Source organism: Onychomys torridus, chromosome 1, assembly GCF_903995425.1.
Source record: "Onychomys torridus chromosome 1, mOncTor1.1, whole genome shotgun sequence".
NCBI classification, from domain to species: Eukaryota; Metazoa; Chordata; class Mammalia; order Rodentia; family Cricetidae; genus Onychomys; species Onychomys torridus.
Genome location: NC_050443.1, coordinates 65,697,261 through 65,769,349, shown reverse-complemented (window position 1 = coordinate 65,769,349; position 72,089 = coordinate 65,697,261). Strand labels below are relative to the sequence as shown.

The 72,089-nt window shown below is 35.9% G+C and overlaps 3 pseudogenes; all 3 read left to right on the top strand.

Annotated features, from left to right (window-relative positions):
- LOC118572796 overlaps window positions 1-8,407 on the top strand; it is an 11,710-nt pseudogene extending 3,303 nt beyond the window's left edge.
- A 4,883-nt stretch (window positions 8,408-13,290) lies between these two features.
- Window positions 13,291-29,503, top strand: LOC118570872 (annotated as a pseudogene).
- A 16,357-nt stretch (window positions 29,504-45,860) lies between these two features.
- Window positions 45,861-56,759, top strand: LOC118572732 (annotated as a pseudogene).
- The last annotated feature ends 15,330 nt before the right edge of the window (window positions 56,760-72,089 follow it).

Here is a 72,089-nt window from a genome sequence, read left to right as displayed (position 1 = left end):
CAATATGTGACAATCTTCTCATTGTTTGTTTTCATGGGCCTTGTATAGCATTAGAAATTGATATTGTGACAAATTATAATATAAAAATGAAATGTTTGAAATGAATTCATTTTCAACTTGAATTGAAGAATTTTTTCAATATACCAGATCAATATTCTGCATTGACATTTTTTGCAAATGCAATCACTAGAAAGTGTTACTGGTTGACCAGTTTTGGCCCATGTTACTTCTGAGTTAAACCAGTCTTTTAGGCAGGTAATATAAGGCAAATTTTACATATGCCAACTCCTTTTATTGCATACTTAATCAGAATTTCTGTGACTAACCAAAGACTTTTTCCTTTGTGGCTTCAGTTATTCACTAGAACTTGTAATGGATTGATGGATGACAGAAAGGGTAGCATATTGTGTGCATTTTATTTCTTTTTTAAAATATATTTACTTTTTCATGTGGATATTTGTGTTCCCCTGTCCTACCCCCTCCCGCCCCCACCTTCCCTCCAGGCCCTCCCTTTCATTCCCATCCCCTCCAGGGCAAGGACTCCCATGAGGATTCAGCTCAACCTGGTAGATTCCAGGAGTTCAATTGTCAAGAAAGAGGAGGGATTGTAAGAGTGTGGATTGTTGAGACCAAGATTTTATTTTATTTCTTTATATATTAAGAATGATTATAGGTTGGATTTGAGGGTTGCTAAAATTCTTGCACACTAATTAAACAAACTTCAATGTAGCACTTTTTATAGGTGGCACACTTGATATGAGGATAAGTTATTTTACTGGAATTGTAAAATCCTAACTTTTTCTATTATTTTCTCTTGTTTATTTAAGACACAATGTAAATACTTTTGGCCTTGACTGTCTCCATCCTGGACACATAGTGATGCCAGGGATATTAATCAAACTGCATTCACATAAGTTTAAATCTCCAAAATGGTGAACTCATGTAAAACTGTAATATTTTGAGGCTAATTGCATTAGGTACAATTATTAGTTGGTTAAGAGTCTGGTATACAGTACTTTGATGACATTTGTTCCCCTCCTTCAACACTCTTTTTTTTTTTATTAAGCTACCGAGTATATTTTGTACTTCTGATTAATTTTTAAACGTGTCCTTCCACTGGCCAATGAATAATACACTAAATGTAATATTCTTAAAGAAATCTAGGACTTCCTTCTCTAGCATTTATTAATGGCCAATATTTATCCATATTAGCCATATTTCTGTGATGAATGAGATGTGTCTAGATTATTTAAGTTACATATGCATAAAGTATTTACATAGAAGAGCAAATTTTTGACTTCTAATAAAGCAAGAGATTCCTACAAAAACACAGAGGAGTAAAACAATATAAGAAATGAGGATTAGCCCAGGAGTGATAAACAATACAAATCCTGACATTAAAGGATTTTTTTTAAGTTATAATCAAATGGTGGCAAAAAATTGGTCTTGGAATAAACAGTATTCAAGTTTGACAATACCTTATAACATACTTTGGAAGACAAGACAATATGGAGAAGTGAAGGGGAAATAATGTTCTTTTATACTCAGCTTGTCCATAGAATAAAATGAAAATCCAGCACTGATGAGTAATGGGTCATCAATCAGACTAGGAAATGTGGAAATATTGATGATGTTACATAGAAAAATGATTTTTAATCAATACGTAAATCACTAATTGTGATTATATCACAAAGATGTGATATAGAATCCTTTAAATAAAAAAGCATGAATAGTAAGTATTCATGGAAATAGAAGAATTGAAAACATAAGAAGAACAATTCTAAGTTATAAAACTTTATTTAGAAAACATTGATTTTAGCAATTTTAGATATTACTTTCATGGAACAGTGACTTCATTGCTTGAATTAGAGAATTCAAATTTAAAACTGGAAATATCATACATCGATAAAATTCATCACAAATATCGGGGCAATGAAAAATATTTCAGGCTTGACTTATTTTCTGAATCCAACAGAAAAGTTTAAGAAATAAAAGAATGAAAACATTGGAGTAAAATTATTCCAGCATTAGAACCACAAATTATAGGGAAATATACTGTTCATTGAATTGAATAGTAGCTGTAGTGCTAAAAAATAGGCTACTTCACTCAGATATGCAATAATGTCATAAGGCAATAGAATACAGATGAGAGAAAATAATAGCTGAAACATTTGTAAGGAAAAAAGAAATATGAGACACAATATTTATAAATTGTTAGAGATTATGTTCAAAATAAATAAGAAAAATATATCTAAGGATCTGTATGGGGATTAAAATTTAAGATATTAAGGAAGGAAAATATTTTAATAATCAACACAAAGAAAGAGGAATCTAGAGACATGACTAGCATGTTCTGATGAATAATAAAATGAAAGGGATCATCATCAACATGAGGGCCCATGTGAAGAGGGTTTATTATTCATAATAAATGATCATTATTATAAGCAATAACATATCACTGATGTTATACAGCATCAAAGATAATGGGAATGGACAAAGGTGCATGAAGTACAGAGAAAAATTAAAAGTATTTATGCTATCTGCATTGCTTATGAACATAAAGATTCTCAGAAATAGTGATACAGATGGAAATATTTGGTAATACATTCCTTATATTCATAACTAAGTCATGGCCTAGTCAATGGCTGCTTCTCTGTAAAAAATGCATCACAATCTGGGTAAAAGATAATATCCACCTATTTTCAATTTATTTTTTCTGTTACAATTCTACAATAAAAGAATAAACAGATTCAATGTCTTCTAGAAACTTCTTCTCAATATGCTCACAAAGGGATAAAACTGTGAAAGTTCAAAATGAAAACATCCCACATGAGTGAGATCCACCTTAAAATCTTTAAGACTCTGTACTTAATTCCAGAGAATTTATATTATCACACAGCACAGAAAGAGGGCTCATGTCTCCATAGAAATGTAGGGAATAAAAACAAGCATTAAATACATGAAAACTATTAGTTTAATTTAATATTACCATGTTTGGGGCCAATCTCTAATGATTAATTTGCTCTCTTCAGGTTGACATATAAAAATATCCACTTGATTATGTCTCTTTATTTTGCTCTTGAAAATATCAACAAAGACCCTCATATTCTACCCAACATTTCTCTGCTAGTTAAAGTTGAATGTAACCTCCTGGATGATAGGAGAATGAATAGTTTATCCACAAAATTAGGTGAAATTCTTCCTAACTACTACTGTATAAATCAGAGAAGATATATAATCACACTTACAGGTCCGATATGGTTATCATCTGCTATGCTTGGATCACTCCTGTACATCACAAATAGACCAGAGGTAAGCATGGGTGAGTTAGTTTTAATTAAATATTGGCTCCCTTTGTTCTGATATTCAGATTATAAAAGAAAAAAGAAAAAAATGTGTATGTGTGTATTTTGATGAATAGAATTCAAAGCATATATACTCAAATTATTGTGAAATATACCAGTACTTTAATATAAATAGACCCCCAAAAGGAGAAAATTGAAGTGTAGCAGATTTAGTTCATCTGTACTTTTTAAGATATTCTCAATAAATTATATGTGATTTAATGAAATGGAAATCCATATGTCTTATTATTTCCATCTTATGATGAGCACATTTTTTTTATTCTGATCATTATGTACTCCACCTTCTTCAACTTATTGTCTATTCTGTGGCATTTAGCTTTACTATGGACCATTTCATCCTCTCCTGAGCAGCCATGAACAGTTTCTACATCTCTACCAGATGGCTCCTGAGGACATGTCTCTGGCCTTGGCAATGGTGTCTTTGATAGTATATTTTAAATGGAACCTGGTTGGTGTAATAATTTCAGATGATGATCTAGGACTTCAATTTCTCTCAGATTTGAGAAGAGAGATGCAAACAAACATGGTATGCTTAGCCTTTGTTCATATTATCACAGAAGATAAAATGTTATTCCAGAAAAATATAAATGTCTATTATAATGAGATCACAGCATCATCAACCAAAGCTGTTATCATTTATGGAGATAAAGACTCTCATCTGCAACTTAATTTTAGACTCTACAGACTATCAAACATTCAGAAAATCTGGGTCACTACTTCACAATGGGATATGATCCATCATGATGAGAGATTCCTTCTTGATTCCTTCTACGGGACCCTTACTTTTTTACTTCACTTTTCTGAATTACCTGGTTTTAGAACATTTCTTGAGATAGCAGATCCTTCCAAGTATAGTAATGAAAATTTCCTTGGTAGATTATGGTGGATTTATTTTAATTGTTCTCTGACTTCATTTAATTCTAAGAATCTTAAGAATTGTTCAACAGAAAAACAGTATAGTTGGTTATTTGGGCACCAATTAGAAATATCTGTGTGTGGTACAGGTTATGTTCTATATAATACTGTGCATGCTGTGGCCCATGCACTCCATGAAATGCTGCTACAAGAAGTAGATTCATTCCCAAGATGTTCTGAGAAAAAACTGGCACTTGATTCTTGTAAGGTAATATATATTTTAATGAATGAAATGTAGTCTCATGGATATAATTTCATAATGGATAACATTCTATCCAAGGATTCCAGGAACCTTCCTGTCATGCATACATACATACATACAATTTAGATACCTTTGACAGAACATCATGGGAATTCTCCATGCAAAACTGACACTCAGACAGATATTCATGATCTAAGCCAATAATATTTCCCATAATATTTCCTCCCCATAAGTATGTTTGTAATATTTTAAATAAAATGTATGTCTTTCTCATGAAAATTTGAAAGCCAACAGGAAGCTGAATGTCCTTTTAAATGATCAAAAATTTAGTGAGCAATTAAGTGGATAGATCCTAAATACAAGCAAGTAATTCTTACACATTTTTTAATATACTGAGGAACTCAATTCCTTAGCTGATTATCGGGTAATGTTTAGAGAAAATAACGTGGGTAATACCTCTTTGTGCAACAAGAATATCATTCAGGTGGCAAGTGTTACATAATTAATCTCAGTGAGAACCTGATATTTCAAAAAAATTATGTTGTTTTTACACCTATATAAATTTTTACATCTATTTATGAGTACTTGGTATTAAGTAGTATTTCTAGAGAGATTAATGAAAATTAGAGGCAATCTACACTTTAAATTATTTGTTCTATTGTGTAAGCATACTTGACCCTAAAATAATAAATGTTTCAGATGGTCCATTTCCTGAAGAACACACAATTTATTAATCCTGTTGGTGACCAAGTGAACATGAATCAGAAAGAAAATCATGATGTAGAGTATGACATTCACTATTCTTTCAATTTTGTGCATAATTATGCACTTAAGGTGAAAATAGGTAAGTTCACCAAACATCTGTTACATGGACAGCAATTGTATATGACTAAATAGATGATAAAATGGAACATAGACCTTAATCAGGTTTGGTGCACCTCCTTATACAACTCTACATGAAATATAAGTAACCAAAATCTCAAAGTTGACTTCAGCATCCTTATGAAATAGAGTATTTTCAAATATAGTCACTAACTTACTTCCCACATTTCTAGATTTTCCTTTCAGGACATATTTTATTCCAGTAGTATGAATATTCATATATTATGATGTGTCCTTTTTTCCTCCCAGCCTTTTCTCCACAGTCTAAAGAGTCAGTTGTTATTTCAGAAAGCTTTGCACATGGCCCGTGAGCACTAACAGATACAATTCTCAAGGAGACAGACTTTGATGAATCAGCCCAACTTTATTCTAGAATGTAAAGAATATATAAGATTGGGATCCTGGCGACAAACCCTAATTTGCATCAAGTGGCATGTTCCTATCACAAGGCTTAGTATGTGGCAGTAGGGTCCTATAGCAAAACTTTTAGCAAAAACCTTCTAGCAGAAATCTGTGCCAAAGTTCAAACCAAATATGAATCAGGCATCTACAGGTCCAGAGACATTCACCAAATAAGGGCAGGCAGGGGCAAGAAGTTCTTGTGGAGTAAAGAAACTCCATGTTGTAGAGCTATTGAGATAAGCTGCCAGGCCATGGGGAGGCTGTAGCCTTTACCAGCCAGGAATGTCTTCCTACATCATAGATACATATTTATATGTATATATGTATATATGTATATATGTATATATATATATATATATATATATATATATGATAGTATATGAATATAGATAAAATATAAACACACACATATAAATACAATGTCTCATATAAATCACAATACATCTATAATATACAACCACAATATAAATGATCATTTTTTCATTTAATGAATATTTTTAAAAAGATGTTTTTCAATAGTAACATGTTTTAAGTCTCCATCACAACTACCAAGTAGGTAAGACATTTTCTTTATATTCCATTGGTATTTTCTTCAGATTCCATCCTCAATATGCAGTGTCCCTTGCAGTCTAGGATTCAGAAAATCTCCTCAGCAGGGAAAGGCTGTCTGCTGTTTTGATTGTATCTCTTGCCCAGAGAATGAAATTTCCAATATGTCAGGTAAATATATAACATGCCAAAAGATCCATTAGATTAGTTAATTTCTGTCATATTTACATGTCTACTTCTTATCTCCCCTAAGACATGGGAGTGGCACATCCTTATGTATAAAGCCACTATAAGATTTGTGATAATTTGTAGATGCTCATGGGTGATGCATCCTGATTAAGAGGCATTTGTCCTATGGTAGATCATGCTGTCAGTTGGTTGGTTATATTTTCTTTTTTTTTAAATTATTTTATTTTATATAAGAGATTTACTAGTCATTTTACATATCAGCCACAGATTCCCCTGTACTCCCTCCACCCACACCCCAGCCTTCCACCCTAATTCACCCCCCATTCCCACCTCCTCCAAGACAAGGTCTCCCCTGGGAAGTCAGCAGAGCCATGTATATTCAGTTGAGGCAGGTCCAATCCCCTCCTCTCTGCACTAATCTGGGCAAAGTGTCTCAGCATAGGCCCTAGGTTCCAAAAAGCCAGCTCATGCATGAAGGACCGGTCCCAGTCCTACTACATGGGGGCCTCCTAAACAGTTCTAGCTAATCAAGTGTCTCACTTATCCAGAGTGCCTAGTCCAGTTCCATGGGGGCTCCTCAGATATTGGTTCACACTTCATGTGTTTCTGCTAGTTTGGCTATTTGTCCCTGTGCTTTTTCCAATCATGATCTCCATATCTCTGGTTCATATAATCCCTCCTTTCTCTCATCGATTAGACTCCTGGAGCTTCACCTGGGTCTTGACTGTGAATCTCTGTATCTGCATCCATTAATCACTGGATGAGAGATCTATCATGACAGTTAGTGTGTTTGGCCATCCCCTTACCAGAGCAGGTCAGCCCAGGCACTCTCTCGACCATTGCCAGTAGTCTATAGTGCAGTCATCTTTGTGGATTTCTGGGGACCTCTCTAGCACTCTGCTTCTTCCTATTCCCATGGAGTCTACATTTATCATAGTATCTCTTTCCTTGTTCACCTACTTTGTTCATGATCCAGCTGTGGCCTCCAGCTCCCCTAAGCTCTCTTTCTCCTGATCATTGTCCTCCATTAACCTTCCTCACCCCCAGTTTGCTCATGTACATCTCATCCATTTCTCTATCATTGGGCAGTCCTTGTGTCTTTCTTAGGGTATCATCCCTCGAATTGTGTTTTCATATTGTCTTCACTAAGGTGTTTTATTGTGTAAACATGAATATTATGTCACATGCTAACTAATTCTGACAATAAAATAATAATGTCTTGGCTGTAACTGATACATATAAACAATAGAATTTGAAAATTGTTCATAAGGATAATAGAATTTGATATTGCTATTAATTCTTAAATACAAAAATTTGAATTTTCTATCTACCTCAAAATTAAGGCTAATTTCAAAAGAAAATTTTAAAGTATTAAAATAACATGTCCTTTGAACTACCAGGAAATATTAAACCTGATGATGTATTTCTTCCTGTACCAGACATGGATCAGTGTGTGAAGTGCCCTGATGATCAGTATGCCAACCCTGAAGGAATTCACTGTCTCAAAAAAGTTGTAAAATTTCTGAGTTATGAAGACCTCTTGGGAATGTCTCTAGCCTGCTTGGCTCTGTGTTTTTCTATTCTCACAGCTTTTGTACTGGGTATCTTTTTGAAGTACACGGACACTCCCACAGTCAAGGCCAACAACAGAACTCTCAGATATGTTCTACTCATCTCCCTCATCCTTTGCTTTCTCTGTTCCTTTCTCTTCATTGGCCAACCCAATGAGGCCATGTGCTTCATGCAGCAGACCATATTTGCAGTAGTCTTCACTGTGGCTGCTTCTACTGTCTTAACCAAGACAGTTACAGTAGTACTGGCCTTCAAGCTTACTAATCCAAGTAAAAAGATGAGATGGCTGCTGGTGTCAGGGGCACCTAACTTTCCTGCACACAGATCTTGAGCCAATTGACTCAAGATCATGTCACATGACTTCTCAACCAAGAAAGACTTTACCTTCAACCTATGAAAAAAAAAGTTAACACTTCCATGCTTACGTAAATTCTGTCAAATAATTTCAAACAAGACTAAAAACTAATTCAGGCATTGATGAAGATTTGTCTACAGAGTGGATATTCTTCTTAATATCATTGATTTGATTACAACTAAGATACAGTAGGCATAGGTTGACTGAGATTATCAAACAGTATTTTGCATATAAATTATTTTTAAGGAAAGTCATGGATTTTTGTATAAATTATTAAAATGGAACAATGTTTCCTTCTGTCATCTTACCAAACTTTGTATATGTAATGTGGCCTTAAGTTGCTATGATTGGATGTGATTTCTGTCCAAAACTTTAATAGTTTAAAGGCTTGGTTCTTAAGATAGCCATGTTGAAATGGGCATAACATGAAAAGATAAAGTCTAATGAAAGAGGACCTCAGGTCTCACCTCTCACTTTGAAATTCCTTCCCACAATACTCTCTCTCCCCCTGTTTGTTATATTATTGTCATCTGGATGACCTTGTTATTGAGGTTGTGTAATGGTATCACATGACTCAAGCAAAGTATATGATAACTGAAATTTCATTCTTTAACAGTTTAGCCATTAAAATATTTTCTTGCCGGGCGGTGGTGGTACATGCCTGTAATCCCAGCACTCAGGTGGCAGAGGCAGGTGGATCTCCATGAGTTTGAGGCCATCCTCGTCTACAAAGTGAGTTCCAGGACAGCCTCCAAAGATACAGAGAAACCCTGTCTCAAAAAAAATATATTTTCTTTATCACTTCTGTAATTGAGAAAAATCTAGATTGTTTCCAGGTTCCAGCTATTATGAATAAAGGTGCTATGAATTTAGTTGAGCAAGTGCCTTGTGCTACAATTGAGCATGTGTTGGTTTTATGTCTAAGAGTGGTGTAGCTGGGTGTTAAGGTAGATCAATGCTCAGATTTCTGAAAAACCACCACATTGATTTCCAAAATTGCTATATATGTTTGCACTCACACCAGGAATGGAGGAGTGTTTCCCCTGCTCCAAATCCTCTCTATCAAGAGTTGTCACTTGTGTTTTTAATCTTAGCCATTCTGACAGCTGTAAGATGGAATCTTAGAGTCATTTTGATTTACATTTCACTGGTAGATAAGGATGTTGACATTTCTTTAAATGTTTCTGTGCAATTTGAGATTCTTCTCTGAGAAGTCTCTGTTATGTTTAAATCTGTACCCCATTTTTAATTGGATTACTTAGCTTTTGGATGTCTAGCTATCTTGAGTTATTTATATATTTTGGAAATTAGCACTCTGTGGTGGTATTGTATTCCTCAAAATATTGTGCACCATAACAAATTTATCTGGGGTCAGAGAACAGACAGCCACTAGATACAGAGCCAAAACAGGTGGCTAGAAAATAGGTCAGAGCAAGCCATAGCAGAAGCTGGGCAATGGTGGTGCACTTTTAATCCCAGGGAGTGACAGCAGAAAGAGAAATATATATAAGGCATGAAGACCAGAAACTAGTTGTATTTGGCTGGTTAAGCATTTGGCTGGTTATGCTTTTAGGCTTAAGAACAGCACTTCAGCTGAGACCCATTTGGATGAGGACTCAGAAGCTTCCAGTCTGATGAAACAAGACCAACTGAGGAACTGGCAAGGTGAGGAAGCTGTGGCCTGTTCTGTCTCTCTGACCTTCCAGCATTCACCCCAATAAGTGGCCTCAGGTTGGATTTTATTAATAAGTCTCTTTAAGATCCTGCTACACCTGTTGGATATCCAGTCAGTGAAGATCCTTCTGTAGACCACTATTTTGTCTTACAGAAGCTGATCAGTATCATAAGGTCCAATTTATTAATTATTTATCTTTGTGTCTATGATATCAATGCTGTATTCAGAACATATTTCCTGTGCCAATGCATTCAAAGCTTTGATTCAGATGTCCATAGATATATGGTGTTACATTTACATAATGGAGTATTATTCAGCTGTTAAAAGCAATGACTTCATGAAATCTGAAGGCAAATGGATGGAACTAGAAAAAAATCATCCTGATTGAGGTAACCCAAACCCAGAAAAACAAACATAACACACATTATATGTATCCTTGCTCATAAGTGGATACTAGCTATAAATGATAAGCACACTATAATCTACAACCCTACAGAGGTTAGATAACAAGGAAGTCCCAAAAGATAACTGGGATACATGAAATTCCCTGGGACAGGGAAATAGAAGAGATCTCCTGGGCAAACTAGTGGTGTCTGGGAATGGGAACATGAGTGATCCAATTGATGGTGTTGAGTCTCTTAACTACAGTAATGAGGCTTGTATACAAGAGACAAATCCCAGAGGTGAAAGAAGGCCCTATGATACAAAATGTTTTAAATGTGGTACACCAAGTCATATAAGTAAAAACCATACATGGGGTATTCCTAGAGGTAATACTCCTTCTAGAAATTGCCTAAACAGGAGACTCCAACTTACTGGATTATGTAGAAGATGTGGCAAAGGCCAGCATTGGACGAGTGAATGCAGATAAAAAATAGACATACAAGACAACCCTTTACTGGTGGGAAATGCCTCAGTGAGCTTCTTGCAGGCCTCCAAATCAGCCACTATGAAAGAAATTCCTCTCCAGGACAACTGAATAAACCAATGCCTAATGTAAAAACCAATACTGCAATGGATGATAAAACAGCTCTGACAGATGAATCACAATTTCCAAAGGATATTGTATAATAAAACAAATATTTTGGCAGACTTCCGTAAATGAAAAAAGACCAAAGCTTAGAATTCGAATTAATGTCCTGCTTCTGGAGGGACTGGTAGACACAGGTGCGGATGTGACTATGATTACAAAAAAATCATGGCATCCAAATGGGCCTCTTCAAGAGGCAGATGTCCAACTTTTAGGGATTGGAAGCCTATCTCAGATAAAACAGTGTTCGAGATGGGTTGAATTCATAGGGCCAGAAGGACAGAGAAGAAGGCTGAAGCCATATGCAGCAAATGTAGCAGTAAATCTTTGGGGCCGAGATCTGTTACAACCGTGGAATACCCAGATTAAAATGCCTGCACTCTTAGAGACAGACCAATGCATGTTTCTAGGAATAATATTGCTGTGGGATGTTCTGTATGTCAAATGTGTTGCTCTGATTGGTTAAAATAAATAAAGTGCTGATTGGCCAGTAGCCAGGCAGGAAGGATAGGGTAGGATGGACAAGGAAGAGAAGGCTGGGGACAGGAAGGCTGGGAGGAGACACGGCCAGCCACTGCCACGAGAAGCAACATGTAAACACCAGTAAGCCACAAGCCATGTGGCAAAGTATAGTTTTACAGAAATGGGTTAATTTAAGATAGAAATGGTAGATAACAAGAAGCCTGTCACGGCCATACAGTTTGTATGCAATGTAAGTTTCTATGTGCTTTCTTGGTTGTGTCTGAGCGACTTTGGGACTGGCAGGTAAGAGAGATTTGTATTGACTGTGGACCAGGCAGAAAAACTCTAACTACAAATGGTGCCCAACTTGGGGCAAGAGTTTCCACCTAAAACCTGAAAAAAAAAAAAGATTCTAAAACGGAGCTAAAAACAGCTTCCTATTTGTCTCTCTCAAGTTAGCAGCAGCCTGCCAGTTGGTGCTACTATGGCGGGTTCCTGGCATGTGAGTCTGACCAACAGTGTGGCAAAAATGAGGAGTCTACAAGCAGCACTTTACTCTGCTGCATGGTGGATTTAATCTTTGCTAGTTAAAAAAAAAGGTTTCTGGGCTATGCACTGCTTTGATAGAACTGCTTCTGATAGTTGATGGTACACATGGCTCCAGACCCAGAGCTGGCAGTACACTGTACTGCCATGTTGGGAAGCAGAGGTGGGCAGAGCCAGCAGCCACAGTGGCCATTTCAATCTTATAATGATGGATATTACACAGAAAAACTGGTTTATGTTGTCTTTGGGATTTGATTCAATTAGGGGTAACAGACTATTTAAAGAATAAATAATGTGAAAAGTCAATATTGTGGATATAGAAGTGTCTGCTTATGAGATATCAATACATGGGAACTGAGCCCTAGGCCGTGAATTTCTATTCATGAGAAAACTGTTTAGTTTCTGTATTGATATTGAAATACTGATAGCTGTTTATGATTTCCAGATGTATATTTGTTCTCTAATCACTTAATCTGTAGCAGATTTTGTTTTACCTTTGGTCACTCAGTGTGTGTGTGTGTGTGTGTGTGTGTGTGTGTGTGTGTGTGTGTGTGTTTGATTGCAGGCCTCTGTATGTCAGGAAATGAAACAAGAGATAATATATTCCATATCAATTATATTTGCATGTCTGTAGTAAGCTCTGTCTAGAATATATTGTGTCTGATAATTCCATATCATACTTGGTTTGGAATGTCTAATGCAATGTGCTAAAGTATTTCACATGCTCATGAGAAGAAAGATTATGTGGATTAGGGTTCTTACATAGATATCTCAGGAGGAATCTAGCCTGGGGCCTTCATGTCCCCTGATATGGATGGAATCACAGGCATGCTCAAATGATGATAATTTCTTAAACAAAATTACTGAAATTTTCTTGCACCTGAGCATATTAACTAGATGCAGACCCTGAAGCCTGAGAATGTATAAGATTTCTCCAGAGAATAATAAGATGAGAAGAAATATATTAGGAAAGAAAAGTACACTTGTAACTACTAGAGCATTAAAAGATACCCATGTGTGTGTACAGGCACATTTGAAATATGGTTTTGTGAAAATCTGTTTATTACACTTTGCCTGGGTTCCAGTCTTGGTGGCATTGTAAAGATGTCCTATTTGAAGTTTTTCTTCTTGGTTGTGACGCTTTCCTTCCTGTTCTGCAGTTTGATGGGTCCCAGGTGCTTTCTGAGACATAAAGATCCAGATACCTGGGGTGAAGATAAAGACACCGATTGCTTTTTTTCTATTTACACAAAGCAAAGTCATGTCAAGAATGAATATTTAACCAGGAATCTAGATAAGAATTTAGTGCCCCTCATTTTTTTTTGTTTTTGTTTTTGAATGATCATCAATGTACATATATAGAATGCCCAATATAGTCAAAGCATCATTCTCCATGTTTTCTATCTGTTTTTTTCCCCACGTTACTATCTAGGACATGATCAAAATTTATTTTGTTTCATGCTGATTATTGCCCTGTTTCAGGTGATTCAATGGTGATTCAACAGACATTCAAAAGTTGCATCTGTAGTTCCTGTTTGTTTACTCAGATTTTCTATTTCCAGCATTCCTTCTGCTAGTGTCTTCTTCATTTTTTCTATTTCCTTCTTCAGGTCTTGGACTGTTTCCCTTGCTTTTTCATGGTTTTCTTTCAGGGACTTATTGTTTTCTTCTGCTTTAATTGTCCTTTCCTGTAGTTTTTTATAATGTTCTTCCCATTTTTTGTTTGTCTGTTCCTCCACTTTATTTTTTATTTCTTCTATATAAGACTTAGCCTCTTAATAATGTTACTTATAAGGTTGTTTTCTTCTGCTTCTTCCATTCTGTGATGTTCAGGTCTAGCTTTTGGAGAAGGACTAGGTTCTGGTGATGCTGTATTGCTCTTTATTTTGTTGTATCTACTTCTGCCTTGGCTTCTGCCCATCTCCTTGTGGGTTCATTCTTGGTAGTATCAGTGTACTTGGTCCAGACATAGCTGACAGATTTAGGGAGACTCTCTCTGCTCCAGATGGAAGCTCTGGGCCAGATGGGAGCTCTGGTCCAGATGAGAGTGCTGGCCGGAGAGGAGCTGGGGGGGGTGGATTCTGACTCTCTCTGCTCCAGATGGAAGCTCTGGGCCAGATGGGAGCTCTGGTCCAGATGAGAGTGCTGGCCGGAGAGGAGCTGGGGGGGGGTGGATTCTGAGTCTCAGTAAGTCTCTGGGATCTCCTTATCTTGTCCAGACGAGAGCTCCTCTTGTCCAGATGGGAGTTCTGGGACAGGATGGAAGCTCTGGTCCAGATGGGAGTTCCGGGTCAAATGGGAGCTGGGGGCTCTCTGGTCCAGATGGGAGATCTAGGACAGGATGGAATACTGGACACTGGTCTCTAATTCTCCAGAAGTGGCTGGGGTCTCCAGCAGGTGGGTATGGGGGCAATGCGTTGAGGTTGTAGTGTCCACTGGAGGGTCTCTCTGGTCTCTGGTCCAGATGGGAGTTCCTGGGCGGATGGGAGCTGGGGGCTGGTCTCTAAGTATCGGGAAGTGGCTGGGGTCTTGGGCAAATGGGTGTGGGGGCAGGGTGTAGAGACTGCAGGGTCTGCCTGCAGTCTTGGAAAAGGGGAGCTTTCCCATAGGGCCTGCCAATTGACCAGAAACTGGGGCCAAGTTGGGCAGGTCATCCCAGGATGGTGCCCAGGGGTGGGACCCAGGGGCGGTTGCCTTTCTGACTAAAGCCACAGGCACTCACCTCTGGTCCAAAAGTTGCTAAATGGAACTGATCATTCACTGTGGAAATTTTATCCTTTCTATTAAATATTTTTGCAGTTGAGCACATGTGCAGCCATATTCTTTTTTTTAGTGTCAATGTCAGTAAGTGTTTCCTTTCTTTTAAGTTCTATGTTATTCATGAATAAAGGTTATTTATACAATATCAGGAGGCACTTTGTGTAAAGATGTGTGTTGTGAAGATGTGTCATTCTGGTTTAATAAAAAGTTGAATGCTCAATAGTTAGGCAAGATTTTGTGGGCACTGAGGACACTGGAAAGAAGAAGGTAGACATGCCAAAGGACACAGATCAGGCAAGAATGGGCAGTGCAGTAATATTGTAATAAAACAACAAGGCAGAAAATAAATTAACAGAAATAGGCTAACTTAAGTTATAAATGCTAGTTAGAATGAAGCCTAAGCAAAGGCTGAGGTTTCATAATTAATATGGGTCCATGTTATTTTTTAAGCTGGTGGCCCCAAGTAAAGCCCAATTATAAGCTGTCACTGTAAATATTGACTTTACATCTCCCTTACCAAGTGCTAGAATGAAAGTTGTTTTCTGTAGCACATGCCACAGTTTGAAAGACATCTACTAAACTTACAAATATGGTCACTTTTCTTAATATTGATTTCATATTTTCATGTCTTGATTCTGTTACCATAACTTTAATCCCTGACAATTATTCCACATTTGTTTCTCTTTTCCTTTTTTTCCCAATTATCAAGATTGTGTTCATATATTGTGGGAATATGAACAACACATGGTAGATTTGTATATTTGATCATAATTTAACTGGATTAATGATATGTACTAGATTTGATATTTGGTTTGGATAATTGTAACAATGTCTTCTGTAGCATGCTAAGCAAATTGACACAAGCAACACTCTAAATATATGGTAATCAGTATAGTACAAGGCGGGCAAATGCTCTCGGTTAAGAATACCACAGTGAAGTTTTATCATTTGAGACAAAATTTGTATTCATTTATTAACCATATATGGATAAACAAAATTCATAGCAGATGAAATAAATTTTCAAGAAACTAAATTAATGAAAAACAGAAATAAAACTGATCTAAGTGTAAAACATAACCATGAAGATGAAGGACGGACAATGAGAAGTGACATTAAATGACATCATGTATATTTACACTGATAATGTAATTTTGACAGTGAAATAGAACATGAGAGTGATGACTCAGGAGTCCTAAATATCAAACAAATATAAACTATATATGAGAATAGGTCCATTAGAGCTCAAATGAGAAAATCTTCATTCAAGTTAGGCAAAGTTTTGTTATATCTTTACCAATCATAATAGTTCTTGCAGTTATAGAGAAACTGTCTCCTTGAAAGTAGAAATGAGAAAGCTTGCAATTCCTCTTTTTATTGGGTCTGAAATCCCACCAGCTTAAGGCTAAATACTCCTTGGCTTTATGATCTCTCTATGTAATTTTACTGTAATACTCACTAAGGCCAGAAATGAATTATATACTCATAATACAAGAGAGAAACAAATTCTGCTGAATGGCACTGATCGTATCAATGATTTTCTATATATAAATAAACATTCAGTCAAAAAAGGATTGAATTATCAAATACTCTTTGAAATATTTATTTATTACCTAAAATATCATAGAAGTATTTTTGTAAACATGGTATATCTGTTCATATATTGTGCCAAATCTACATATATAGTGTATCATCATATTTTTGCCTGTATTGGGTTGATTCTATCATGAAATACAACATAAAAGTTGATAAAGAAAATGATATAGTAGAAAAAAATTTGAGCAAAAATTACCTACATGTGCTTTTGTGAAGTTGAATTGAGATCTAGTATTATAGTGTATAGTGACAGGAATAAAATATGCCTTTCTACAACACAAGTATAATACATTAATACAGGCAAATATATATATATATATATATATATATATATATATATATATATATATATATATTAATATAATCTCTATCTATCTATCTTTATATATGTCAAATATACATCTTACTTAAAAATTTTTGGGTGTTATGAATAGTCTTTCTGCATAAATAGTTACTAATAATATATGTATGATGTTTTATATTGTTGCCAGAGAACCCTATATCCTACACACTTAATTTAAAACTTTTTCACCCTTTGTTCTTCATATGCAACTTCAAAGTTTTAAAATTTATAATTTCATACATTATCTTTTAAAATGTTGTGTTTATCTCTCAATTTGAATCTAAAATTGCATGAAATACTCTCTAACATTTTCTCTGTTTATTTTATATCTTTCATTTTCAAAGACAGCTTACAAATTGAGTAAATATCACTTGAATTTGATTGGATTTGATCTCTGAAAAAGTGTTTATGTTATTATGGCTAATAGTAAATGTGTTTGACTGCAGCATATGTCAATATGTGACAATCCAAGTCATTGTATGTTTTCATAGGGCTTGTAGAGTATTAGAAATTAGGATGAAATGTTAGAAATGAATTTATTTTCAACTTGAACAATTCTTTCAATATACCAGATTTATATTCTGCATTGGTATTTTTTGTAAATATAATCACTAGAAAGTATTATTTGTTGGCCAGTTTCTGCCCATGTTATTTCTGAGTTGAACCAGCCTTTGGGCAGGTAATATAATAAACAAGATTACCCATATGTCAACTACTTGGGTGGCAGACTTAATCCCAATTTAATTTTTTTTATCTAACCAAAACCTTTTTTTTTGGCTTCAGTTATTCATTAGAACATGTGGTTGGACTGACTGATGACATAATGTGTAGCATATTGTGTGTATTTTATTTTTTATATATTAAGACTGCATATAGAATGAATATGAAGATCGCTAAAATTATTGCATACTGATTAAACAAACTTCAGTTTGGCACTTTTCATATGTCACACACTTGATAAGAGGATAAGTTATTTGATTGGAATTGTAAAATCCTTACTTTTTCTATTATTTTCTCTTGTTTATCTAAAACATGAGCTAAATAATTTGGACTTGACTTCCTCCCCTAGACACATAGTGATGCCAAGGATATTTATCAAACTGCATTCACATCAGTTTAAATCTCCAAAATTGTGAAATCATATAAAAATTTAATATCTAGAATCTAATTGCATTAGGTATATTTTCATTAGTGTGTTAAAAGTTTGATATAATATACTTTGATGATATTTGTTCCCCTCCTTTACTACTCATTTTATTAAGCCACCAATTATAATTTGTACTTCCAATTAATTTTTCAACATGTATCTTTCCACTGGCCAATCAATGCTCCATTAATTCTCATAATCTTAAAGAAAACTAGGACTACCTTCTCAAGAATTTATTAATGGCCAATAATTATTCATATTAGCCATTTTTCTGTGACGAATGAGATTTATGCCTAGATTATTTAAGTTATATATAGATAAAGTATATACTGTGAACAGCAAATTTGTGACTTCAGATAAAGCAAGAGATACCTACAAAAACACAGGGGAGTGAAACAATATAAAAACTGAGGATTATCCCAAGAGTGATAAGGATTACAAATCATGATATTAAAGGAATTCTTTTTTTTAGGTTATGAACAAATGGTGTCAACAAAATTTGGTCTTGGAATAAATAGTGTTCAAGTTTGATAACTCCTTATCACACTCATACATTGGAGTGGAAGACAATAGGAATAATTGAAGGGGAAATAATAATCAGGTATACTCTAGCTAGTCCATAGAATAAAATGAAGATCTATCACTGATTACTAATCGGTCATCATTCAGATTAGGAAATGTAGAAATACTGAAAATGTTACATGGAAAAATGATTTTTAATCAGTATGTAAACCACTACTTGTGATTATATTCAATTATAAAATATAAAACATTGTATGGAAAATATTAATTTATCAATTTTACATATTATTGTAATGGAATAGTGAGTTCATTGCTCAAATTAGAGATTTCAAATTTAAAATGAGTAATATCATACATTAATAAAATACATTACAATGGAAGAAAAAGCATCTTCAACAAATGGTGCTGGCATAACTGGATGAAAATGTGTAGAAGGCTACAAATAGATCCATATCTGTCACCATGCAAAAAACTTAAGTCCAAGTGGATCAAAGAACTCAACATAAATCCAGTTACTCTGTACGTGATAGAAGAGAAAGTAGGAAATACTCTTGAACACATTATCACAGGAGATCACTTCCTAAATATAACCACAATAGTATAGACACTGAGAGAAACAATCAATCAATGGGACCTGTTGAAACTGAGAAACTTTTGTAGAGCAAAGGAAACGGTCAACAAGACAAAGCAACAGCCTACAGAATGGGAAAAGGTCTTCACCAACCCCACATCTGACAAAGGGCTTATATCCAGAATATATTAATAACTCAAGAAATTAGACATCAAAATGCCCAACAGTCCAATTAAGAAATGGGCTATAGAACTAAACAGAGAATTCTCAACACAGGAATTTCAAATGGCTGAAAGACATTTAAGGAAATGCTCAACATATTTAATTATCCAGGAAAGGCAAATCCAAACAACTCTGAGATGCCACCTTACACCTGACAGAATGGCTAAGATCAAAAACAAAGAAGACAGCTTATCCTGGAGAGGATGTGTAGCAAGGGGAACTCTCCTCCACTGCTGGTGGGAATGCAAGCTTGTACAGCCACTTTGGAAATCAATATGACTCTTCCTTTGAAAATTGGGAATCCATCTCTCCCAAGACCCAGATGTAGCACTCTTGTGCATATTCCCAAGAAATACTCACTCATACTTCAAGGGTATTTGCTGATCTATGTTCATATCAGCATTGTTTGTAATAGACAGTACCTGGAAACAATGTCCTCAACTGAAGAATGGATAAATGTAAGGTGGAACATATACACAATGGAGTACTACTAAGCAGAGAGAAACAATGACATCATGAGGTTTGCAGGCAAATGGATGTGTCTAGAAAAAAATCATCTTGAGTTAGGTAACCCAGACTCAGAAAGAGAAGCATGGTATGCACTCACTCATAGGAGGATACTTGATGTACAATAAAAATGACTAGACAGCTACTCACAACTCCAGGGAGGCTACCTAGAAAACAGGACCCCAAGAAAGACACAGGTATCACCCAATGACAGAGAAATAGATGAGATCTACAAGAACAACCTGGATGTGATTGGGGGTGATGAAGGGAAAGCTTAGAGGGAAAAAGTGATTAGGGGAGCAGGAGATCCCAGCTGGATGAAGAACAGAAAGGGAGAACAAGGAATAACAGACCATGATAAATGAAGAACACTTGAGAATAGGAAGAATCAAAGTGCTAGAGAGGTCCCCAGAAATCCACAGTGATACCTCCACTGTAGACTACTGGCAATGGTTAAGAGAAAGCCCATACTGACCTCGTCTGGTGATTGGATGGCCAACCACCCTAACTGTCATGCTAGAACTCTCATCCAATAACTGATGGAAGGGGATGAGAGATCTACAGCCAGGCCCCAGATGGTGCTCCAGGAGTCCAATTGTCGAGAAAGAGGATAGATTGTAAGAGCAAGAATTGTTGAGACCAAGATTGCAAAAGCACAGGGACAAATAGCCAAACTAATGGAAATACATGAACTATGAACTAAAAACTGGGGAGCTCCCAGCTGGATCAGGCCCTCTGGATAAGTGAGACAATTGGATAGCTTGAACTGTTTGGGAGGCAACCAGGCAGTGGGACCTGGACCTGTCCTTGGTGCATGAGCTGGCTGTTTGGAATCTTGGGCTTACACAGGGACACTTTGTTCAGCCTGGGAGGAGGGGACTGGACCTGTCTGTACTAAATCTACCAGATTGAGCTGAATCCCCAAGGGAGTCTTTGCCCTGGAGGAGATGGGAATGGGGTAGTAGGGCTGAGACTAAGGTGGGGTCAAGGGCGGGTGAGGGGAGGACAGGGGAACCCATGGTTGATATATAAAATTAAATTAAATTAAAAAACTGTTCCTTAAAAGAATTTAATTTTATATTTATGAGGGGCCCTCTATTTACTAGAGGTGTGTTTATCGACAGTAGCTGCATTGTTTCCTGTTAAGCGAAGAAACTCGTTGATTACCTTTTAATCATGTGCTCTTAACACTTGAGAAGATGAAAGTTGATGTTCTGGGTGTTTTTTCTGCCATCCAAATAAGTTCAATTTGGTTGCCTTATCCTTTTTGTTTTTTAAACTAATGAAACAAGTTTGGAAACTGAGAATGCTGTACAAATGATACAGTTATATTTGTGCACCAGGGAATCAACATGACAAATATTCACTACACTGAGTATATTACAGGGGAGCTGTTTTCACCTGGAGGAGAAATCAAATGATTGCATTTCATTCTAGTAATCCAGTACAGGAATTGGTAAAGGCATTTTTAACGTGACTTTCAGTGCACCTGTTGTAAGCCCCACTGATGTGAACCAATGCTACTGTAGTGCCAAGTGGGAGACCTTGGGTCATGTTCTGGCCCTCTTCCTTTGCTACCAATAGCCCCATGAACACCCAAGAACCAGACAACTCCAAGTCCCCTTTCTGCTGTGACAGTCGTGCTTGGCTGTGACAGGCTGCTCAGTATTGACCACCTCAGGTTCCTCAGTGTGGGGAAGTGTCAGCCCCTCAGTGCGGGGGTGCACTTCAGAGGACCTAGCACCAGTATCCATAACTGACATAACTATTCTTCCTTCCTGTCTCTCTGTTGCACTAAATGTGTGAGGGAGAGCATTGACACCTTACTTTGCATTACTTGCCATTTTGAGGAGCCTTAGAGCATCTTTTAGGAAATACTCAAAAGCAATATTGGAATTGTCTTACCTTTCTATAGAAATTTTGGTACTGTGTGTAACTGTGGGAAAACTACTTCCCTTTGTAAACTATGGAACCCATAATGTCTACAGATATATGCTTTCAACAAAGAAAGACAATATGGTCCAATTAAAATTTCCAAAGATACCTCAAAAAATAATTCAGGCTTGATTTTTTTCTGAATTCAACAGAAAAAGTTAAGAAATAAAAGAATAGAAAACATTGGAGTAAAATTATTCAAGCATTAGAACCACAAATTATGCAGAAAATATACTGTGCATTGATTGAATACTAGCCTTAGTGCAGCAGAAGAGGCTAGTGCACTCAGATATGCAACAGTGTCATAAAGAAATATAATATATTTGAGGGGAAACAAAAACTGAAACATTCATAAGCAAAATAGAAAAATGAGATACATTATTAACAAATTCTTAGAGATTATGTTCAGAATGAATAAAAAAGTATATCAGGGGATTTGCATGGATATTAAAAGTTAAAATATTATGGAAATAAATATTTGATAATAGGTAGAAAACAAGAGGAATCTAGAGACATGACTAGCATGTTCAGATGAATAAATGAAATGAAATGAGTCATCATGAACATGAGGGCCAATGTGAGGAGAGTTTATTACTCATAATAAATGGTCATTGTTGTAATCCGTAACATATCACTGAAGATTATACAGATTCAAGGGGAATGGGAATGGACTAATGTACATGAAGTACAGAGAAAAATTAAAAATAATTATGGTGTCAGTGTTGCTTATGAACTTAAAAATTATCAGAGATGTTGATACAGATGGAAATATTTGGCTATCCATTTGTTATCCATTCCTTATATTCATAACTAAGTCATGGCCGTGTCAATGGCTGTTTCTTTTTTAATATGTATCACTATCTGGGTAGAGGATAATATCCACCTATTTTCCATTTATTATCTCTGTTACAACTCTACAATGAAGAAATGAGCAGATTCATTGTGTCCTAGAAATTTCTTCTCAAACTGCTCACAAAGAAATTAATAAAACTGTATGAAAGTTCAAAATCAAAACATTCCTCATGAGTGAGACCCATATCACAATCTTTTAAGAATCCTTACTTAATTCCAGAGAATTCATATTCTCATACAGCACAATAACAGTGTTTTTGTCTCCATAGCAACATGAAAAAAAAACAAGCATTAAATACATAAACACTGTCAGGTTGATTTAATATCATAATATTAGGTACCCCATCACTAATGATTCATTTGTACTCTTATATAAAATATCCACTTGATTTTCTCTCTTTATTTTGCTCTTGAAAATATCAACAAAGATCCTCATATTCTACCCAACATTTTTCTGCTAGTTAAAGTTGAATGTAACCTCCTGGATGACTGGAGAATGAATAGTTTGTCCACAAAAATAGGTGAACTTCTTCCTAACTACTATTGTATAAATCACAGAAGATATTTAATAGTACTTACAGGTCCAATATGGTTATCATCTGCTATGCTTGGACCACTCCTGTACATCACAAATAGACCAGAGGTAAGCATGGGTGGGTTAGTTTTAATGAAATATTGGCTCCTTTACTTCTGATATTCAGATAAAATATAAAATAAAAAAGAAGAAAAAAGCGTGTATGTGTGTATTTTGAAGCATAAAATTCAAAGCATAACAAATAGACCCAAAGAAAAGGAGAAATTTGAAGTGTTTTAATAGCAGACTTAGTTCATCTGTACTCTTTAACATATTCTCAAAAATTACACGTTATTTAATAATGAGATGAAAAGTCACATGTCTTATTTCTGTCTTATGATGAGCACTATTTGTTTTATACTGATAATTATATATTCCAACGTCTTCAACTCTTTCTGTTTTATGACATTTAGCTTTATTATGGACCATTTCATCCTCTCCTGAGCAGCCGTGAACAGTTTCCTCATCTCTACCAGATGGCTCCTAAGGACACATCTCTGGCTTTGGCCATGGTGTCTATGGTGGTATATTTCAAATGGAACTGGGTTGGCGTAATCACTTCAGATGATGATCTCGGACTTCAATTTCTCTCAGATTTGAGAAGAGAGACGCAAAAAAACAGTGCATGCTTAGCCTTTGTGCATGTTGTCATGGAAGATAAAATATTATTTCACAAAAATACAAATGTCTATTATAATGAGATCATAACATCATCAGCCAAAGTTGATATAATTTATGGAGACAAAGACTCTCATCTGAAACTTAATCTTGGACTCTACAGATTATTAAACATTCAGAGGATCTGGGTCACTACTTCACAGTGGGATATGATCCATCATAATGAGAGATTCCTTCTTGAATCTTTCTATGGGACCTTTACCTTTTTATTTCACTTTTCTGAATTACCTGGTTTTAGAACATTTCTCCAAACAGCAGATCCTTCCAAGTATAGTAATGTAATTTCCCTTGCAAAATTATGGTGGATTTATTTTAATTGTTCTCTGACTTTATTTAACTCTATGAATCTTAAGAACTGTTCAATTGAAAAATGATATGATTGGTTATACTGGCACCAATTAGAAATATCTGTGAGTGGTACAGGTTATGTCCTATACAATACTGTTTATGCTGTGGCCCATGCACTCCATAAGATGCTGCTACGAGATGTAGATACATTACCAAAGTATTCTGAGCAAAAACTGGAACATGACTCTTGGCAGGTAATATGTGTTTCAATGAAGGAAATGTAGTGTCATAGATGTAATTTCATAATGGATAATGTAGGTTCTATCCAAGGATTCCAGGGGCCTTTCTATTGTACACAACATTTTAGGTACCTTTGGCAGAATATCATGGGAATCATATTTTTATAGACTCAACTCCAGGTAAAACTGACACTCAGACAGCTTTCTCTGATCTAAGTCAATAATATTTCCCATAATATTTCCTCTAGTTATGCTTGTTTTTAGTATTTTAAATAAAGTGTTCTTTATCATGAAAATTTGAAAGCTTACAAGAAGCTGAATGTGCTTTTAAATGGTCAAAAATTGGTGAGCAATTAAATGGATAGATCCTTAATAAAAGCAAGTAATACTTCTTCCACATTTTTTTAACATCCTAAAGACCTCAGTTCCTTAGCTGATTATCGGGTAATGTTTACAGGTAATAATCTTCAAAATATCACCCTATTTTCCAGGAATATAATTCAGGTGGCAAATGTTAAATAATTAATCTCAATGAGTAGCTGATATTTCAAAAACATAATGTTATTGGTATCCCTGTTTTTATTTTTATATCTCTTTATGAGTACTTGGAATTAAGTCACATTTAAAGGCAGATTAATAAAAAATAGAGGCAATCTACATTTCAAATTATTTTTTCTAATGTATAGGCAGGCATATTTAAACCTAAACTAATAAATGTTTCAGATGGTCTATTTCCTGAAGAACATACAATTTATTAAACCTGTTGTTGACCAAGTGAACATGAATCAGAAAGAAAATCAGGATGTACAGTATGACATTCACTACTCTTTCAATTTTGTTTATAATCATGCACTTAAGGTGAAAATAGGAATGTTTTCCAAACATTTGCTACCTGGACAACAATTGTATATGTCTGAAGAGATGATAAAGTGGAACATAGACCTGAATCAGGTTTGTGGCACCTCCTTTTACAACTCTACATGCAATATAAGTAACCAAAATCTCATGGTTGACTTCAGCATCCTTATGAAATAGATTATTTTTGAATATAATCACTAACTTACTTCCCACTTTTCTAGATTTTTCTTTTAGGATATATTTAATTCTAGTAGTATGAATATTCATATATTGTGAGGTGTTCACTTTTCCTCCTAGCCTATTGTCCACAAGGTCTAGAGAGCAAGAGTCGGTAGCTGGTTCAGAATTTTGTACATGTCCCATGATCATAAACAGAGACAGCTCTCCAGGAGAACGACTTCGATGAATCAGCTGAACTTTATTCTAAAATATTAGGCATGTATAATGTTGTGGAGGCTGGGGACAAATCCTAATTTGCATTAAGTGGCATGCTCCTATCACAAGGCTTAGTATGTGGCAGTAGAGTGGCACAAACCATTTAGCAGAAATCTGTGCCAAAGTACAAAACAAATATGAATCAGACATCTTGTTTAGAGACAGGCAACAGGTTTAGAAACAGCTTTCAGGTAATTTTGACCTAGAGTTCAAAGGACATTTTTCAAATAAGGGCAGGCAGGTGCAGGAAGTTCTACTGAAGGAAAGGATATCCATTTTGTAGAGCTACTGAGGTAAGCTGGCAGGCCATGGGGAGGCTGTTTCCTTTACCAGCCAGGAATGTCTTCCTACATCATAGCTACATATTTACATGTTATACATACATATATGATACATAAATACAGATAAAATACAAACACACATATACACATACAAGTTTCTCATTATATAAATTATAAAACATCCAGAACATATAACCACAATTTTAAAAAGTCCTTTTTTCATTTAATGAATATTTGTAAAATAATGTTTTTCAATAGTCCTATGTTTTAAGTCTCTATCGCAAGTACGAAGTAGGTAAGACATTTTCTTGATATTCCATTTGTCATTTTCCTCAGATTCCACTCTCAATTTGCAGTGCCCCTTGCAGTCCAGGACTCAGAAAATCATTTCACCAGGGAAAGGCTATCTGCTCTTTTGATTGTATCCCTTGCCCAGAGAATGAAATTTCCAATACGTCAGGTAAATTTATGATATGTCAAAAGATTCACTAGATTAGTTAATTTCTGTCATATTTACATGTTTCTCAATGACATCTTCTGGGAATTGAGAAGATAAGTTTTATCATGACATCAAATGAGCAACAATTCCTCCCCTTAAGCATCACAATCCATCTACTGAACCACATTTCTGAATCATTATTCTAGTTACTATTGATGTAATAGTTTCTTTTGGAAACTTCTTTAGAGTTCTAAACATAACTGTAGCATTTACCTTTGCCTGGATCCAGCTCTTTGTAATATATCTATTTCTTATCTTTCTAAGACATGGGAGATGCACATCCTTATTTATATAGCCACTATGTGATTTGTGATAATTTATAGATGCTCATGGATGATGCATCCTGATAAAGAGTCATGCATTTTTCTCATGTGTCCAATGGTAGATAAAGCTGTTAGTTGGTTGGTTTTATTTTCATTTGCATACTTCACCGCAGATGAATTTGGAAGAAAACATATGGAATTCAAAATTGAGACATTTATTTTAATATTTCACTATTGTAAACAAGAATGCATGTCAATATTTCAGGTTGAATAAGTGGGGATATCTTTTAAGTGACAAGGATCCCATTGAACATTTGATAGTGATGTTATAGGTATTATAATACCTAACTGAAAGAAGGAATTAATTGCTTTGAGAGTAATAACATAAAATGAAAAACTAAACTCGCTGTTTAATTTAACCTTCAGACCAGGATATAAATTGTTCTAAAAAATTTGACTGTGATTAACATGGAGATGATTGTATACTTTAAATACAAATAATTCCATTGGAATGTTAAACATAATTTGTATTGAGGACCAAGTGAATAACAGAAAAACAGTTTCATGGAATACTAAATAGAAAATAAATGGATGGTAATTATGTTTTAAATATATTAACTTTAGTGTATTTGGAAATAAATATAATGTACCGGTATTATTAAAAATTTGGTGTCTTCTTTGTGTATTTTACAACAATTAAAATAAAATAGTTTTATAACAAATAACTATTATAAATGATTACAAAATAGAAAGGATATGAATGCATTTGTCCAATGGTTTAGATAACAACAAATATTAAAATATTTGAGATAAAATTAATTGATAAGAGTTTTAGAGTCGTGAATGGAAAGACTCATAATTAGAATAATAAATACTACTTTCAGCTTTGCTCTGTTACTTCAGTTGAATATATGATGCTACAAATATCATGATAAGGATGGAAGGAAGTTCTTTCCTCTAAACTTTATTGTGTGCCTTATCTATGTCCTTAGAGGTGGAGTCTAATCCTCCCTCACCTTTATATGCTTTGCTTCCTTGATAAGCATGGGATAAATGTCCCTTTCTGAATAGAAGAAGAGGAGAGGAGGACTGGGGAGACAGATGGTGAAGGGAATGTGAGGGGAGGAAAGAAGGAAAACTCTGGTATGGAAGTAAAATAAATTAATAAATTTATCTAATTTTAAAATATGGAAAACATCTCTTTTATGTTGTTTACTTGATAAATATTTTTCTCTTGAGAATATGGTAATCCAAATTATAGAAATTAGAAAACCAGTAGGTTCTGTTTATTACATTATTTCATAAGAAACTTATTAGCAAATGTGATACTTTCAACATGTAAGGACTTTAGGTAGTAAATGGTTCATATACTTTTGCTTCCCCTGACATTATTTCGACAACCTTTTAAGCAATGATGGAGTTACTTGTTTTTCAGTACACAGTCCATTACAAAATTGCAATGGTATATAGTACCTGCCTTTTACCTGATAGACAGGCTATAATATACTTAGAAGACTGTGGTTTTATGATTTTGTACTTTGTAGTCTACTGAATTGTAAAGAATACATATGTGTTTCTATATTCTTCACTAAGGTGTTTTATTGTGTAAACATGAATATTCTGTCACATGCTAATTTGTTCTGGCAAGGAAAAAATGTCTTGGCTGTAAATGATAAATATAAACAACAGAATTTGAAAATTGTACATAATGAAAATAGATTTTGATATTGCAATTAACTCTTAAATACAAAAAAATTGATCTATCTACCTCAAATTAAGACTAATTTAAGAAAAAAAAAAGGCATTAATATAATATGTTCTTTGAACTGCCAGGAAATATTAAACCTGATGATACATTTCTTCCTGTACCAGACATGGATCAGTATGTGAAGTGCCCTGATGATCAGTATGCCAACCCTGAAGGAACTCACTGTGTCAAAAAAGTTGTAACATTTCTGAGTCATGAAGACCTCTTGGGAATGTCTCTAGCCTGCGTGGCTCTGTGTTTTTCTATTCTCACAGCTGTAGTACTTGGTGTCTTTTTGAAGTACAAGGACACTCCCACAGTCAAGGCCAATAACAGAACTCTCAGCAATGTTCTACTCATCTCCCTCATCTTTTGCTTTCTCTGTTCCTTGCTCTTCATTGGCCAACCCAATATGGCCACATGCTTCTTGCAGCAGACTGTATTTGCTGTGGTGTTCACTGTGGCTGCTTCCACTGTCTTGGCCAAGACAATTACAGTAGTACTGGCCTTCAAGGTTACTACTCCAGAAAGAAGGATGAGGTGGCTGCTGGTGTCAGGGGCACCTAACTTCATCATTCCAATTTGCAAGGTGATTCAACTGATTCTATGTGGGATCTGGCTGGGGACTTCCCCACCATCTGTTGATGTTGACATACATGTTGAAAAAGAGCATATTTTGATTGTTTGTAACAAAGGGTCAATTATTGCCTTCTATTGTGTTCTGGGATACTTGGGTTCCATTGCCATTGGAAGTTTCACTGAGGCTTTCTTGGCCAGAAATCTGCCTGACACATTCAATGAAGCCAAGTATCTGACATTCAGCATGCTGGTGTTCTCTAGTGTCTGGGTTACCTTCCTCCCTGTCTACCACAGCACCAAGGGCAAGGCTATGGTGGCAGTGGAGGTGTTCTGTATCTTGGCCTCCAGTGCAGGGCTGCTTCTTTGCATCTTTGCTCCAAAGTGCTTCATTATTTTGCTGAGACCTAAAGGAAATTCTTTTAAAAAATTCAAGAATATGCATTTTAAAATTGAAAATGTTCATTAAATTTCCCTTTTTCATTAGAACAGAGTTTCAACAAATACAATGAGATTTTTATCCTCAAATTTTAGATGAAAATATGTACTTTGTCTCATGAGTAATTGTAGATAAAAAAAAAACAACAACTACAATTTAGAGTTTTAAAATTTGGCCAAGACTTAAGTTCAGCTGGACCAAATCTCTTCATATGACATTTCTGTATCTGTAATGTTGGTTTATTTCTTCAAGCCATCCTAGTGTTAAATTGGGTAATAGCTATGCTTTGGTCTGAATTTTCTGTGTTAATATCTAAAATAACTTTTCTAGTATAAATTACTTTGAGGTTGTGTTCTATACTAAATCATTAGTTTGTGAACATATAGACATGTATTTATAAGATGAGTCACTTTAATTTGATATAGAAAATTATATAAAATTTATATTTTATGTGGAAATTTACATAAAAATAATTAATTGAATAATTCATATAAAATAAATAATTCATTTTTGGCTAAGTATTTTGCATTTACAGGACATATGCACACTCAAATATAACAAAAACATAAAAGTTTTTAGCAATCCCATACCTTGAAAATCAAGTCTTGTAAAGTGTGACAGTGACTGGAGAAAGGAGAATGAGGGGAGAGATATTGTTCTATTTCACTAAAATTATAATGTTAAGAAAAGGGAATTTTTATTATTTTATTCTTTGTTGTATTATCATGTTCTTCACATAACACATATAACAAACTGTGAACATGATTACACATTTGCATACATATAAACTTGTAAACATTGTACACTAACCTAGAAATTCTCTTAGTGTTCAAATATCAATCTACCATATCAACCTGTGTATTCAAAAAAGTCAACTTGTCCTACTATCTACAATAATTACAAATGAACTTTAGAAATGATGAAAAAACAGATGTTGTTTCCGTAACTGAAAGTATTTTTATGGGATGATGTAGAACCTTATATCGAGATTCATTATTTTTATAGTGTTTACTGGTAATTTTTCTATTTTATTGTATAGAGATTTTTTTAAACAATATATCCTGGTAATACTTTCCCCTCATTCTATTCCTGCTGGTTTCTTCCCACCTACCCACACTTCCATTACAACTCTAATTCTCAAGCTACTAAAAAAAAAAAAGGCAGGCTTCTGAGAGAGAACACCCAAATATGAAAATACAATATAATAAGGTATAGGAAATTATCTTACTGAAGTTATACAAGGCAACCCAACTGGAAGAAAAGATTCCCAAGAGGAGTCATAAGAGTCAGAGACCCATTCATTCCTAAAATATAGACTCCTTTAAACTACAATATGCTCAGCCTGCAAAATTTGCTAGGGCAATTGTGGCAGAGAATTTGTGGAAATTGCAATCTAATACGTGATTTGACCAAGGCCCATACTATAAGATGGAATTCACACCAGCCAGTGAATAGATAATAAAGAACCTGAGGGTAGGGAGCCAAGAAACCAGGAGTAAAACCAAACACAGCTGTTGTAAAAAGAAAGCCAAAAAATGTCTCCTATGGATATTCCTATGGATATTCTGCCATCCTCATAGATCAGTGTCTGATGCAGTCATCAGCAAAAAGGCCTCTTCCAGCAGCACATGGAAGAAAAGCAAAGGACCACTGCCAGACATTTTGTGGAGAGAATGTCTTAATTTGAGGTCTACATCAACTCTGCACTCCCCCCCCCCGCAAGATTTCAAGGAAAACAATAAAAGTGGAGAGAGAAAGATTCTAAGTGCCAGAGGGGTTCGAGGACAATCAATTTTCCTCATAATCATATTAGAGGAAGGTGAATAGAGTTCAGATAGATGGAAGTAGCAAGCATAGTGTCTGCAGGCAGCTGCACTATCTCATCTGAGTGAATGTTATAGCTGTTAGTTTAGGACCACTCACTCCAAATTTGAGGCACTCTCACTTACATAATATATTCACTTTTAAGAAAGAGCCTGGCCCTTGAAACACTACAAACTGACTCTTATGTTTTGGCTAAAACAACAACAACAAAAAAAACTTATAAGAAAGTATCACTCATTTTGAAGATGGATTGGTTTCTTTAGACAGAACAAGATATCTTCTGTATAGACCTCTAGGATTTCATGAGATGTGCAGAGAATACACAATTGCTATAGCCATGGTGTAAGTTTGTATGTCCTATTTAATGCTACAGGTTTTCACTTCAATCAAGTTCTAAGTTTATTATTAAAGACCTTTAATATTTTATGTAATAATATGTTTAAAAGATTCAGGTGTATCAAGATTACTATTTGGGTTATCTGGCTAGTATCAGGATGCCTGGGCCTATAAAACTGACAGACAAAATGATATGGTGTTCCACATCATTTGTTTCCCCAAGCATCTCTGTACTTCTTCCGGTTTGTTGAGACAAAAGCATGGATCTTGATATCATCCATGTGTTATTTCCTTTAAATTGTTCTACTCAATGTTTCTGATGAAAATTTACTCTTCCCCTCTAGTATACTTTTTAACATATGATCTAGCACATCATTATTATAAACTTTCCTTTGCCATGACCTGATATTATCAGCAACATTCCTTCTCAGGATCTACTATGGATAATCACCAGGATATATAGAAACCTTATATGTGTGATTTCTCAGCTCAGATGGATAATAGACTCCAATCAAAGAACTTCTGTAAGTGTATACAGCTGGTGGATGCTATGGGACGTTATCATACAACGTAGACCGAAGGATATCATTTAGATACACAGAAATGCATTGATAAACTGAGGTCATTGTAGTTCTTATCATGGATTGTCAATTTGATATGAATTAGCATAGATATGACAAAACAACTCAGAGAATGCCAATCATGGTTTACTCCAGATTTGTTGATTTATGTTGGATTGATTGATGCAGTTGCACTCCTTTTTAGTCTGGGTTTTGGGCTGAATACAATGGAGAGCATGAGCTATACATTTGAATTCCTATTTGTTGCTTTCCTGCACACCAATGTGGTAGAGCCAATTAACTCAAGATCATGTCACAATACTTCCCAACCAAAACAGACTTTACCTTCCAGCTACCAAAGAAAGTTAACTCTTCCATACTTAAGTAAATTCAGTCAAATAATCAAGACTGAAAACTAATTCAGGCATTGTTGAGGATTTTTCTACTGAGTAGATATTCTTCTTAATATTATTGCCTTTATTATAACTAGTATACAATGGGCATATGTTCACTGAGATCACCCAAAATTATATTGCACATAAATTAATTTTAAGGAAATTCATGAATTTTTGTATAAATTATTAAAATGGAGCAATATTTTGTTCATTGTACCAAACTTTATACATATAACATGGACTTAAATTGCTCTGATTGGATGTCAGTTCTGTGCAAAACTTCAATGGTTTAAAGGCTTGGTGCTTAAGATAATCATGTTGAAATGGCAATAACATGAAAAGATAAAGTCTAATGAAAAAAGGACCACAGGTCTTGCCGCTTGCTTTGGAATTCATTCTCACAAGACACTGTCTCCCTGTCTGTTATATTATTGTCATATGGAATACCTTGTTATGAGGTTGTGTAACTGTGTCACATGACCCAAGCAGAGCATAAAATAACTGAAATTTTATTCTTCAACAGTTTAGCCATTATAAATATTTTCTTTATCCCTTCTGCAATTGAGGGAAATCTAGTTTGTTTCCAGGTTCTGGCTATTATTAATAAAGCTGCTATGAATATAGTTGAGCAAGTACTTGTGGTATAATTGAACATGCTTTGGTTATATGTACAAGAGTGATGTAGCTGGGTGTTAAGTTAGACCAATTCCCAGATTTCTGAAAAACCAAAGCATGCTCAATTACTGATCTTGGGGTCTATGACACTAGTGCTACATACAGGAGGTTTTTCCTGTGCCAATGCATTCAAACTTTCATTCAGACCTCCATAGATATGTCGTGGTACATTTACAAAATGGAGTATTGTTCAGTTATTAAAAACAATGACATCATTAAACTGATGACAAATAGATGAAATAAAAAAATCCTTAGTGAGGTAACCCAAACCGTGAAAAACAAACATGGTATATATATATATATATATATCTTGCTCATAAGTGAATATTAGCTGTAAAGGATAACCATTTTACAATCCTCAGACCTAGAAAGGCTAGATAAAAATATAGTCCCAAAAGAGAACTGGGACACAAGGAATTCTCTTAGAAGGGGAAATAGACAAATTCTCCTGGGCAAATTGGGGTATCTGGAAATGGAAACATGAGTGATCCAGTTGATAGTGGGATTGAAGGGGACATTAATGAATGAAATGTCTTGAGTAGCTACATTTTGGCATAATGTAGAAACATGAAATAAGTAAAAATCCCAGTAATCTACAATATGACACCAACTAGGACTTCTAGCAATAATGCATAGATATCCTGAACCAACCATCTCCTGTTAAGATTGGTGAATGCCCTAGTTGCCATTAGAATACCTTCATCCAGGAAATGATGGAAGCAGATGCAGGGATGTACAGCCAAGCCCTTATCTTAGCTCCAGGAATCCTGATGAAATGAAGATGGAAGGTCTGTAAGATGCAAGGGGCTCAAGATCATCATGAGGGAAACCAAAGAAATAATTTCTCTTGTCTTTTAAAGCTCACAGACATTGGACCAACATTAAAGTAGCCCTCATGTTGATATTCTAAGCCCCCCTCATATCTGTAACTCTTTTATAGGTTTGTCTACTGGTGGGACTCCTAGCAGTGGGAGCAGAGTCTGCAGTGGTATTTTGGCAGGCTTGTAAGATCCTATTCCACGTGTTGGGCTGCCTAAACAATCCTTACTATGAGGGAAAAACTTATTCCTTCCTCAACTTGACATGTCATGCATTGTTGATATCTATGGGAGGTCTGCAAGTTTTGAACAGAAACAGAGGATGGCTGGCTTTCAGGGTGAAAAAAGGGAAGTATGGGGAGAGAATTAGAGGAGAGGAGGGAAAGGATACTTCAGTTGGAATTTAAAGTAAATGAATATATTTAAGTAATATAGGCAGGTAAATAAATAAACACATAAATAAATAAATAAACAGAAAAATAGAAACAATGTAAAATGCCTAGTACAGATTATAATTTCCACGTCTTCCAACTGTGCGACCTTGGGGAAAATGAAGTAATATCTTTGTTCTTTCTAAATAGTGAACACACTGAGGATAATGTTAGTATCACTGCCTTAATGTCTATATCAAAAATAAATTACCTAGGACATTATTTCAGATGCATGAGATAGTGCTAATACATTTGCACATGTCTTTGTTATTCCTTTATAATCAATGTAACATCAGTCTGCACCATGAGATGTCAGCACTTGCATTACTATTGTTATTATGAATTCAAAGTATCCTGTCTCACAACCATAACCTAGATATAGCCACAATGATACATTAATCACCATTTCAACCACCATTTCCACCAATTCTACCAACCTTACATCACTATCAATACAGTAATAATTACCATCTTGGCAGCATCACAGTTACACACCACTTTCATATACATTACCACTTCCAATCATTGCACCTATTATCTTTAACAATTATACCTTTACAAACATCATGGGCAACTAAAACTCTCCCATGTGTTACAATAGCCCATGTTCCCACTGTTAGGAATCCCACAAGTAGAACAAGCTACATAACTGCTACATATATGGACAGGGCCTGGGTTGGTCCTATGTAGGCCCCCTGATGATCTGTTCTGACTCAGAGGACGTACGAGCACAGTTTTGTTGTTTCAGTAGGTTTTCTTGTGATGTTTATGTCACTTTGGGCTTGTACAATCCTCAATCCATGTCATCAACAAGATTCCCCAAGCTTGGCCTTATGTGTGGCTAGGACTCTCTGCAAATGTTTCCATCAGTTACTGGATAAAGGCTCTCTGATGACAATTGGAGTAGTCAACAATCTATGAGTATTACATCTTAATCCACACTTATGATGCAATCAGAACAATAATGCTCATTTTACATTTTCTGAATATAATCTTAACTTCAGTGACTGAAGTTTGTCAAAACATTGCAATAAGCTTAATAATACACATTTAGGCAATGTAAAAACATGTACTTAATTTGCTGTCCTACTCTGTACTCAGACCATATAAGTTTAACCAAATTAAAGGGGATAATTTAGACAACCTTTCTGGGTTCTGGATTTCCAAAGTTTAACTGAACACATAAAACAAAGTTATATACTCTGTCTTGTCCCTAATTGTTTTTGTTTGTTTGCTTCTTCGTTTGCTTTTGTTTGTTTGGTCAGTTGGTTTTACAAGACAGGATCTCTATATAATTGCCCTGGCTTTCCTGGATTATCCGTGTAAACCAAGCAGGTCATAAACTCACAGAGGTCTGCCTGCCTCTACCTTCTGAGTGCTGGGATTAAAAGTGCATGCAACCATGACAAGCTTGTGATTGTTTTTATTATCTATTTCATTTTTTTATATATACCCTGATCATTAACTTTCCTCTAACTTTAATTTTTGAAATTATTTCCCTCCAAAGTTTTCTGCACAACACAAACCACTCTAATTCAATATCTGGTATATATATATATATATATATATATATATATATATATATATATATATATATATATATGTGTGTGTGTGTGTGTGTGTGTGTGTGTGTGTGTGTGTGTGTGTATGCATATGCATATATTCTAAACATAAACTTGTATATCTATATATTGTTAGTTAAATATTCATACTCAGGGCTAATATTTTGATACTGGACAACCATATGTGGTCTTTGGTGATCACAAAATCTTTTGCTCCTAACTTTCTTAGTATACTTTACTTCATTGTGTTTGGTTTAAATCCCCATGGACTATTGTTTCACACACAGTTTTTCATGCCCATTGGTGTTTTCCTTCTGCAGCTCATATTCACTCAATCATGTGTTATGTGTTTATGGGTAAGACTCTGACATTACTAGAAGACACATTCTCACAGCAAACTCCTTAATTAGGTGTAGGTGTTGTGTTATAGGTATATCCATTGTGATTGTGATTGAGAAGTCTGCATTTTGATTAGAAGTAGTTTTTCAGGATAGTCTCCATCTATTTAAAGAAAAGTTTCCTTAGTGAGGGGTGAGAGCTACACTTGTCTGTAAGTATTAGGAAAACATACTGAGAATATTATTATGGATTTTGCTGGTTATAAATTTTATGATATTATAATTTTCTCCATGATTCATAACTTCATTAGCTGTGGAACTTTGGCTTGAATGCTAGTATTAGGCATGATGTACCTATGGTTGAGTGGGTTAAAATTCCAATTACAAAATTTTTGGTTACCTTCCAAGTATGCATACCAGTAGTAAACCATTAGCATTTTTGGCCCTATCATTTATTTGTCGTAGTTTTGTAGGCATCATAGCTTGCTAGAAATGTTGTTTCAAAACTCCCCCTGCTTTGAAGCTTGTGTATTGTGATATCATGAAAGCTGCTACAGACAAGAGGCTCTCAAGTCAGTTCCAGCTGACAAAAGCCAGGCTGTCTATCTGAAGTTGAAAGTGGTTCAGCAAATGGGCCTTCACTATCGCCTCAGTGGAAAATAAAGGGCACCTACAATAGTCCATAGCATTTTGGATAACTTTTGGACAACATGAACCACAACTTAAAAGAGGATTTCTCATCCCTGTTCTTAGGGCTTTTGTTAGGATAGTTTTTTGCTATTAGAGAGAACATTGTTGGTAAAAATGGAACAATTTTATGAAAACTATATATTTATGGATCTTCTTGCATTTATTATGATTTCCCATTTTAAGAAGATAGTTGATAACAGGATTGTTTACAAATTATTTTTGACATCCTTACTATTATTTTATATCCATCCCTTCTTTTGATGAGTTAGTCTCCATCGCCATTGTTAATTAGAATGCCTCATTTTGACATTTTCATATTCAATCACATATGCAGTATTATACCTCTAATGCTCCCCCACTTCCTGTCTTGCCACAGACTCATTTGAGGTTTCTGGTTCCTGCAGTTATTCCAAGTTTTATGCTCACAGTGAAAGAACTCGAGTTAGGAACCTAAAATTTTTATTTTCTGTATCTCTTTTGCCTCACTCAAAAATTTCTGTAGGCACTACACCATACAAATGTTATTGTGGGATTCAAGGATTAGGCTATGAAGCTTTTAACTTTTATTAAATTATTGGAATTCCTTTTAGCTATTTTTTTTGCTTCATAAGGGACTCAATGTTTATTTAATTATGTGTAATTTAATCTCAATGAAATCTCAATTATAGGTTTTCAGTATCTTTATATTCTACAGAAAATACCTTTGACAGATGATGGTAGACTCATTTCAGATCCTAACCAATTCCTCTTTTCCTCCTAATCCAAACTCCCAATATCATTCTTAGTTCTGTAGCAGAGCATATTTGGGTTTGTCCCTCACACTCAGCCTCCATTTAAAGGGAACTAAGTAGAACATATTGGAAATCCTGATTTTCTGTCCTCTGTCTTCCCCTTCAGGACACAGACTTTGCACATCCCCTTTCCTAAGTTTAAGGTCCAAATACGTAGTAACACATATCACCTAAACATAAATGGCCAGAACTATTAGGATTCCAAAAACCTTTCTTACTAACAACATATAGCCACCACACACTACTAAAAACAAAAACAACAGAAACCAAGAAATTTATGACCACAGTAATTCTGGAACACCAGGGCAACAAAGAGAAAAACAGATGCCAATACATAATGTTCCAATCTTCCCAAATACAGAATCCTCGACACCATTGTAATTACATGATAACAATATCTCATTATTATCACACAGAACAATATGTCTTTGAAATAGGGCAGCAACTCTAACAGAATAGGATGTAAGTATTTAAACTCAGGTATACCACAAGATCAGTAACTTAATAAAGCTTTTTGGAATATGGCAGAACACCTGAAAAAAAGAAAATGAATAAATCTCTTACAGAAATAAATAAACAACAACAAAAAATAAGCAGTTGAAGGAAATGAATAAAAGTATCTAAGACCTGAAAGTGGAAATAAATTCAAGAAAGAAAATCAATATTAGGAAAAATTTAAAATTAACAATTTAGATACTTATAGAGAAATCTTAGATGCATGATTCACTAGCACAGTACAAGAGATGGAAGACAGAACCTCAGTCATTGAAGACAACATAAAGAAATCAATACCTCAAAGGTTATGGTACAAATATCATATATGTATATATATATATGACACATATACATATATATGTATATACATATATGTCTCTCACACACATATATATTTGTATATATGTATATATATGTGTATACAATTCTGGCAAATAAAAATCAATTAAATAATATGAACACATACAATAGAAGATACCCAGGTACAATGCAAGTAAAACATTATCAGCAAAATCATAGAAGAAAATTCTTAAGTCTGAAAATGTTAATGTCAATCAAATAAAAGAGTGTGCAAATTAACAAATCAATTTGACAAGAAAAGAAAGCCCAAGTGTGACATAATAATCCAAACATTAAAAATTCTGAAAAATAAAGAATAATAAAAATAAATTGAAAACAGCCCAGTAATATATAGTGGCATATTTGTTAGAACCAGACACACCATTGGAGACTACAAAAGACAGAAATTGCTAGACATATGTGCTATAGACATTAAGATATCACAGATGTCAGCATAGACTATTATTTCCAACAAAACTTTCAATCACAATATCAGAAGAAAATATGGATTCTTCAATAAAAACCAAATTTAAGCAATATCTTAGAACCAAGCCCAACAGAAGGCTCTAGAATGAAAACTCCAGACATACTCCATCCAAAATAACACAGAGAAGCAATAATTTAATAAAGACCAGCAAATCAAGTGGGAACACACATACACACACACGTGTTCCAGCATGATAGTTAGGGTGTTTGGCCATCTGATCACCAGACTAGGTCAGATCAGGCTTTCTCTCAACCATTGCCAGTAGTCTACAGTGGATGTATCATTGTGGATTTCTGGGGACTTCTCCAGCACTCTGCATATTCCTGTTCTCATGTGGTATTCATTTATCATGGTCTGTTATCCCTTGTTCTCCCTTTATGTTCTTGATCCAGCTGGGATCTCCTGCTCTCCCAAGCTTTCTTTCCCTCAAATCTTGCCCTTCATTACTCCCACTGTCGTCCAAGGTGTTCATGTAGATCTCATCTATTTCTCTGACATTGGGTGATCCCTGTGTCTTTCCTAGGGTCCCATTTTCTAGGTAGCCTCCCTGGAGTTGTGTAGCAGTCTAGTCCTCTTTGTTTTACATCTAGTATCCTCCTATGAGTGAGTACATACCATGTTTGTCCTTCTGAGTCTGGGTTACCTCACTCAAGATGATTTTTTTTTCTAGATTCATCCATTTGCCTGCAAACCTCATGATGTCATTGTTTTTCTCTGCTTTGTACTCCATTGTGTATATGTACCATATTTTCTTAATCCATTCTTCATTGAAGGCCATCTAGGTTTTTTCCAGGTTCTGACTATTACAAACAATCCTGATATGAACATAGTTGAGCAAATGCCCTTGTGGTATGATTGAGCATTCCTTGGGTATATGCCCAAGAGTGCTACAGCTGGGTCTTGGGGGAGATTAATTCCCAAATTTCTAAGGAAGTGCCATATTGATTTCCAAAGTGGCTGTACAAGCTTGCATTCCCACCAGCTGTGGAGGAGAGTTCCCCTTGCTCCACATCCTTTCCAGCATAAGCTTTCTTCTGTGTTTTTGATCTTAGCCATTCTGACAGGTGAAAAGTGGTATCTCAGAGTTGTTAGGATTTGCATTTCCCAGATAATTAGGGATGTTGAGCAATTCCTTAAATGTCTTTCAGCCATTTGAACTACCTCTGTTGAGAATTCTCTGTTGAGTTCCATAGCCCATTTCTTAATTGGACTGTTGGGCATTTTGATGTCTAATTTCTTGAGTTCTTTATATATTCTGGATATCAGCCCTCTGTCAGTTGTGGGGTTGGTGAAGACCTTTTCCCATTCTGTGGGCTGCCACTTTGTCTTTTTGACCATGTCCTTTGCTCTACAAAAGCTTCTCAGTTTCAACAGGTCCCATTGATTGATTGTTTCTCTCAGTGTCTGTGCTTATATTTAGGAAGTGATCTCCAGTGCCAATGCACTCAAGACTACTTCCTACATTCTCTTCTATCAGGTTCAGAGCAACTGGATTTATGTTGAGGGATTTGATCCACTTGGACTTAAGTTTTGTGCATGTTGACAGATATGGATCTATTTGCAGCCTTCTGCACATTGCCATCCAGTTATGCCAGCACCATTTGTTGAAGATGCTTTCTCTTTTCCATTGTACAGTTTTGGCTTCTTTGTCAAAAATTATATGTTCATAGGTGTGGTGGTTAATATCAGGGTCTTCAATTCGATTCCATTGGTCCACATGTAGGTTTTTATACCAGTACCAAGATGTTTTTCTGTTTTCATTATGGTTGCTCTATAGTAGAGCTTGAGGTCAGGGATGGTGGTGCATCCAGAGTTTGTTTTATTGTACAGGATTCTTTTGGCTATCCATGGTTGTTGTTGTTTTTTTTTTTCATATGAAGTTGAGTATTATTCTTTCTAGGTCTGTGAAGAATTGTGTTGTTAATTTGATGGGGATTGCATTGAATTTGTTGATTTCTTTTGGAAATATTGATGCAAAAATACTCAATAAAATACTGACAGACTATAAGAACATGTAGCATGAATCTTAAAGGTTTTTATTAATGCGATCAATAAAAGTACTTGTTAATGAAATCAAACCTGAGGCCAGTTATTGGGGTGAATACTGGAAGATCAGAGAAGCAGAACAAGCCACAGCTATCTCCCCTTGCTAGTTCTTCAGGTGATCCTGTTTCCTCAGGCTGGAAGCTTCTGAGTCCTCCTGCACATGAATCTCAGCAGAACTGTATTGTTCCAAAGCCTGAATGCTTAACCAACCAAATGCTTAACTAACTACATGCTTTACTCCTTTAGTTCCTGGTCCTCATGCCTTATATACCTTTCTCTTTCTGCCCCCACTCCCTGGGATTAAAGGTTGGGTTTCTGGGATTAAAGGTGTGGGTCACCATGCTTAACTGTTTCTAAAGTGGCCTTGAACTCAGTTATCTGGCTAGTTCTGCCTCCCTAGTGCTGGGATTAAAGGCGTGAATCACAACTGCCCAAGTTCTGTTATGGCTTACTCTTCCCGTTTTCTAGCCACCATTTTTTGCTTTGTTCTATTGGCTGTCTGTTCTCTGACCCCATGTATGTTTATTTCGGGGAACACACTATATTTCAGGGAACATAATATCCACCACAAGAATACATCAAAACAATTATCCACCATGATCATGTAGGCTTCATCCCAGGGAAGCAAGGGTGGTTCAAAATATGAAAGTCCATCAATGTAATACACCATATAAACAAACTCAAAGAAAGAAACCACATGATCATCTCACTAGATGCAGAAAAGTCATTTGACAAAATCCAAAAACCCCTTCATGATAAAGGTCTTGGAGCGATCAGAAATACAGAGAACATACCTAAACATAATAAAGGCAATCTACAGCAAGCCAACAGCCAACATCACATTAAATGGAGAGAAACTCAAAGCAATACCACTAAAATTAGGAACAAGGCAAGGCTGTTCCCTCTCCCCATACTTATTCAATATAGTACTTGAAGTTCTAGCCAGAGCTATAAGACAACATAAGGAGATTAAGGGAATACAAATTGGAAAGGAAGAAGTCAAGCTTTCCCTATTTGCAGATGTCATGATAGTATACATGAGTGAGCCCCAAAATTCAACCAAGGAACTCATACAGCCTATAAACACCTTCAGCAACATAGCAGGATACAAGATCAACTCAAAAAATTCAGTACCCCTCCTATATACAATAGACAAACAGGCTGAGAAGGAAATCAGATATACATCACCCTTTACAATACCCACAAATGATATAAAATACCTTGGGGTTACTCTAACTAAGCATGTGAATGACCTATATGACAAGAACTTTAAGTCCCTGAAAAAAGAAATTGAAGAGGATGTCAGAAAATGGAAAGACCTTCCATGCTCATGGATAGGCAGAATTAACATAGTAAAAGTTGCAACTTCAATGCTTTAATGTTTATAATTTGCTAAATTGTCTTTGAAATTTTTGTGTTTATCTCTCAATTTTAGTCTAACATTGCATAAAATACTCTCTAATATTTTCTCTGTTTATTTAATTTCTTTAATTTATAAAGACAGCTTACAAATTGAGTAAGAATTTTAATTTGAATTTGATTTGACTTGGATCTCTGAAAAACTGTTTATGTGATTATTGTTGGTAGTAAACATTTTTCAATACAGCATCTGTCGTTATGTGGCAATCCTAGTCTCAGTTCATTTTCATAGGCCTTGTAGAGCATTAGAAATTGATATTGTGACAAAATGCATTTTTATAATGAAATGTTTGAAATGATTTCATTTTAAACTTGAATTGAATAATTCTTTCAATATTATGCACTGACATTTTTTGCTAATTCAATCACTAGAAAGGATTATTATTTGACCAGTTTCTGCCCATGTTATTTATGAGTTGAACCAGCCTTTTTGGCAGATGATATAATAAAACAGATTTCATATATGCCAACTCTTTGATAGCATACTTAATCAGAATTTCTGTGACTAACCAAGGATTTTTTTCCTTTGTGGCTTCAGTTACTCACTTGAACTTGTGATTTGATTGATTGATGACAGAAAGGGTAGCATATTGTGTGCATTTTATCTCTTTATTTATTAACAATGATTATAGATTGGATTTGAAGTTCACTAAAATTCTTGCACATTGATTAAATAAACTTCAGTTTGGCACCTTTTATATGTGGTACACTTCATATGAGGATAAGTAATTTGATTAGAATTGTAAAATTGTAACTTTTTCTATTATTTCCTCTTGTTTATCTAAGACATGATGTAAATACTTTTGGCCTTGACTCTCCGTCCTAGACACATAGTGATGCCAGGGATATTAATCAAACTGCATTCACTTCAATTTAAATCTCCAACATTGTCAACTCATATAAATCTGTAATGTTTTGAAGCTAATTGCATTAGGTACAAATTTCATTAGTTGGTTAAGAGGTATAATGTACTTTGATGACATTTGTTTCCCTCATTCACAACTCTTTTTTATTAAGCCACAAAGTATAATCTGTACTTCTAATTTATTTTTCAACATGTGTCCTTCTACTTGCCAATCAAAGATCCACTAGGTGTCATATTCTTAAAGAAAATTAGGACTTCTTTCTCAAACATTTATTAATGGCCAATAATGTTCCTATTAGCCATTTTTCTGTGATTAATGTGATTTTTGCCTAGAATATTAAGGTTATATATAGATAAAGTGTTTACTTAGAACAGCAAATTTGTGACTTCAGATAATTGAAAACACAGACGAGTGAAATAATATGAAAAATGAGGACTATCCTAGAAGTGATAACCAATACAAATCCCAACATTAAAGGATTAATTTTTTAGATAGATTATAATCAAATGATGGCAACAAAATTTGGTCTTGGATTAAACAGTACTCATGTTTGGCAATACCTTATCACACTCATGCTTTGGAGCAGAAGACAATATGGAGACCTTAAAGGGAAATAATATTCAGTTGTACTGCAATTTGTCCATATAATAAAATGAAAATCCATCACTGATGAGTAATGGACCATCAATCAGATTAGAAAATGTGGAAACAGCTTTGTGGTGGTGGCGCACGCCTTTAATCCCAGCACTCGGGAGGCAGAGGCAGTGGGATCTTTGTGAGTTCGAGGCCAGCATGGTCTACCAAGCGAGATCCATGGAAGGTGCAAAGCTACACAGAGAAACTCTGTCTCAAAAACAAACAAACAAAAAAAAAGAAAATGTGGAAACATTCATGATGATACATGGAAAATGATTTTTAGTCAGTATATAAGCCACTGATTGTGATTATATCACAAAGATGTGATATAGAAACCTTTAAATCCAAAAAAGGTTGAATAGTAAGAATTCATGAACATAGAAGACTTGAATACATAAGAACAATTATAAACTCTAAAACTTTATTTGAAAACATTAATTTTAACAATTTTAGGTATTAATGTCATGGAACAGTGTCTTCCTTGCTTGAATTCGAGAATGGAAGTTTAAAACTGGAAATATCATACATCAATAAAATCCATCAAAATAGCAGGGCAACGAAAAATGATTCAGGCTTGTTTTTTTTTTTTTTTTTTTTTTTTTTTTTTTCTGAATCCAACAGAAAAGTTTAAGAAATAAAAGAATAGAAAATATTGCAGTAAAATTATTCAGGAATAAGAATGATAAATTATAAAGAAAATTAAATGTTCATTGAATTGTATACAAGCTGTAGTACAACGAAATAGGCTAGTTCACTCAGATATGCAACAATATCATAAAGCAATAGAATACAGATGAGAAGAAACAAAAGTTGAAATATTCATAAGGAAAACAGAAAAATGAGACACATAATTAACAAATTATTAGTGATTATGTTCAAAATGAATAAGAAAAATATATCAGAGGATCTGCATGGAGATTAAATGTTAAGATATTAAGGAAGGACAACATTTTGATAATCAGCACAAAGCAAGAGGAATCTAGAGAAATGACTAGCACATTGGTATGAGTAAATAAAATGAACTGGAACATCATCAACGTGAGGGCCCATGTGAAGAGGATTTATTACTCATAATGAATGGTCATTGCTATGGTCAATAACATATCACTGAAGATTATTCAGCATCAAAGGGGATGGGAATGGACAAAGGTGTATGAAGGACAGAGAAAATTATAAGTAGTTATGCTCTCTGCATTACTTATAAACTTAAGATTCTCAGAGATCATGATAAAGATGGGTATATTTGGCTATCCATGACTTATATTCATACTAAAACACGGCTCTGTCAATGGATGCTTCTTTGTAAAAATGTGTCACAGTCTGGGTAGAGGATAATATCCTCCTATTTCCTATGTTACAATCTACAATAAAGGAATGAGCAGATACAATGTCTTCTAGATATTTCTTCTCAGCTTTCTCACAGACAAAGGAAAAACATTGTATGAACGTTCAAAACCAAAACATCCCACATGAGTGAGATCCAACTCAAAATTCTTTAAGAATCTTATTTAATTCCAGAGAATCCATTCTTTCACACAGAACAGTAACAGGGTTTGTGTCTCCATAGCAATGTGGAAAAAAACAAGCATTAAATGAATAAAAACTATTAGTTTACATTAATATTATCATGTTTGGAGCCCCATCTCTAATTATTATTTTGCTCTCTTTCCAGGTTGACATATAAAAATATCCACTTGATTATGTCTCTTTATTTTGCTCTTGAAAGTATCAACAAAGATCCTCATTTTCTACCCAAAATTTCACTGCTATTTAAAGTTAAATATAATCTCCTGGATGATTGGAGAACGAATAGTTTATCCACAAAAATAGGTGAAATTCTTCCTAACTAACTACTGTGTAAATCAGAGAAGATAGTTAATCATATTTACAAGTCCAATATGGTTATCATCGCTATGCTTGGACCTTTCCTGTACATCACAAATAGACCAGAGGTAACCATGGGTGAGTTAGTTGAAACATTGGCTCCTTTCAGTCTGATATTTAGATAACCAGGTTGACTAAAAAAAGAAGAAAGTGAACACAGATGAGCTAGCGTATGTACAGAAAAACTAGTTTGATTTAATGATAGAACCTGTCCTCCCATTTCTCTGCTCCTCAGAAAAGGGAACTGTGTTTGAATATTTCTGCAGTCTCCCAGGGAGCTTGCTCGTCCAAGGCACACCTTTTTATCATTTGCCAGCCAGGACTGCTTCTGTAAAGCAAGTCTGCCAGCTGGTACTAGTGCCAAGAAAATGCAAATGCTTTGGCTTTGTCCTGGTTAAGAAGTAATGACTGATGGACTTGTTGACAGGAAATAATGGCAAAGAAGGTGGCAGTGATTGGATCAATATAAGTCTCTGTGTGTTTACTTGGTTGGGTCTGAGCGGCTATGGGACTGGCGGGTGAGAGAGATTTGTCCTGACCATGGGCTAGGCAGGAAAACTCTAGCTACCTATTCCTCCATTATTAAGTGTAAAACTCAGTGGTTTTGCTAAATTCACAGTTACAGAACCATCACCACACCAATTTTAGAACAGCTCTACACCCTGCACAAAGAACTTCCATGTAAATAATTGTCAGTTCTCATTTCCCACCAACTAGTCAGTTTTCTACCCCCAGCCCAAGGCACTACTAATTTACTCTCTAGTTTTGTAGGTTTGCAATTTTTTTTTGAGAAAAGTTCTCATTTTGTAGCCCTGGCTGGACTTGGCTTTACTAGACCAGGTTATCTTTGAACTCACAGAGATCCATTTTTATCTGACCCACTAGTGCTGGGATTCAAGGCTTGCACCCCTGCACCTGGCTAGATTAACTTATTTTGAACATTTCATACAATTGCGTCATACAATTCATGGTTTTTGATGACTGGCTTTTTTCACTTACAATGTTTTCAAGGTTCATCCAGGTTTTAGCATGTATTGAGTCTTCACTGGTTTTTTTGTTATTGAGTAATACTTTATTGTATAGATATTATCTTATAATTTATTCATCAATAATTGGTAGACTTTGGAGTAGTTTCTATATATTGCTATAATGAACAATGCTGCTATGTGTATCTGTGTGAAATTTTTTTATGGTTGTAAATATTTATTTTTCTTGCATATATATCTTGAAGCAGAATCTCTAGATTACAACTCTATGGTTGGCATTTGAGAAACTTCCAGGATTTTTCCAGAACAGCCACATCAGTTCACATCCTTGCTAGCAATGCATGAGGGTTTCAATTCCTCTATGTTCTTTCTAACACTTGTTATTTATTATGCATCTTTTTTAATCACCCTAGTAGATATGAAGTGAAATCTCATTGTGGATTGATTTAAGTCCCCTTATAGCTAGTAATGTTGACAGTACTTGAATGAGGATGGTTACTCACATATCTTTTTGGAAGAAATGTCCACACTGATGTTTGCCCATTTAGTCTTAGTATTGACTTGTGAGCCTTCTTTTTGTTTCATAGATGAATCTCTTATAAAATGCATGATACTAGCCATCTTTCATTTTAGGGACTCATCAATCAACTTCATAGATATCTTTGAAGCACAAAAGTTTTACTTTTGATCGAGTACCATTTGTGTTTTTTTTCCTCTTATTTTGTTTGTGTAGTTAGCATAACACCAAAGATGACTTTGAGTACTTGAAGATTAGAAGAAATTTCTGAAAAACATATTTTTTTGTGGGGTTGTATTGACAAACCAAAGTAGAATGTATGGCCTAGAAGAGATGGTAGAATTAGTTGGGAGCAGAGAGGGGGGGGTAGCGTTACCAGTGTAGTCACAAGAGTTTCGATAATACCTGTTATGAAATATTTTCAATTTACCAGAGATGATCTAAATTTGACCTGCAGTGACTTGCTTGATTATCCTTACAATACCACGAAAGCATCAGTCTTGTTAGATGAAGTTTTTGAGTGATAAAACCCATGTATAGATGAATGGGGTAAAAAGTTGAAATTCATACAAGAGGAATCTAAATTCCGGCCATGAAGGGTCTTAAGATATGTTCTTAAAAGCTTCATCTGATTCAGAAGTAGCAGGTGTGGTAAAAGGTGTGTTCTGTAATCGGTAATTAACATAATTAATTTAATGGGAGTCAGTGGAAGTGCTAGGCTGATTCTCTATTATTTTCAGCAGACACATTGGGAATAGTAGTCTTACCTCTAGAATTATTAATAATTAACAGAAAAAAATCCAAAGTCCTCAGAATGATCTACTCATTTTCCTAGGCCACCATATCCTAAATCTTCCTGGACTCAATTTCCATATAAAACTTTAACATTTTCCCCATATCTATCTGTTTACAATGAGTTCCACAGCTAAAGATTTTTGAAAAATTCAATTTGATATTTTCCTTTAATTGAAATATTAATATTATTGCATTTTGCCTGTAGGTGTTACTATTTATTTTGTGTTTGTATTATATGTTCAATTTTTTACTTTTATGCCAAATTGGATTAAAATAAATTTGTTTTGTTCTTTGTTTATTATATAAAAAAGAAGAAGAAAGTGTGTATGTGTGTATTTTGATATATAGAATTCAAAGTATGTATACTCAGAAATTATTGTGAAATACACCAGTACTTTAACATAAATAGATCCCCAAAAAGGAGAAATTTGAAGTGTTTTAGTAGCTGACTTTGTTCATCTATACATATATAAATTATATGTGATTTAATAATGGGATGAAAATCCACATCTTATTATTTCTGTCTTATGATGAACACAATTTGTTTTATACTGATCATTATGTATTCCACCTTTTTCAACTTATTGTCTGTTCTATGGTACTTAGATTTTCTATGGACCATTTAATCCTCTCCTGAGCAACTGTGAACAGTTTCCTCAACTCTACCAGATGGCTTCTAAGGACACATCTCTGGCCTTGGCCATGGTGTCTATGGTGGTATATTTCAAATGGAACTCGGTTGGAGCAATCATTTCAGATGATGAGCTAGGACTTCAATTTCTCTCAGATTTGAGAAGAGAGATGCAAAAACCAGTGCATGCTTAGCCTTTGTGCATGTTGTCATGGATGATAAAACATTATTCAAGAAAAATGTTAATGTCTATTATAATGAGATCATAATATCATCAGCCAAAGTTGTTATCACTATGGAGAAAAAGACACTCATCTGCAACTTAACCTTGGACCCTACAGATTATCAAACATTCAGAGGATCTGGGTCACTACTTCACAGTGGGATATGATCCATCATAATGAGAGATTCCTTCTTCAATCTTTCTATGGGATTTACCTTTTTCCTTCACTTTTCTGAATTATCTGGTTTTAGAACATTTCTCCAAACAGAAGATCCTTCCAAGTATAGTAATGAAATTTCCCTTGCGAAATTATGGTGGATTTATTTTAATTGTTCTCTGACTTCATTTAATTCTATGAATCTTAAGAACTGTTTAATAGAAAAACGATACATTTGGTTATACTGGCACCAATTAGAAATATCTGTGAGTGGTACAGGTTATGTCCTATACAATAGTGTGTATGCTGTGGCCCATGCACTCCATGAGATACTGTTGTAAGAAGTAGACACATTGCCAAGGTATTCTGAGCAAAAACTGCAATTTGACTCTTGGCAGGTAATATGCATATCAGTGAATGAAGTGTAGTATCATAGGTATAATTTCATAATGGATAATGTAGGTACTATTCAAAGATTCCAGGAGCCTTTCTATTGTACACAACATTTTAGGTACCTTTAACAGAATATCATGGGAATCTTATTTTTATAGACTCCACTCCAGGCAAAACTGACACTCAGACAGATTATCCTAAATTAAGCCAATAATATTTCCCATAACATTTCCTCCACATATGCATGTTTTTAATATTTTAAATAAAATGTAGTCATTTATCATGAAGATTTGAAAGCCAACAAGCATCCTAATGTCCTTTTAAATGATCAAAATTTTGTAAGCAATTAAGTAGATATATCCTAAATAAAAGAAAATAATTTTTCCACATTTTTAACATACTGAGAACCTCAATTCCTTAGCTGATTATCAGGTAATGTTTAGAGGAAATAATGTGGATAATATCTCTCTATGCTCCAGGAATATCATTGAGGTGTCAAGTGTTAAATAATTAATCTCAGTGAGAAGCTGATATTTCAAAAACATAATGTTATTGGTATCCCTATGTGGATTTTTTCCATCTACTGTATGAGTATTTTGTATTAAGTCACATTTCTAGACAGATTAATATAAATTAGAAGCAATCTACATTTCAAATTATTTTTTCTAATGTGTAGGCATACTTAAGCCTAAACTAATAAATGTTTCAGATGGTCCATGTACTGAAGAATATACAATTTATCAGCTCTGTTGGAGACCAAGTGAACATGAATCAGAAAGGAAACCACGATATAGAGTATGACATTCACTACTCTTTTGATTTTGTGTATAAACATGCACTTCAGGTGAAAACAGTAAAGTTTTCCAAACATTTGCTACATGGACAACAATTGTATGTGTCTGAAGAGATGATAAAGTGGAACATAGACATGAATCAGGTTTGTTGCACCTCCATATATAACTCTACATGCAACATAAGCAACCAAAATCACAAGGTTGACTTCAGCATCCTAATGAAATAAAGTATTTTCAAATATAGTCATTAACTTACTTCCCACATTTCCAGATTTTCCTTTTAGGACATATTTTATTCCAGTAGTATGAATATTCATATATTGTGAGAAGTACTCTTTTCCTCTCAGCCTGTTGTCTACAATGTCTAGAGGGCAATAGTCAGCAGCTGGTTCAGAAAGCTTTGTACATGGCCCATGAGCATGACATAGACTGCTCTCCAGGAGACAGACTTTGATGAATCAGCTCAACTTTATTCTAGAATGTAAGGCATATATAAGTTGGGGGAGCCTGGAGACAAACCCAAATTTGCATTAAGTAGCATGCTTCTATCACAAGGCTTAGCATATGGCAGTAGGTTCTTATAGCAGAACTCCTAGCACAAAATTTCTAGCAGAAATTGGAGCCAAAGTTCAAACCAAATATGCATCTTAAATCTAGTTCAGAGTCAGACAACTGGTTTAGAAACCGATTTCAGGTAAGTTCTGACTTAGAGTTCAAGTTACATTCTTCAAAGAAGGTTAGGCAGGGACAGGAAGTCCTGCTAAGGAGAAGAGCCTCCCCATGTTGTAGAGCTACTAAGATAAGCTGCCAGGCCATCGGGAGGTTGTTACCTTTACCCTGCCAAGAATGTCTTCCAACGTTATAGCTACATAATAATAATAATAATAATAATAATAATAATAATGTTATTATTATTATTATTATTATTATTATTATCAGTTTTTTGAGAGAGGGTTTCTCTGTGTAGCTTTGCCTTTTCTAGGTCTTGCTCTGTAGACCAGGCTGGCCTTGAACTCCCAAACATCCATATGCCTCTGCCTCCTGAGTGCTGGGATTAAAGGTGTGCACCACCACTGCCCAGGCTGATACATATTTATATGTATATGTATCTACATATATGATAGATAAATATAGGAAAAATATAAAAACACATATACATACAAGTTTCTCATTATATAAATCACAATACATCCATAACATACAATAACAATAAAAAATAAATATTTCTTTTTCTTCTAATGAAAGTTTATGTAAGAACTTTTTTCAGTAGTACTGTGTTTAAAGTCTGTATCACAACTACCAAGTGGGTCAGATTTTTTTCTTGATGTTCCATTGGTATTTTCCTCAGATTCCATCCTCAATATGCAGTGTCCCTTGCAGTCCAGGATTCAAGAAAATCCCCTCAGCAGGGAAAGGCTGTCTGCTATTTTGATTGTATCCCTTGCCAGAGAATGAAATTTCCAGTATGTCAGGTAAATATATGACAAGTTACCTGTTAAGGATTACAAGCCATGTACTTAACAACATTTTTGAATCAATATTCTAGTGACTATTCACATAATAGTTTCTTTTGAAGACTACTTTAGAGTGCTAAATATCACTTCAGCATTTATCTTTGCCTGGATTAGCCCTTCATAATTTTTCTACTTCTTAAATCTTCCCTAAGACATGGGACCTGCACATTTTTATTTATCTAGCCACTATGAGATTTGTGATGATTTTTAGATGCTCATGGAAGATGCATCCTGATTAAGAGGCATGCATTTCTCAAGTGTTCTATGGTAGATCATGCTGTCTATTGGTTGGTTGCATTTTCATTTGTAGGCTTGTCCACAAGTGAATTTGGAACACAATGTATAGAATTCCAAATTGATTTATCATGGTCTGTTATTCCTTGTCCTCCCTTTCTGTTCTTGATCCAGCTGGGATCTCCTGCTTCCCTAAGCTTTCTTTCCCTTGAACCTTGCCCTTCATTGCTCCCACTGTCCTCCAGGTTGTTCATGTAGATCTCATCTATTTCTCTGTCATTTGGTGATCCCTGTGTCTTTCCTAGGGTCCTGTTTTGTAGGTAGCCTCCCTGGAGTTGTGTATCAGTCTAGTCATCTTTGTTTTTTATCTAGTATCCTACTATGAGTGAGTATATACCATGTTTGTCTTTCTGAGTCTGGGTTACCTCACTCAGGATGATTTTTTCTAGATCCATCCATTTGCCTGCAAACCTCATGATGTCATTGTTTTTCTCTGCTGAGTAGTACTCCATTTCACTATTGAAAACAAGTGTGCATGTTCAACTTTTCAGGTTGAATATGTTGGGATATCTTTTAAGTGACAAGGGTCCCATGGAACATTTGATAATGATGTTAAAGGGAACATAACAGTTCACTTAAAGAAGGAATTAATTGCTTTGGGAGTAATGACACAAATCAGAAAACTAAACTTGGTGTTTATTTAATCTGCAGAGCATAATGTTAAGTGTTCTAAAGAATTTGTCCTCTGTCCTTCACACTCCTGCCCCCACCCCTGCCCCCACCTTCCCCCCAGCCCCTCCCCTCTATTCCCATCTCTTCCTGGGCCAAGACCAGAAGAAGAGGAGAGGAGGACTGGGGAGGCAGAGGGTGAAGAGTATGTGAGGAGAGGAAGGAAGTGAAACTCTGGTCTGGAAGAAGAATAAATGAATAAATTTATCTAACTAAAAATTTTAAAAGCATCTCTTTTATGTTGTTTTCTAAATAAATATTTTTCTCTTGAGAATATGACAGTACAATCTTACAAAAATTAGAAAGCTGGTAGGTTCTTTTTATTACATAAATTCATAAGAAACCTAATAGCAAGTGTAGTAGCTTTAACATGTAAGGACTTTAGGTTATAAATGGTTCATGAATCTTTTGCTTAACTTGACATTATTTGGACTATCTTTTAAGCAATATATGAAGATATTTGATTTTCAGCACACTAACCATTACAAAATGTCAGTGGTATATAGCACTTATTAGTATTTGATAGACAGACTATAATATACTTGGAAGAATGTGGTTTTATGTACAAACTTTATAGTCTACTGAATTGTTAAGAATAAATGTGTGTTTCTATATTGGCTTAACTAAGGTGTTTTATTGTGTAAACATGAATATTCTGTCACATGCTAATTTATTCTGGTAAAATAAAAATCTCTTGGCTGTAAATGATATACAACAGAATTTGAAAATTGTGCATAATGATAATAGGTTTGATATTGCTATTAATTCTTAAATACAAAAAAAATTGAACTTTCTATCTACCCCAAAAATAAGGTTAATTTAAGAAGAAATTTTTAAAGCATTAATATAACACGTCCTGTGAAATGCCAAGAAATATTAATCCTGATGATACATTAATTCCTGTACCAGACATGGATCAGTGTATGAGGTGCCCTGATGATCAGTATGCCAAACCAGAAGGAACTCACTGTTTCTAATGAGTTGTGTCATTTCTGGGTTATGAAGACCTTTTGGGAATGTCTCTAGCTTGCTTGGCTCTATGATTTTATATTTTCAAAGCTGTAGTACTTGGTGTCTTTCTGAAGCACAAGGACACTCCCACAGTCAAGGTTAATAACTGAACTCTCAGCTATGTTCTACTCATCTTCCTCATCTTTTGATTTCTCTGTTCCTTGCTCTTCATCGGCCAACCCAATGAGGCCACATGCTTCATGCAGCAGACCTTATTTGCTGTGGTTTTCAGTGTGGCTGTTTCTACTGTTTTGGCCAAGACAATTACAGTGGTACTGGCCTTCATGTTTACTACCCCAGGTAGAAAGATGAGGTGGCTACTGGTGTCAGGGGCACCTAACTTCATCAATACAATTTGCACTGTGATTCAATTGATTCTATGTGGGATCTGGTTGGGAACTGCCCTATCATTTGTTGATATTGACATATATGTTGAAAAGGACCAAATTTTGATTGTCTATAACAAAGGGTCATTTATTGCCTTCCATTGTGTTCTGGGATACTTGGGAAGTATCACTGTAGATTTCTTGGCCAGAAATCTGCCTGACTCATCCAATGAAGCCATCTACCTGATGTTCAGCATGCTGGTATTCTGTAGTGTCTGGATTACCTTCCTCCCTGTCTACCACAGCACCAAGGGCAAGGCTATGGTGGCAGTGGAGGTGTTCTGTATCTTGGCCTCCAGTGCAGGGCTGCTTCTTTGCATCTTTGCTCCAAAGAGCTTCATTATTTTGCTAAAACTAAAGGAAATTCTTTTAAAAAATTCAAGAATATGCATTTTAAAATTGAAAATGTTCATTAATTTTTCTTTTATCATTAGAACACACTTCCAACAAGACAACAGTGCCATTTTTGTCCTCAAATTTTAGGTTAAAATATGGACTTTGTCTCATGAGTAAATGCAGATTTAAAAAAAAAAACCAGAAACTACAAATGAAAGTTTTGAAACTTCTCCCAGACCTTAGTTCTCATGGACCAACCCTTTTCATGTGACATTTCTGTATTTGTAATGCAGGTTCCATACTTTCTAGTCATACTTGTAGTTGAATCAGCTAATAGCTATGGATTAGTCTGAATTTTATGTATTAATATCTAACATAAATTTTACAGTGTAAATTATATATTAAGGGTATGGTCCATATTAAATCTTTAGAGTGCTCAAGTATATAGACATGTAATTATATGATGGGTCCCCTTCATTTGATATAGAAATTTACATAAAGTTTACACTTGATATGAGAATTTAAATAAAATTAATTCATTAATAATTTGCATGAAATAAATTAATTCAATTTTTGGACCTAGTAATTTTTTATTATATTTGTGCTTTAATTTTACATATCAGCCATGGGTTCCCCTGTCCTCCCCCCTCCTGCCCAAGTCCCCCACCTCCTCCCCTGTTTTAAAGCCTGTAAGGCCTTAGGATTTAAGTGTCTTATTGACCTTGGGTGAGCTTCTCCATGTAATATTTGATACAGGGGGCTTAATTGTCCTGTTGTGATGTCTAAATATTTTCTTACCCAATTTATATTTCCTAACAATTTTTGAAAATCCTTGAGGGTCTTCAATTTATCTACTCTGATAGATGCCTTTTGGGTTGTTATAAAATTATCCCCTATCCATTGTCCCAGATAACTAAGTGGCCTATTTTTCTGAATTTTTTCTGGAGCTATGACAAGGCCATAATCTGTTAAACTACTAATTGTCTCTTTGAGATTTTTTTTCTGTTGTATCTTTATTTTCATGAGCCAATAATATATCATCCATATAATGAATGATATATGCAGAGGGAAAAGTTTTTCTTATTGGTAAAAGGGCCATATCCACAAATTTTTGACATAATGAAGGACTGTTCTTCATTCCCTGGGGTAATACTCTCCAATGAAATCGTCTATAGGGTCTCTTAAAATTAACTGAGGGTATCCTAAAGGCAAATCTAGGGCAATCCTGAGGCTGTAATCTTATTGTAAAAAAGCAATCTTGTAGATCAATGACTATAATGTGCCAGTCCTTTGGTATGGACACAGGGGATGGGAGTCCTGGTTGTAGGGCCCCCATATCCTCCATTGTAGCATTTACTGCTCTTAAATCTTGTAGTAGTCTCCATTTTCCGGATTTCTTTTTTATGACAAATACAGGAGTATTTCATAGGCTATTAGATTCTTCTATATGCCCTTTTTCCAATTGTTCTGATACTAGCTGTTCTAATGCCTGTATTTTTTCTTGTGTCAGGGGCCACTGACTAACCCATACAGGTTATCAGACTTCCATGTATAAAGTCTGCATAGATATCCTTTGCAGTGGCCCCTATGTAAAATGCTGCTCCAGCTCAGAACTTCCTGTCACTAAATGCACATCAAGTGACTCCACATCAAGTCTCTTCCCCATAAGGTAAATGGTAGACAGGGTAGCACATAAGGGTTGTATAAACCCTTTTTTACTGTCTGTTTGCCATTTTAAGGGCTTTGAACTCTCCATTACTCCGGAAGCCATTCCTAATCCCATAAGGGAGGATCCTGTTCTGTGTGTTGGCCAAGAGGAAGGCCAGTCCTTTTCTGCTATCCAAGTTCTGTCAGCACCTGTGTCCAAGAGTCCTTGGAAGCTCTTGCCATCCAGGGTGATTGTCTTAAAGGGTCGTTGTCCTAAATCTTGTATCCAATTGACTCCTTCTACAGAGTCTGAAGAGCCAAACTGTCCTGATACCCTATAGCTTTTCATAATAGGATTAGGCATTTTTATGTAGGGGAGTAGAACAACCTGTGCGATTCTCTGTCCCTTGTGTAATTGAATGGTTTCTTTTAAGGGCCTGACCATCACTTTTATGGTGCCTAAGGTATCTGCATCTAGCACTCCAGGGAGGACTTCAAAGTTGGTAAAAGTATTAGAGCTTCTCCCCAAAATCAGTCCTACCGTTTGTGGTGGCAGGTTCCCTGTAATTTTTGTATCTATGACTGTTACCCCATCCCATAGGGACAGGAGCAAGTCCTGAGGACATGATATATCTAATCCAGCACTTGTCTCTAGGCAGGTTATGAACAGTGAATTCTGGCACAGCAGGGTTTAACCCTGGTGTTAACTGTACTTCCTTTTGGACATTCCCCTTTTCTTTCTCAGGGCTAAGGGGGAGCCCCGAAGCTAGGTTTTTGTCTGACTGTCTGGCTTAAGGGGAACTCCCTCCTTAGTGAATTTTGACTTACATTCATTTCTCCAGTGCTTCCCTTTTCTACATCGTGGGCAAATGCCAGGAGGAGCTCTTCCTCCTCTATTCTCAGCATTTTGGGCATTCCTTTTGCATATGCCCTGATTTTTTACACTTATAACAGGTTGGGGAGCTATCAGCCCCTCTGCTACTTATTTTCTTAACATAGGCGCTAAATTGTTGTCCTTTCATTGCTGCAGCGTAGGCCATTCCTTGCACTATGGCTGGTGAGGCATCCATGCATGCTTTTATATAATCCTGCAATGAGCCTGTCTTCCTGATGGGCCTAATTAAGTCTTTACATAGGGTATTGGCATTTTCCCAGGCTAACTGTTTCAGAAGCATGCCCATCCCCTCTGAAGGGGGAAGCATTCTATGTATTGCTTCCTCAAGTCTAGATAGTAATAGCCTCCAAGACATCACAAGGCAAGGCAGTCTGAGACTGAGGCGTTGAATATTTACCTGTCCCTAGTAACATATCCATGGTTGGTTTGGTGCCTTTCTTCTTAGTCATAGTTATTATTGTTTCTTTTGATCTGTCCTCATAATCTGTCCTCCAGAGAATATAATCCCCAGGAGACAATACAGCCCTAGTAGTTTGATGCCAACCATAGGGTGTTAACCATAAGCTAGCAACCATATCCACCACTTGTATGGTATATGGAGCTGAAGGGCCCACGGACTTAACCACGGCCTGTAATTCTTTTAACCTTTTCAATGGTAGCGGTTCCCACTGTGGCTCCTCTCCATCAAAAGCCTGTGCAACTGGCAGGGTGAAGGTAGTATCCCCCATCCTGTGTGCCTCATCCATCGCTCCCCAAAAACCAAAGGGAGGCATGGGTGGTCTTTTCCTAGGCGCGGGCAAAGGCCTAGGCCCTGTTTTAATAGGGAAAGCTGTCATAGGAGGGTATTGCTGATGATCCCTAAAGTAATCCTCCAGATCTTGCTTAGCCATTTCCTCGGCTAAGTCCCGATCATCTCCATCCTCATCATCCTCTATTCCAGCCCCAATGACAGTTCTCTTGCTATTAGTGGTGCCATACTGCTTAGGCGGCTTATCGCCCTTGAGGGAGGCTGTTTCTTCCTCCAGTCCCTCCAAGTCAGAAGCTCTTGATAAGATCTCTCTGATTTGTAACCAGAGGGAGTAAGCACATGCAGGCAATTTTTCTTCTCCCTTTTCTTTTGCATGACTGTGCATAGCCTTTCCTACCTTCCTCCATTCCATCAGTGTCAGGCTGCCATCCTCTGTGAGCCAGGGACACAATTCCTTCACGAGTTTAAGGAATTCTGCCAAAGCCTCTGGTGTTACCTTCAAACCCTTTTCTGCCAAGATATGCCTTATCACAGATGCAAACAATTTGTTCTCCTTAGAGAAGTGCTGCCCCATGCTTACCTTCTGGATTACCTGTGCTTAACCAGTGAACCTTTACCGGCGGGTCTGCAGAACCCTGACAGGAGCCAATCCCTACTTATGAATAAAAGAGAAAAAAGGAAGGGGGATAGAAATTACTTGTCCTTCATGTCCCTGTTTGGGCGCCACCTGCTGCAGACTGGGTCTCAGCTAGACCACCAGACCAAGGGAGAACGGGGTGAAGGTACTCAGGATAAGTGAGATTCTGCGAGTGACAGACAGACAGACACGAGAGTATGCTGTGAAGCTGCTGCAATTTTACTCAGACCAAGCAGTGAATTTTATACAGTTATTTGAGGAAACATGGCAATTGGCCAGTAGGGTGACAGACATAGAATCAACACAATTTTCTCAGAATGACTAACGGATCTCATGAGTACAGCCTTTATTTCCCCTTTTGTGGTTCCTCATCCAGACAGAGAACATTACGACCCTAATTGTAGCTTTCCTTCTACATAATCATTAAACGTTTGTTCTGTATCAAAATTAAACCTATCCCACCATAGTTCTAACCATGGTCTTATATGTGTGAAAATATTTAACCTTTGCCTGTGGATGAGAAGGCACCAGGTGGGTTGGGACCTAGCTAATCTTTCACTGAACTATAACTTATGTCATTCTGTTTTCATATCAGTATGATTCATCCATCAGTTCCCATGTTTATCATAAGCTCCCATGAAAGGTAATGGTTCTAAATAGTTATTATGTCCAGGAATAAAGTTAGGGGGTTGCTACCATCACCCCTTGATGAGAAACTCTATTTGTCCCTGGATAATTCTTGTAGGAATGGCTGATTCCGGTAACTGCTTCCTCGCAGCTGCTGTCGGCTGTGCATGTGGATTGCCTATGAGTGCCTGTACCTTTACTTTCATTCTCGCTTTGCTAGAGTCTTCTGAATCATAAGTTCTTTTTGTTCTAAATCATTCATGAATTTCCCTAAACTTTTGGGACCCTCTTGAACTGTTTGCCTAAGAGCTTAAGTCATAGGTGGGGATATTGAAGCCACTTTTGAGGAATCATAACTCTCTTTATGGGGCACATCAGGAACATTAATATTTAACTTCCTGGAATCAATACACAAGGAAACAGCAATAATCACGGCTGCAAGCAGAAGAGGGCAGAGTGCCAGCCAGCCTCTGCAAGCAGATTTGTGTGGTTCCATGTAGCCTGGCACCATGAGTCGGGCAGATTGATGAGAGGTCGCCAGGGGCATAGACCCGAGGGCCGCGAGCCCCCCTTTCCCACATAACCACCTCATCCAAGGCATTTGTCATGCGGGGGACAATGTCGTGTGCATGACACTCCCCAGGCCTTCCCCTCCATTCCCATCTCCTCCAGGGCAAAGACTCCACGGAGGATTCAGCTCAACATGGTAGATTTAGTACAGGCAGGTCCAGTCCCCTCCTTCCAGGCTGAGTAAAGTGTCCCTGTGTAAGCCCAAGGTTCCAAACAGCCAGCTCATGCACCAAGGACAGGTCTGGATCCCAAAGCCTGGTGCCTTCCAAACAGTTCAAGCTATTCATTTGTCTCACTTATCCAGAGGGCCTGATCTAGCTGGGGGTTCCTCAGCATTGGTTCATAATTCATGTATTGCCATTAGTTTGGCTATTTGTCCCTGTGCTTTTTCCAATCTTGGTCTCAACAATAAACACTCTTACAATCCCTCCCCTTTCTCGACAATTGGAATCCTGGAGCTCTACCTGTGGCCTGGCCTAGGATCTATGCATCTACTTACATCAGTTATTGGATGAGAGTTCTAGCATGTCAATTAGGGTGTTTGGCCATCCTATCACCAGACGAGTTCAGTTCAGGCTTTCTCTCCACCATTGGCAGTAGTCTACAGTGGAGGTATCATTGTGGATTTCTGGAGACCTCTCTAGCACTTTGCTTCTTCCTGTTCTCATGTGGTCATCATTTATCATGGTTTGTTATTCATTGTTATCCCATTCTGCCCTTGATCCAGCTGGGATCTCCTCCTCCCCTAAGCTCTCTTTCCCTAGAATCTTGCCCTTCATTACCCCAACCCACGTCCAGGTTCTTCATGTTGATCTCATCTATTTCTCTGTCATTGGGTGATCCCTGTGTCTTTCTTAGGGTCCTGTTTTCTAGATAGACTCCCTAGAGTTGTTAGTAGCTGTCTAGTCATCTGTGCTTAATATCTAGTATCCTACTATGAGTGAGTATATACATGGTTTTCTTTTCTAAGTCTAGATTACCTCACTCAGGATGATTTTTCTAGATCCATCCATTTGCCTGGAAACCTCAAGATGTCATTGTTTTTCTCTGCTGAGTAGTACTCCATAGTGTTTATGTACCACATTTTCTTTATCCATTCTTCAGTTGAAGGGCATCTATGTTGTTTCTAGGTTCTGGCTATTATATACAATGCTGATATGAACATAGCTGAGCAAATGCCCTTCTAGTATGACTGAGCATTTCTTGGGAATATGCCCAAGAGTGTTATAGCTGGGTCTTGAGGGAGATGGATTCTCAATTTTGTAAGGAAGCACCATATTGATTTACAAAGTGGCTGTACTAGCTTGCATTCTCACCATCAGTGGAAGTAGGTTCCCCTTGTACCACATCCTTTCCAGTATAAGCTGTCTTCTGTGTTTTTGATCTTAGCCATTTTGACGGGTGTGAGGTGGTATCTCAGTGTCATTTGATTTGCATTTCCCAGATAATTAGGGATGTTGAGCCATTCCTTAAATGTCCTTCAGGCATCAGATCTTCCTCTGTTGAGAATTCTGTTTAGTTCTATAGATCATTTCTTAATTGGACTGTTGGGCATTTTCATGTCTAAGTTCTAGATTTCCTTATATATTCTGGATATCAGCCCTCTATCAGATATGGAGTTAGTGAAGACCATTTCCCATTCTGCAGGCTATCGCTTTGTCTTTTCATCTTGTCCTTTGCTCAAGAAAAGCTTCTCAGTTTCAACAGATCACATTGATTGATTGTTTCTCTCAGTGTCTGTGCTACTGGTGTTATATTTAGGAAGTGATCTCCTATACCAATGCATTCAAGACTACTTTCTACTTTGTCTTCTATCAGGTTCAGAGTAACTGGATTTATGTTAAGGTATTTGATCCACCTGGACTTAAGTTTTGTGCATGTTGACAGATATAGATCTACTTGCAGCCATAACATGCAGTTTTGCCAGCACCATTTGTTGAAGATGCTTTCTTTTTTCCATTTTACAGTTTTGGCTTCTTTGTCAAAAATTATTTATTCATAGGTGTGTGGTTAATATCAGGCTCTTCAATTCAATTCCCTTGTCAACTTGTCAGTTTTTATGCCAGTACCAAGCTGTTTTTAATTACAGTAGATCTATAGCAGAGTATGAGGTTGGGTATTGTTATGCCTTTGGAGGTTGTATTATTGTTCAGGATTCTTTTGGCTCTCCTGAATTTTTTTTCCATATGAAGTTGAGTGTTATTCTTTCCAGGTTTATGAAGAATTGTGTTGGCATTTTAATATAGATTGCAATGAATCTGTACATAGTTTTTGGTAAGATTGCCACTTTTACTATGTTAATCCTGCCTATCCATGAGCATGGGAGATATTTCCATTTTCTGACATATTCTTTAATTTCTTTTTTCAGGGACTTAAATTTCTTGTCATATAGGTCTTTCACATGCTTAGTTAGAGTAAAGGTATTTTATATCATTTGTGGCTATTGTAAAAGGTGATTTATCTCTGATTTCCTTCTCAGACTGTTTGTATAGTGTATATAGGAGGGCTACTGATTTTTTTGAGTTGATCTTGTATCCTTCTATGTTGCTGAAGGTGTTTATAGGCTGTATCAGTTCCTTGGTTGAATTTTGGGGGTCACTCATGTATACACATGTTGTCTGCAAACAGGGAAAGCTTGACTTCTTACTTTCCAAGTTATATCCCTTTAATATCCTTATGTTGTCTTATTGCTCTGGCTAGAACTTCAAGTACTATATTGAATAAGTATGGGGAGAGAGTACAGCCTTACCTTGTTCCTGATTTTAGTGGTATTGCTTTGAGTTTCTCTCCATTTAATTTGATGTTGGCTGTTGGCTTGCTGTAGATTGCCTTTATTATGTTTAGGTATGTTCCCTGTATTCCTGATTGCTCCAAGACCTTTATCATGAAGGGGTTTTTGGATTTTGTCAAATGCCTTTTCTGCATCTAGTGAGAAGATCATGGAGTTCTTTTCATTGAATTTGTTTATATGGTATATTCCATTGACAGACTTTCATATGTTGAACCACCCTTGCATCCCTGGGATGAAGCCTACTTGATCATGGTGGATAATTGTTTTGATGTGTTCTTGGAGTCTATTTGCCAGTATTTTATTGAGTATTTTTGCATCAATATTCATGAGGAAGAAAGGTCTGTATTTCCCTTTCTTTGTTACATCTTTCTTTGGTTTAGGAATAAGGGTAATTGTAGCCTCATAGAAGGAGTTTGGTCATATTCCATCTGCTTCTATTGTGTGGAACAATATAAATACTATTGGTATCAATCTTCTTTTAAGATTGGAAAAATTCTGAATTGAAACCATCTTTTGCTAGGCTTTTTTTTTTCAGATACTTTTAATGACTGTTTTTATTTCCTTAGTTGTTATTGGACTATTTAAATAGTTTATCTGTTCTTGATTTAAATTAGGTATGTGGTGCCTATCCAGAAAATTATCCATTTCTTTTAGATTTTCCAATTTTGTGGAGTGGATGTTTTGGAAGTATGACCTGATGATTCTCTGGATTTCCTCATTGTCTGTTGGTATGTTATTTCTGATTTTGTTAATTTGGATGCTCTCTCTCTGTGTCTTTTGGTTAATTTGGATAATTTCTCATATATCTGATTGATTTTCTCAAAGAACCAACATTTTGTTTCAATAATTTTTGTATTGTTCTCTTGTTTCTATTTTATTGATTTCAGCTCTCAATTTGATAATTTCCTGGCAACTATTCTTCCTGTGAGACTTTCCTTCTTCTTGTTCTAGAGCTTTCAGCTGTGCTTTTAAGTCACTAGTGTGAGCTTTCACCAACTTCTTTATGTGGGCATTTAGTGCTATGAATTTCCCTCTTAGCACTGCTTTCATAGTGTCCCATAAGTTTGGGTATGTGGTGTATTCATTTTCATTGACCTCTAGAAAGTCTTTAATTTCTTTCTTTATTTCTTCCTTAACCCATTGGTGATTCAGTTGAGCACTATTCAGTTTCCATGAGATTGTAGGTTTATAATATTTTTTTAAAATTTTTTAGTATATTTGTGTTTTAATTTTACACATAAGCCATGGGTTCCCCTGTTCTCACCCCTCCCGCCGCCACCCGTACCTTCCCCCCATCCCCACACCTGCATTCCCACCTCCTCCAGGCCCAAGATAACCAAAGGCTATGGAGCACCCACCTTGTTTTCTGTAGTTTTTGTTGTTGTTTAATTCTTACTTTAAACCATGGTGGTCCTATAGAATGCAGAAGGTTATTCCAATTGTTTTCTATCTGTTGAGATTTGCTTCTTGGCCAAGTATGTGGTCAATCTTAGAGAAGGTTTTTTGGGGTGCTGAGAAGAAGGTATAGTCTTTTTTGTTCAGATGGAATGTTCTGTAACTATTAATTAAGTCCATTTGAGTAATAACATCAGTTAAGTCCATTATGTCTCTGTTTAGTTTCAATTTGGCCGATCTGTCCAGAGGCAAAAGTGGGGTATTGAAGTCTCCCACTATTGATGTCTGGGGTTTTATATGTGATTTAAGCTTTTGTAATGTTTCTTTTACATATGTGGGTGCTCTTGTGTTTGGGGTTAGATGTTCAGAATTGACACTTCATCTTGGTGGATCTCTCCTGTGATAAGTATATAATGTCCTTCATGATCTCTTCTGACAGATTTTAGTTTGAAGTCTATTTTGCTAGATATTAGGATGACTGCACCCACTTGCTTCTTAAGACCATTTGATTGGAAAGTTTTTTTTCCAGCCTTTTATTCTTAGGTAGTGTCTATCTTTGAATTTGAGGTGTGTTTTGTGTATGCAGCAGAAAGATGGGTCCTGTTTTCTTATGCATTCTTTTAGTCTGTTTCTTCTTGTAGGTGAATTAAGTCCATTGATAGTAAGGGATGTTAATGACCAGTGATTGTTCATTCTTGTTATTATTATTATTATTATTATTATTATTATTATTATTATTATTATTATTATTTTGGTGGTAGTATGTCTGTACTTCTCTCCTTTGGGGTTTTCTGCTGTGGTGTTATCTATTGCCTGTGTTTTTGAGGGTGTATCTGAATTCCTTCGGTTTCAATTTTCCTTCTGTAGGGCTGGGTTTGTCAATAAGTTTTGTTTAAATCTGGTTTTGACTTGGAATGTCTTGTTCACTCTATCTATGATGATTGAAAGTTTTGCTGGGTATATTAGTCTAGGCTGGCATCCATAGTCTCTTAGTGTCTGCATTACATCTATCCAGGTCCTTCTGGCTTTCAAAGTCTCCATTGAGAAATCAGGTGTTATTCTGATGGGTTTGCCTTTATAAGTCACTTGTCCTTTTTCATTTGCTGCTGGTAATATTCTTTCTTTATTCTATGTTGAGTTGGTTAATTATTATGTGGTGAGGGGACTTTTTTGGGAGTCTAGTCTGTTTGGTGTTCAAGAGGCTTCTTGTATTTTCATAGGCATTTCCTTGTTTTAGTTGGTAAAGTTTTCTTCTATGATCGTGTTAAATATGTTTTGTGTCTTTTTGTTTGTTTGTTTGTTTTTTGTTTGTTTGTTTGTTTGTTTTTGTTTTTTGAGACAGGATTTCTCTGTGCAGCTTTGTGCCTTTCCTGGAACTAACTTGGTAGCCCAGGCTGGCCATGGGCCACCACCACCCAGCATTTTCTGTGCCTTTGAGTTGGTATTCTTCTCCTTCCTTTATCCCTATTTTTCATTGGCTTGGTCTTTTCCTGTTGTTCCAGATTTCTTGGACATTTTGGGTTATGACTTTGTTGGCTTTAGTGTTTTCTTTGACTGATGAATCTATTTCCTACAGTCTCTTTCATTCTGTTGGTTATACTTGCATCTGCAGTTCCTGTTCGTTTACTCCGAATTTCTATTTCCAACATTCCATCGGCCTGTGTCTTCTTTGTTTTTTCTATTTCCTTTTCAGGTCTTGGACACTTACCCGCATCTGTTTCGTTGCTTTTTCATGATTTTCTTTCAGGGTCTTATTGTTTTCTTCTGCTTTATTTGTCCTTTCCTCCACTTTTTAAGCATTCTTCCCATTTTTTTTGTGTCTGTTCCTCCACTTCATTTTTTATTACTTTTATATAAGGCTCTAGCCTCTTCATGATGTTATTTATAAGATTTTTTTTCTATTGCTTCTTCCATTCTGTGATGTGCAGGTCTAGATGTTTTAGGAGGACTTGGTTCTGGTGATTTTGTATTGCTCTTTATTTTGTTGTATGTATTTCTGCCTTGATGTCTGCCCATCTCCTTGAGGATTCTTTCTTGGTCTTATCAGTGAACGTGGCCCAGACAGAGCTGACAGATTTACGGAGCCTATCTCTAGGCAAGATGGAAGCTCTGGGCCAGATGGGAGTTCTGGCCGGATGGAAACTGGGGGTTGATCTCTGAGTCTCAGGAAGGAGCTTGGGTCTCTGTATCTTGTACAGATGGGAGCTCTGGGGTGGGATGAGAGCTGGGGGCTCTGGTCCAGATGGGAGTTCCAGGGCAGCATGGAAGCTGGTGGCTGGTTTCTAAGTCTCAGGAAGTGGCTTGAGTCTCGGGCAGATGGGTGTGAGCTAGGGCGTGGAGACTGTAGGGTCCACAGGGGGGTTTGGAGAAGAGGAACCTTCCCAGTGGGGTTGGGGGTTCCTGTCCTATGGCCAGAACCTGGGGCCAAGTTGGGCAGATCTTACCCCAAATGGCTGGTGCCCAGGGCTAGGACCTCTGTGCAGGCCTCTCTGGGTGTGACCCCAGGCACTCACATCTGGTCCAGCAAGGTATTTTTTATTTATATGACATATGTACATCCAAACGCAACAAAAATAATAAAATTTAGGGGTCCTTTATCTTGAAAATTAGGTTTTCTGTAAAGTGACTGGGACAGGGGGAAGGAAAAGGAGGGAGGTAGGATATTATTCTAGTTCACTAAAAACATAATTTTAAGAAAAGAGAAAAAATATCATTTTCCTACTTCCTGTCTTATGCCCTTCACATACCTCATATAACCATGCACATGATCATACATTTACACACACATATAAATACTTGCATACATACATACACACACACTCACCTTGTACTCTAACCTAAAAATTCTCTTACATTTCAAAATCATTCATCCGTAATAAACACACACACACACACACACACACACACACACACACACACACCTTGTACTCTAACCTAAAAATTCTCGTACGTTTCAAAAATCATTCATCCATAATAACCTGAGCATTAAATAAAATCAACTTGTCTTACCATCCACAATAATTACAAATGAAATTCAGGAATGATGAGAAAACAGAGGCTTTATTCCATAACTTATGGTATTTTTTATGGGATTCATAATGTTTTTTATATTTTTTCTGGTTATTTTTCTCTTTTATTATATAGAGATTATTTTATACAATTTATCCTGATTATAATTTCCCCTCATTCTGATATTCCTGGTTTCTCCCCATCTACCCACCCTTCCATAACAACTCTACTTCTATTTCTAATAAACAAAAGCAGGCTTCTGAGAAATAACACCAAAATATCAAAAATACAATATGATAAGGTAAAAAAAATTGTCATATGAAAGTTGGACAAGGTGATACAACAGGAGGAAAAGAATCTCAAGTGGTCTCATAATGGTCAGAGACCCATGTGTTCATACAACAAAGAGTCCTTTAACCTACAATGTTTTCTACTTCCATAAATATGCTAGGGCAGAGAAGTTGTGAAAATAGCACACAAATGTCCAATTTGACCAAGGTTCACTCCATGAGATGGAACTCACACCCACCAGTGCATAGATAATAAAGAATCTGGGTCTAGATAGCTTGGAAACCAGGAGTAAAACCAAACACAACTTTTCTAGAAAGAAATCCAATAAAAATTTTCCTATGGATCTGTCATCCTAACATATGAGTGTCTGATTCAGTCATCAGTGGAAAGGCCTTTTACAACAGCAGATGGAAAAAATGCAGAGGCCCACAGCCAGACATTTTGTGGAGAGATAGTCTAAGATGAAGGTCTACATCAAATCCCTCCCTACAGAGCTCAAGGAATACCACCCAAGTGGAAGCAGAAAGATTCTAAGAGCCAGAGGGATTATAGGACATCATGATCCAATTTTCCTCATAATCATATAAGGGAAAGGAGAATAGAGCTCAGATAGATGGAAGTTGCAATCATGGGGTCTACAGGCATCTACAGGCATCTGCACCATGTCATCTGTATGTATATTATAGCTATTAGTTAGGACTATCCACTCCAAATTTGAGGTAGTCTCACTCATATAATATATTCACTTTGAAGATTGGATCTGGCCCCTGAAATACTATACACTGATTCTTATCTATGATTAAAAGCAAAATAATCATAGGAAAGTTTCAGTCATTTTGAAAATGTATTGCTTTCTTTAGACAGAACAATATATCTTCTATATAGAGCTCTAGGATTTCATGAGATGTGCAGAAAAATGCAATAGCCACAGCCTTCATATAAGTTTGTGTGTATTATTTAATGCTTCAAAATTTCTCTTCACTCAAGGTCTCAAGTTTCTTATTAAATCCTTTAACATTGTATGTAATAATACGTTTAAAGGAGTCAAGTGTCCCTAGGTTACTATTTGGTTTGGCTGGCTAGCATCAGGGTGCCAGGGCTGTAAAATATGCAGCCAGAATGGCATGATGTTCCACACCATCTATGGACACCAGTATATTTGTACATGCTTTCAACTTGTTAAGACAGAAGGATAGCATGGGTTTTGAGGATCCCTGTGTTATTTCCTGTAAATTGTGCTAGTCAATGTCTCTGATGACAAAGTTACTCTTTCCCTCTACTAGACTGTTTATCATAGAATCCCAGCACATCATTCCACCAACATTTACTTTGCTATGCCCTGATATTACCAGCAACATTCCTTCTCAGGTTCTACAATGGAACCTTAACAGGATATATGGAAACATTAAATGTGGGATTTCACAGTCCAGATATATAGTGGACTCCAATCAAAAAACTCTGCAAGTATGTATAGCTGGTGGATGCTATGGGATGTTATCATGCAAGATATACTGAAGGATATTATTTAGACTCACAGAAATGTGTTGGTTATCCAAGTTCATTGTAGTTCTTAATACAGATTATCAATTTGATATGAATTAGCATAAATATGATAACAAAACTCAGAGAATGTCAATCAGGGATTATATCAGATTTGTTGAATTAAGTTGAATTGTATGATATAGTTGCAAATAGATTCATATCTGTCACCCTGCACAAAACTTAAGTCCACCTGGAACAAAGACCTCAACACAAATCCAGTTACTCTGAACCTGATAGAAGAGAAAGTAGGAAGTAGTATTGAACGCATTGGCACTGGAGATCACTTTCTAAATATATCACCAGTACTCAGACACTGAGAGAAACAATCAATTATGTATGATTTTGGAATTGAGCATAAGGGAATCTGTTAAAACTTTATTTTAATGTTAGTCTACCTAGTAAAGAGGATCCTAAGAAAGACACAGGGATTGCCCAGCGACAGAGAAATGGATGGGATCTACATGAGCAAAGTGGGGATGGGGGGTGGGTAATGGAGGGCAAGGGTGGGGGAAAGTGAGCTTATAGGAGTGGGAGGTCCCAGTTGGATCAGAAATAGAGTGGGAGAATGAGAAAAGTGATACCATGATAAATGAAGACACCATGGGAATAGGAAGAAGCAGAGTGCTAGAGAGGTCCCCAGAAATCCACAAAGCTACTTCCATTATAGACTACTGACAATGGTCAATTGAGTGCCTGAGCTAACCTACACTGGTGATTGGATGGCTGAACACCCTAACTGTCATGATAGAACTCTCATTCAGTGATCGATGGAAACAGATGCAGAGATCCATGGCCAGGCCCCAGGTGGAGCTCCAGGAGTCCAACTGGCAATAGAGTAGAGGGATAATATGAACAAGAGATATCAAGACCATGATTGGAAAAAAGCATAGGGACAAATAGCTAAACTAGTGGAAACACATGAACTGTGAACCAATAGCTGAGGAGCCCCCATGGAACTGGACCAGGCCCTCTGGATAAGTGAGACAGCTGATTAGCTTAAACTATCAGGAGGCCTCAAGGCAGTGGGAACAGGACCTGTCCTTAGTGCATGAGCTGGCTTTTTGGAACCTAAGTCCTATGATGAGACATTTTGCTCAGCCATGGTGCAGGAAGGAGGGGACTGGACCTGCCTCAACTGAATCTACCAACCTGGGTTGACTCCCCAGGGGAGACCTTGTTTGGAGGAGGTGGGAATTGGGGGGGGAATTGGGGGTAAACTAGGGGGTGGGTGGAGGGAGGACAGGGAATCTGTGGCTGATATGTAAAATTAAATTAATTATAAAATAAAAAGTATTTATATAAGAAAATAAATGTCCACAAAATGTTTTCATACAAAGTAGTTGAGGATAGCTCCTTTATGAGAAGAGTTCCATTGGTCCTTTTATATTATTGTTAGTGTATCACATAACTGAATGAAGTAGTTGTTTTTGGAGTAATGATGCATATCTTAATAATAATATATTATTTATATATAATACATTTTATTTAATTATATTTTATTTAATCTTCAGACTAACATGCAAGTTGTTTTGTATAATTTAATATCATACATGTGATAATATACATTAAATTCCAATACATTATTCCATTGAAATAATGATATTATTTTGTAGATAACAAAGTGAATAATAGGAAAAACAGTTGCATGCAAAATTATGTAGCCAAAAAATTAAAGAAATTATTTTTTAAATATATTAATTTTGAGTAATTTAATACAATGATAATATATCACAATTATGAAATTTTTGGTAATGCTTAAGTGTAAATATAAAAGTTGAAAATAAAAATAGATAACACTGTTAGAAAATAAAAGATTTTGCATGTTATTGTTCAACAGTTCAAGCAGTTATGTGAGAGACATAATATTTTAAAGGAATAAACATTTATGAATCAAAATATTAAGTAAGTATTAGAATGATAGAATTCAATTTATGTTTGTTCATTGTGTCCCTGCAATTGAACACAGTGGAAGATATCATGACATAAATTATACAATATGAGTAGAAGAAAGATTTTTCAACTATCATTTATTATGTGTCATATCTATGTCCTTAAAAGATGGGAAAAATCACTTTTGTGCTCTTTTCTCAATAAGTTTTTCTCTTGAAAGCACAGTGAAGCACTATAAAAATTAGTAAGACTCCGACATACTATGCCTTCTTAAAGTTCACAAATTGAAACATAAATGTGTGGGAGATACTTTTAACATGTAAAGACTTAGGTAGTAAATGGTTCATGCAGCTTCTGTTTTCCTTGACACTATTCATGCAGTCTTTTAAGCAACATATCGGGGTGGTGGTGTTTGTATACCCAAGCAGTTACATTAGTACGTTGAAATGTGGCACTACCCTTGTAGCTGATAGTCAGAGCAAACTACTCAAGGGAGCAGCTGCTATTATGATCTTGTATGTCATAGACTAAGGAATGTTAAGAATAAAAATTTGCTTCTACATTTTATACACACTATGGTATTTTTTTGGATAAATGAATGTCCTATCACAAGCTCTTAAATTTTGCCTAGCCACTAAATATCTTGAGAATTCAAGATAAATATAAACAACATATTTCCATAATTATTCATAAGAAAAATAGATCTGCAATTGCTAATAATTCTTAAACAATAACCAAATTTTAAGTTCCACCTACCTTAAAAGATAATTAATGCATATTTGACAAATTTTGTGATACATTTCATATAACTTTTCCTGTGAATAACCAAGAAATATTATATCTGTGAAACTTTGCTTCCTGTGCCAGACATGAAAAAGTGTGTGAAGTTTGCAAATCATCAGTATGCCAAAACTGGAGGAACACACTGCCTCAAAAGAATTGTGACATTTTTCAGTTATGATGGCCTTTTAGGAAGGTCTCTAAACTGCTTGGTTCTGTACATTTTTGTTCTCGCAGCTGTAGTACCCAGTATCTTTTGAAGGTAAAGGACACTCCCAGTGTCTAAGCCAATACTCTTCTCAGTCCTAGAGATTTCCTTTCTTTTCTGCAGATTGGCTTGTCCCAGATGCTTTGTCAGAAATAAAGACATAAAAACTTAGGGTGGAGATAAAGAACTTAATTTTTTCCATTTACACATGTCACTGTTGTGTGAGGAATGAACTTCTCACTTTGAATCTAAATGAAAAGTTAATACCTTTTATTTGTATCTTTTCTA